At 38.4% G+C, this 72,089-nt stretch overlaps 2 protein-coding genes and 1 non-coding gene across 3 annotated transcripts; 1 reads left to right on the plus strand and 2 right to left on the minus strand.

Annotated features, from left to right (window-relative positions):
• The first annotated feature begins 36,611 nt into the window (after nucleotides 1-36,611).
• LOC104244081 (uncharacterized) lies at nucleotides 36,612-41,739 on the plus strand. The gene is made up of 5 exons (XM_009799386.1): nucleotides 36,612-37,090; nucleotides 37,676-38,068; nucleotides 39,496-40,086; nucleotides 40,273-40,400; nucleotides 41,295-41,739. Exons 1-5 carry the CDS (start codon nucleotides 36,668-36,670, stop codon nucleotides 41,296-41,298), a joined length of 1,539 nt encoding a protein of 512 aa, XP_009797688.1. The 5' UTR covers nucleotides 36,612-36,667; the 3' UTR covers nucleotides 41,299-41,739.
• Nucleotides 41,740-43,912: 2,173 nt separating this feature from the next.
• On the minus strand, nucleotides 43,913-43,985 carry TRNAE-CUC (transfer RNA glutamic acid (anticodon CUC)). The gene has a single exon. It is a non-coding gene; the product is annotated as a tRNA-Glu (tRNA).
• A 1,654-nt stretch (nucleotides 43,986-45,639) lies between these two features.
• On the minus strand, nucleotides 45,640-48,862 carry LOC104244082 (uncharacterized TPR repeat-containing protein At1g05150-like). The gene has a single exon (XM_009799388.2). The coding sequence runs from the start codon at nucleotides 48,378-48,380 to the stop codon at nucleotides 45,963-45,965; it is 2,418 nt and encodes an 805-aa protein (XP_009797690.1). The 5' UTR covers nucleotides 48,381-48,862; the 3' UTR covers nucleotides 45,640-45,962.
• Nucleotides 48,863-72,089: the final 23,227 nt, after the last annotated feature.

Raw genomic sequence — 72,089 nt, forward strand, 5'->3', positions numbered from 1 at the left:
AAAACTGATGCTCAATCTATTAAATGTATGTTTGACAAAGATTTTAAACATGATGCGTCTAAGTTAATATTTGCTAGATGGCAAGCTCAACTAGCGCCTTTTGATTTTGAAATTCAATACAAAAAGGAATTGATAATTCCCTTCCGGATTTCTTATCCCGAGAATACCTTGATTAATTATGAATTTTTATATGACCTTTCTAGAATAAGAAGTATTAATTACTATCCTTAAAGTGGTTAGATTAAATCAAGATCTACAAAGTTCATAATTGACTTAATAATTGAAGAGATCGCTGATAACCAGATTAATTATTATAATCATATTCTTAAATGGAATTAATTCCTGGACTAATATTATTAGGGATCAAATTCTGGATTATTGCTTCTCAGAATAAATTGATTTATTATTTGTGCAAAATGGACCCTTCATGGGCCACCAGAGGTAGAGGTAGGGGAAATAGACTCATTTTTGGTTTAGAAATTACTAAACCATTTTGTATTACAATTTTCTTAAAAATATCAAGATGCTTAATATGCATCTCCAATATTTTAGAAAGTACTAATATGTGGTCAATATAAACGATGATAAAATCTAGATAAGGGTTAAAAATATCATTCATAATTTTTTGAAATTCAGAAGGGGCATTTTTTAAACCAAATGGCATAACATTCCATTCATATTGCCCAAATGGAACATTAAAAGCAGTTCTATAAGTATGCTCTTTAAAAATTTGAATTTGCCAATACCTAGATTTTAAATCGAATTTTGAAAATATATTGGCGTCATATAATCTAGATAGCAAGACCCTTTTATTGGGGATAGGATATCTAATCCATTTTAGATGTTTATTTAATGGTTTATAATTTATAACTAATCGAGGAATACCTCGTTCCTTTTTTGCAGCATTATTAACATAAAAGGCAGAACATGACCAAGGAGATTTTGAGGGTTTTATCAAACCCTTTTGTAACAAGCTGTCAATCTTGTTTTTGCAGAATTCAACTAGTTCAGCATTCATCTGGCAAGGTCGAGATTTAGCAGGAATATCATCCTCGGAGAAGTTTTCTTCGTAAGGAAGAGTTACAATATGCCTTTTTCGGTTCCAAAAGGCACTAGGGTGATCGGCGCAAACATCAACAGCCATCTTTTCAGTAATCAATTTAATCTTTTGCTGAACCTTAACAGATTGTAAAGTATCGAATATACTTATGCTTAATATTTCTAATTGTAATGAATCAACATGCCTTTGTTTCATATTAATCAAGGCGTTAATATCTCTAGTTACGGGATCTGTAACAAAAGAATAACTTATCTTTTTATCTTGATAAGTAGCAGAAAAACCCTGTGCATCTATGTTATTAAAAGGGTAAATAGCATTAATAAAAGGGGTTCCAAGTATAATCGGAGGGTATAACTGGTTTTTTACCAAAAAGAAGAAATGAGGAATACAGACTTTATTTTGGCAAATATGAGTATTTGGTAGTTTGTACTCTATGTTTAAAGCATGACCAAAAGTGGATTTAACCAAATGAGTGGTCTTTTGAAAATATTTAGTTGGAATTAATCCTTCCTGAATGCAGCTTACATCAGCACCACTATCAATCATGGCTACATCAGTTATAGAAAAATTATTATCGATCAAAATAGTACATTTAATATACCATTTATGCGCAGTAATAATTTGCATCATACCTAAAAACATATCAGATTTTTCTTCAGTCAGATCAGAAATATCTTTTCCTTTATCATTAGAAATTCAGAAATTTCTTTCGTCGAAAATTCAGGTAGAGAATTATTTTTCTCAATTTGCGTAATTCGATGATCGCAAATCATTTGATTTTGCTTAAGAGACTTAATATCCCTTTTCAAATTTTCAATTTCTTCTTTTAAATCATCAAAAGAAGCATCTCTGTTAAGCGTACTGGACTTATGAAGTCGTTTATTAATTTCAGACAAAGAATAAGGCGTAAAATGTTCAAATTCATTCGGTCTGTCTATACATCTGGATGATATTTCAGAAGACGATCCATTATATGGTCATCTACAGGCATATTTGGCTTCCAAAAAGCAAAGTAATACGTTTGCTTCCATCGCTAGAGATGAAGACAACGATGATATTAAGTCTTACGAAAAATTACCAAAGAAAGAAATGATATTTCTCCTAGAAAACTGTGAGATTCAGAGAAAAGATGAACCATGGAAGATATTTCAGAGATATTTGATTAATGGATTATACTACCCGGGTGAATCATATAAAACCCGCACTTATTATGAGACTATTCTAATCAGTACAGGTAGTACAAAATTCCAACACTTTCGGGTTATAACACAAATGAAAACGTTTATAACTTTTCAAAAATCATTATTAAACAGATTATATCTGTTGAAGAATGGGGGATTTCAACAATGAAAGAAAGGCAGATAAGCCTTAATAAATCACCTATGAATTTTACTTATTGGGATTATATCCAAGCATTTGATAGGGTGCTTTATTATAATAATGAGAGACATAAACATACTTGGTTTATTAAAGTATGTGCAAAGGTACTTACAGGACCAATTCCTAACTGGTTTTTAAATTGGTGGTCATACCACGGTCCCACAACGAAAATCCTGCCTGAACCATTCCTTAAGTTATACAAAGAATGGGCAAAAGATTCAGCATTCCTAACCGAGTTATATCACGCAGATCATATCTGTTACCTAGAGAAAATTGATCAAATTTGCTTCTTTATTGAATTCTCTATCCCATGGATTCATAAATGGACTCCTGAATTAGGTTTTACGGAGGAACAAATCCCTTGCTTATACATGGGTATTTTACAACAATTTTTGGGACAAATTGATGAAGAATGATCCCAAAACAAAAACATTATATGGACAAGAATTATTGGATTCTATTAAAACACAAATCCAAGTATACTCGTCCACTCCACAGAAAGAAATATTTGATGACAGCTCCGTCAAACATATTGCTCGAAGAATTTCGGTTCAAGACGGAGATAAAACCGAATTAGTAAATAAATATCTGGAAGAAGTAAAAAGAAATTTACTTCAAACTTTGAATCAATGTGAAAGATCAGACACATCAATGCACAGTGAAACAAGTGGCGATGATATCGCAGAAGAAGATTCACAACCGATGCAGCCAGAAATAATATTATCTGACAAGGAGAAAGAAAAGGTGGAAAAATTCCTCCAACAAATGAACGATTTAGACAGAAGAGAACTTTGAGTAAAAGCAGCCGAAGACCCTACACAACAGTAGATACGTTGTTCCCAACAGTAGAAACACTGTATAATGGACCCAGATGTGGGACCCAATCTACTATTTAAAGATTCTTTATGTTTTTTTCTTTCTTTCTTTAAATAGAAGACCTCTTCATTTGAAGAGGCAAGTCGGAAGAACCCCCTCTCTCTCTACTCTCTCTCTCTAAACTCTCTCTTTGTAAAGTTTTAGCTTATTAGTTTTGTAAATCAGTTGAAGATTAATAGAAGTTTTGAAGTTCAGTTCATCTTCAGGGCCTTGCTTCCCGGCCTTAAAGGTATTTATTTTATTTTATTATATAGTATTTTATATACTTAGTTTCTCTTCCCAACCGTGACTATGTCCGGCTAAGCGGATTCATATCTATGTTGAAAAACCAATTTCTCTTGCATATTAACCATGAAGAATCCAGACTCTTTCAAAATATAAAAGAATTTTAATATAGTTTCTTGGCTTAGTTCCAAGATTGTGGTACAGTCGACTCTGGTACTACTCTTATTGGCTTTGCCTTAGTGGCTACGTCTAGCCAGCTGTGACATTAAAGCCCGCTGAAGTTTTCAAAAGGGCTATCCCTTTCACAGTTAGAACTGCTAGACACATGGGCTCAATAAGAGTATGTATCAGACCTAGACAGGCCCCTTGCTTGGGTAAAAGGATAGATCCTTCCATACAGTCATTAAAACTATCATAAAATTCCCGTATATTTCGAATCTTTACTGGTCGCGCGGACTACCGCCAACCTTCAAAGGTACTGAAACAGCTAGATTTGGATGGCCGTGCAGACTACCGCCCGCCTACCCTGATATATAGTATAGTATATATATACTAAGTGTATTATATATATATACTAAGTGTATAGTATAATATAGTATATCGAATATAGCTTTTATTTATATATATATATATATATATATATATATATATATATATATATATATATATATACATATACATATATTAATTGATATAAGCCGAGATGTTTTAATTTATCGTTAATATATATACATGCATATGAGTAGGTTATAAGTCGATGAATCAATTTACAAGTATATCAATACCTAAAAGAACTCGTTCCTGTGTTTCGAGCGCTTCATGTTCTTATATATACATATATACACACACACACACACGCTTCGTAGTACTACTTAACTGCATATATAGCATGTTAGAGTATATTTTAGTCTATTCATCCCTTGTATTATAAAAGTGTTAACGGCTTACATTTATATTATTTAGATAGTAAATACAAAAGTGATTTTTAATTTTGACCAATGTTGACCTGAAAAGCGACCAAAGTTATATTTATTTATATTTTATAATTTTTTTAAAATAATATTATAATTATTAAAATTTTATAATTGGGTCCCAAATTAGCGACCAAAGTTGGTCTCTTTCTGTTTACTCTTTATTTAGCGACCAACTTTGGTCATTAATTTTAAATTTTATTTATTTATATTTTATAATTTTTTTAAATAATATTATAATTATTAAAATTTTATAAGTGGGTCCCCTTTAGCGACCAACGTTGGTCGCTAATCCGAATATTTCTTTGACCAAGCAAGTCTAACTAGTCCGGTCAACAGTTTGACGAAATTTTTGACCAAGTAGCGACCAACCTTGGTCTCTAATGTATTTAAAATTATTATTTTATTATTTTCACCAGTTTAGCGATCAACTTTGGTCGCTTTTCTTGGCAAACCAACTTTGGTCGCTAAATTTTGGTCGGTTTTTACAGGAATTCTAGTAGTGTTAGGCGAAAAAGAGAAGAATTCACATATAGTATACTACACATTTTTGCGTTCTGTCCAGTGGCCACAACTGAAATAGTACTAATTCTTCAACAACAGTTGTTCATATACATTAATAATAATACAAAGTAGTAGCAATTTTACCTTAAAATTAACAAGTCCAAACATATAGTACTAACAATTCAAATTTAAGTTAACAAGACAACAACTACTCAATCCTTATACGCTTCCCACAAAATTTTCCAAGGCATTAGCTGTCTCCTCCGATATGATAACAACAATAGTTGATTTAGAATTTTTATTTCACACAATACCTGCACTTCCACAAGTGTTGAAGCCCTCAAACAGTCGAATATAATATGGATGTTATTTGTCAAATGCCTAACCTGAAAAAAGAAACCATAGAGCAACTAGTAAGGTGTATGAAGAATGAAGATGAAGCAACTGAAAAGTGCGGCTGAGAAAGAATAGGAGAGAATGAACTTAATATATATATATATATAGAAGCACTGGCATATATATACTTAAGGGTAAAGTCGTAATTTTATTAATTCTTATTGGGTTATCGGTTAACCTATTAACAAAATTGGCAAACCGAGGCCCGAACCGACAACCCAATAGTGAAAAAGTTCTAAACCGTTACCGAACTGTTAACCCAATAATCCGATACCAATAACCTAATAAATAATTAACGGTTCGGATTACCGGTTTTACCCGATATATGCCCAGCCCTAACGGGGCACTTGTAAAACACCGTGAGGTTCATGTATGGGAATCAGTTCTATGAAGCGTACGCCCAAAACATCCGAAACACATGCCTAACGGCCAACGTTTGGGCTCGTCTAACAATATTTTTAGAGCCTCACTACCCATGCATTCAATAGTATAGTTCCATGCGGTCTTTGTTCATTTTACCTAATAAAAAGATTATAATTTTAGTTGTGTGCGATTGAACTGATCCATTTTTTTTGTCTAAAAGATTATATAGATGTAAAGGGCCTAAAGTCCGACAAAAGCTATATTATACTCCCTCCGGTGCACAGTAGGTGACCAATTTGCTTTGTGCACGCCCATTAAGAAAATACTAAATTCTAGACGAAAATAGTTAGCGTGACTAAACTACCCTTCATTAAATGTTGCACCATAGTTATAGTAACATTTACTTCTCTTCTCAAATGTGAGGAGTAAATGACTTTTTAGTGATATGTACATAAGGGTAATTTTGGAAAAACAAATTGAATATTTTCTTGATTATATAAATGGACACTTATTTTGGACCAAAATAAAAAAGCAAATTAGTAAGTTATTGTGGACCGGAGGGAGTATCATACTAGTTGATTAGTTGTACAAAAATTTCTATGCCTTAGTTGGTGGGCAATTGTTTTTCTCCCCTTTTTTTTTATTTCGTTACAATCACAACCATATAAACAAAATACAATCTTTCTGGTTACGTCTTACCCAATTGCTAGAAAACCTTCAAAGGTTTTTTTGATAAACTAATGTCACGACCCAAAATCCCAACCCGGTTGTGATGGCGCCTCTCGTGAGAACAAGGCCAGCCAACCAACAAAACAGTACATCTCTTTATAATTACTTAGCAAGAATAAGTCTAAATCATGGGCAATATAATCTTAAATGCGAAATAAACGTGATAGAACAAGGAAAACCATCCCAACTCAGCCCGAAATCGGGGTGTCACAAGTAATGAGCTACTACAGAGTTTACTAATATTTTACAAAGTCTGGAATTATCATAAATAACAAAGATAAGGGAGAAAATGGGGCTGCGAATGCCATGCAGCTACCTCGATAACTCCGATGAAAACTGAACAGTAGAAAACTCGCTCTATGCCTCAGGAATACCTGTACCTGCACACATGGTGCAGGGAGTAATGTGAGTACTCCAACTCAGTGAGTAATAAAAATAACTACAGTCCGAAAATAAGAAAATCCAGTAAATACACAAGGTAAGCTAAAATCTAAATATACAGCAACATATGGAACTGAACTCTAAACAATAGTATAAAGGCAAATACATGAATGCAATGCAATGCATATGATGGTATATTCCAGTACCCACTGCGGCGTGCAGCCCGAGCCATCCATATTTATTTATCGTCGACGGCGCTCACTGGGGGTGTGTACAGACTCCGGAGAGGCTCCTACAGCCCAAGCGCAATATCTTGGTCAGTCATTGTTACTTGACCGGTCAGCCATTGTTACCTGACCAATTTATATCATACAGTGCCATTGTTACCACTGTTCAAGTATATCATCCAGTGTCATTGTTACCACTATTTCAAGTATATATATCCATATATGTGAGTCTAAGGTGTAGGATTTACCTTTTGGAAGAAATCTTGCAAAACCCTTCTTTGAGTTCTTGAAGGAATTTCTTAAAAATCTAAGGATTTTTAAGATCAATCCATGTTAATATAAATGTTTGGGAGTAGTAATCAACTCAAAATACTCCAAAAATCTTATCTTAGGAGTGCAATTGGGTGCATTGGTCGAATTGGGGGTGTTGGGGAAGCCCTAGGCTTGAGAATGACTCAATTCCTCTCATTTCCGGTCTTTAAAGTACTTAAAAACCTTCAGTCTCATAGTTCGTGCGTTGTTCGCGCGTTTGTTCGCACGTTTTGCTGAGCATTCTGCCTCAGACGCAAGAAATGCGCGACTTCGCGCGATACTTCGCGCGCTCTGACACCTGACCCGTGAAATGGTCATAACTTCCTGTATACACTTCCAAATGACGAACGGTTTGTTGCGTTGGAAACTAGACTCAAAGAGCTTTAATATAATAGTTTGTATCTCACACAACTCCTTATATAACGAGAGATATTATCGTTCAAAGTGAGGCCTTGTGCACACTTATTTACAACTTTCGTCTATTATGAAATTTCCAACTTCAAAAGTTCCCGTTAGCCATCCGAAATCATCCCGAGGTCTTCGGGATCTCAACCAAAAATACCAATACATATTATAATATTATTCAAACTTGTTCCAATTATCAAAACACCTCGACTAATACCAAAATTATCGAATTACACCGAATTCAAGTCTAAGTTCCTTTAAAACTTCCAAAATGCGCTTTCTATCAAAACTCGATCAAAACATGTCCGAATGACTTGAAATTTTGCACACATATCCAAAATGGCATAACGAAGCTACAGAAATTCTCGTAACTCCATTTCGACCGTCGGATCAAAATTTCACCTATCAACCGGAAATCGCCAAAATACTAACTTCGCCAAAATGAGCTAATTTCTTCACCGGACCTCCAAAATTAATTCCGATTGCGCTCCTAGGCCTTAAATCATCCCCCGAAACTAACTGAATCATCGGAATTCAATTCCGAGCCCTCTAACTCACAAGTCAACGTCCGATTGACTTTTCCAAACTAATTCTTCCTTAAAGAGACTAATTGTCCCATTTCATACCAAACTCGATCCGAATTGACTCAAATTCACCAAGTACACATATTGAAACATGAATAAGCATTTAACGGGGAATACGGGACGTAAATACAGGAAACGGCGGTTCGGGTCGTTACATTCTCCCCAACTAAAACAAACGCTCGTCCTTGAGCGAGTTAAGAAACATACCTGGAGTTTCAAATAGGTGCGGGTACCTGCTCCGCATCTCCTGCTCGGTCTCCCAAGTAGCCTCCTCTACGGGACGACCTCTCCACTGTACTTTTACTGATGCTATATCTTTTGATCTCAATTTTAGAACCTGTCGACTCAAAATAGCCACTGGCTCCACATTATAAGTCAAATTTTCATCTAACGGTACTGTACTGAAATCCAATATATGAGATGGGTCCCCAATATACTTTCGGAGCATAGAAACATGGAATACCGGGTGAACACTCGACAAACTAGGTGGCAAGGCAAGCATATAGGCCACCTCTCCAACCTTCCTAAGTATTTCAAAAGGTCCAATAAATCGCGGACTTAGCTTTCCTTTCTTTCCAAATCTCATAACACCCTTCATGGGTGAAACCTTCAGCAAAACTTTCTCACCCGCCATGAATGACACATCGCGGACCTTCCGGTCCGCATAACTCTTCTGACGTGACTGAGCTATGCGAAGTCTTTCCTGAATCACCTTCACCTTTTCTAAGGCATCCTGGACCAAATTCTGTCCCCAACAACCTAGCCTCACTGGGCTCAAACCAACCCACTGGAGTTCTACATAGCCTCCCATATAAGGCCTTATACGGTGCCATCTGAATACTGGACTGATAGCTGTTGTTGTAGGCAAACTCTGCAAGTAGTAAAAATTTAACCCAAGAACCTCCAAAATCACTCACGCAGGCACGCAACATATCCTCCAATATGTGAATAGTACGCTCGGACTGTCCGTCCGTCTGAGGATGAAATGCTGAACTCAACTCCACCTGAGTGCCCAACTCGTGCTGAAAAGTCCTCCAAAACTGAGAAGTGAACTGAGTACCTCTATCCAAAATAATAGCAACTGGAACACCATGCAACCGCACAATCTCCTGAATAAAGATCCTAGCCAGCCGCTCCGCAGAATATGTGGTACACACCGGAATGAAATGCGCTGACTTGGTCAGCCTATCCCCAACGACCCAAATCGAATCAAAATTCTTCAAAGTCCGAGGAAGGCCATTCACGAAATCCATAGTAACTCTCTCCCATTTCCACTCAGGAATAATTATCTGCTGAAGCAAACCGCCCGGTCTCTGATGCTCATATTTCACCTGTTGACAGTTGAGACACCGAGCCACATATCCTACAATGTCTTTCCTCATTCTCCTCCAACAGTAATGCTGTCTCAAGTCCTGATACATCTTCGCAACACCCGGATGGATGGAATACCGCGAACTGTGGGCCTCTTCAAGAATCAAATCTCTAAGCCCATCAACATCGGGCACACAAATACGGCCATGCATCCTCAATACGCCATCATCACCTATAGTCACATCTTTGGCATTATCATGCTGAACTCTGTCCTTAAGGACAAGCAAATGCGGATCATCATACTGGTGCTCTCTGATGCGATCATATAAGGAAGATCGAGAAACCACACTAGCCAATACCCGGCTAGGCTCAGAAATATCTAACCGCACCAACTGATTGGCCAAGGTCTGAACATCAACTGCAAGAGTCCTCTCCCCAACTGGGATGTAAGCCAAACACCCCATACTGACTGCCTTTCGGCTCAACGCATCGGCCACTACAGTGGCCTTTTTCTGAAACATATAACCTCTACAAATCACTATGATTAGAAATACAATTTCCTTAATCATCTGAAGATCATTCACCCTAATCATCTGAAGCTCATTCCTCTAATCACCTAAAGTTGCCCGTACTGCCTAAGAATGTTATGAATTTCCATTCAGAACTGAACTATAACCTTACACACGCAAATCTCAATCCTTCACAACATGTCGTATATACCATATCATCCTAAGGTAACATGAGGACTTCGCCTCCCTTCCGAACCATGAACGTTTACGTACTCAATTAGTCAAGAACTTCTATTGATCCCATCTAGAAGAAAAATTATTACACATCCCATGCTCTGCAGGACATACATAGTTCTTGTTCTTTTACAATACCGACACGATGGATGAGGTCTGTATAAATTCATAACACCGCTGAATCAAATATTCATTAGGTCTACACTTCTGGCAAGAACTATCACCTCATTCTGAACCAATTAATGGTCTTAGCCCCTTAATTCATATACTCAGATTGCACTGATCTCGAATTCAATGATCTCGTCTCACCCATTACGAACTGCTCAGCCAATAAACATAATCAAAAGTCGCATATGATGCCTCAATATACCAATAGGCTACCAATTCGAACGCGGTACAAAAGGAAAGCAAACTCGGGAAGGAATTACCAATCCCACGCACTACTACGGACTTTCCTTAGAAAACAGGAAGCAAGGCATACAAAATAGCATATAGAAAACTATACTCAAAATCACACTGTTGCGGCGTGCAACCCGATCCAGATAATATACCCATGGCGGCGTGCCACCCGATCCACACATAGATCTCACATAAGGAGATGCACATCGAGCCAAATTTGCTCATTACAACAAAATACCGAGTATCGCTCATAAGCATGCTAAGTGCATAATAATATCTCTGAGGGATATATAGCGTTATAAGCTACAAAACTCAAGCACAACTGAGGTGCGATGTACAATCTGAATTTCAAGAGCCAAGATGCTCATATAACGTCATTCCTACGCGGATTCTCAACACATAGAAATTTCTCAAGTCGTCTCACAACTCACACAACGCAATGCATCACTGTGCGAAATATCTGACAGGAAGCATCAACCTAACTACCCCTCCATGAGGACCGCATTACAAAAAAATGAACACATCTGGCCTGATATAGAGCCATTATTCACATAAAATTCACTCACCGACTTTAAGCTGATTCTGATCACACTAAACTAGTCTGATAACTTTTCAAAGGTCCATAATAACTTCCATTGTCTTCATAAAACACAAGAACAACCATCACAATCGGAGTAATCCTCCCCAGTTCACAACCCAATATGCCAAGTGCCCTCCAGGCATGAATCTTTAATTTAACGACACCATCAAAAACTTCATACTTGGTTTACATCTTTAATCAATCAAGTGATCATATGCCACACTTATATAATCTTCCCGTGGGACACACTCCCACAACCTACCACAACAATATCTGGAGTGTACCTCCAAATCATCGGTTGCACTAATGCTGAAGAGCGATCAAGAATCATTAACCAGGACGCAAAACCCTTTTTTTTTACAAAACACCGATCTTAGGTGACGCTGAAGACAATACCAACTTACCGTAAACATCGAAACTCGAACCAATATAGCATATAATCGTGTAATCGACCTATTTAATAGCAACTCCCCAACTTGGCTCAAAGCCATAGATCAAAACGCACTCAATAAATCACAACGCATGTATTCTATTGCTGCTGTAATACCATAGTGAGATTAAACTCACTCATTCATAAGCTCGTGGGAACACAAATCATCTGGAATTTTAACTCTTCTGCAATTTTTTGCATTTACTCACACAACCGTTAAGCCCACTCTCTAGGCGACCAAATTTTTACTAAGTCCCAAATTTTTCAAAAAATTCGGCAGAGTCTCCTTTGTAATTGGGCCTATCCACCTGCCAGAGAATCACCAAAACCATCCTAACAACACATCCACAACTTGACAAAGCATCACAATGCATATCAATTACATAAATCTCAGTACTACATGTATTATACTATCAAAATTGATACATGGACATGTGTTGCACCTATTTGAATCATAACACATAGAAAATACCTTTTAATCCCCCATTATTGGGCTATTCAACCGAGTAAGAACATATTCTTTCTTTAAATGTTTTCGACCTTCAAGGTGGTCTCCTTGACTCAACTATTTCATCATAATACATTTACAGAAGCGATCTCAGCTTCCAGACTTATCTAACTAGTATGACAAATAGATTTCCCTCATAAGCCAATTACCCATTAACTTTACCTTTAGTTACTCTTTTTGGTATACCTTCCACTACCATACACATTACTCATGATGGGGATATCCAACCATCATTCCGGCTAATAAGGACAATAATGAACATATAAGTTCAAAGCACTTGCTCACAAAATCAGCACCTCGGTGCTCAAGCCATTGGCAAAGATTCGGCCTCAAGTCCTCTAGACTGACCTAACTTCAAACTCACAAAGATTACACCTTGCCCTTCGATCGGGGAATCAAAAGCCATCGAGGCACATCTGATACTGAGCGCTCATGCGTGCATGCGAACACGTGGAAGGAATTTCAAGAGTTACTCTTCAAGCTGAATCAATAACGCACGATAAGAATTCAAGAATGTGAAGTTTTCCTAAAGGTTCTGCAGCCTCTCGAGGATAAATACAGACGTCTCCGTACCGATCCGCGAGACTCTACTAAACCGGCTCATGACTCGTGAGACCAAGTAACCTAGGCTCTGATACCAACTTGTCACGACCCAAAATCCCAACCCGGTCATGATGGCGCCTCTCGTGAGGACAAGGCCAGCCAATCAACAAAACAATACATCTCTTTATAATTACTTAGCAAGAATAAGTCTAAATCATGGGCAATATAATCTTAAATGCGAAATAAACGTGATAGAACAAGGAAAACCATCCCAACTCAGCCCAAAATCGGGGTGTCACAAGTAATGAGCTACTACAGAGTTTACTAATATTTTACAAAGTCTGGAATTATCATAAATAACAAAGATAAGGGAGAAAATGGGGCTGCGAATGCCATGCAGCTACCTCGATAACTCCGATGAAAACTGAACAGTAGAAAACTCGCTCTATGCCTCAGGAATACCTGTACCTGCACACATGGTGCAGGGAGTAATGTGAGTACTCCAACTCAGTGAGTAATAAAAATAACTACAGACCGAATATAAGAAAATACAATAAATACACAAGGTAAGCTAAAATCTAAATATACAACAACATATGGAACTGAGCAGCTAAACACCAGTATAAATACAAATACATGAATGCAATGCAATGCATATGATGGTACATTCCAGTACCCACTGCGGCGTGCAGCCCGAGCCATCCATATTTATTTATCGTCGACGGCGCTCACTGGGGGTGTGTACAGACTCCGGAGGGGCTCCTACAGCCCAAGCGCAATATCTTGGTCAGTCATTGTTACCTGACCGGTCAGCCATTGTTACCTGACCAATTTATATCATACAGTGCCATTGTTACCACTGTTCAAGTATATCATCCAGTGTCATTGTTACCACTATTTCAAGTATATCACACAGTGTCATTGTTACCACTGTTTCAAGTATATCACACAGTGTCATTATTACCACTGTTTCAAGTCACTTTATAATCAGTCCAGAAAATAATATAATAAGCCCCTTGGGCATTTACAAAACAGAAGTTCCCAGCCCGGAATACATTTAAAAATATCATTTAAGTTTTCAACACTTAGAATTATGGCTGAGTTTGCAAAACAGCATTTAAAACCTTGGACTGAAATTAAATGATATGCAAATCATGCTAAGCAGTAATATCAATCCTCGAAGGATTTTACAAATCGGCACAAGGCCCCAAACATGGCATCAAGCCCAGTAATATCAATGAAGTATGTGTATCAATCACCAGTATAGTATAAACATCACACGGGGTGGACCAAGTCACAATCCCCAGTAGTATCCGACCCCGCACTCGCCATGGAGCGCGTGTCACGCCTCAATATAGCGTTACGATGTGAAAGTCCAAGGTTTCAAACCCTCAGAACAGCATTTACATCTATTACTCACCTCTAGCTCGCTATGCCCTTGCCTCTCTAATTGGCCTCCTCGTGTGACGAATCTGCCAAAAATCACACAAACCTCGATGAAGTTCGATTTCTAAAAGACGGGGTTTTAACCATACATATCTGAAATTCGCCCCTTAATGATACTATAATGATCCCATACAGTTATGTAACTTCAATCTACAATATAACACTCAATATGGCCAATATTAGTACTAGATCCCATAAATTATGCCATTTAGGCATATTATCAAACATCTTGTAGGTATAAATATTTACACCTCTTAACTATAGCATTGGTTCCTCCAACTATCACCATTAACCAACAATTCATCACACTATTATTCTTTAACAATTTATACTCCTAACATCACATGTGTGATCAACCATTCACACCCAAACCAACAAAAATTCCATCAAATAAACACCTCTAAATCCCTACCATGTTCATGTATTTAAATAGGGAATTTATGGCTTCCAACCACCATACAATAAGTTGTAATACTTGACTCATACTCATATTTCCATAATATATCCATATATGTGAGTCTAAGGTGTAGGATTTACCTTTTGGAAGAAATCTTGCAAAACCCTTCTTTGAGTTCTTGAAGGAATTTCTTGAAAATCTAAGGATTTTTAAGATCAATCCATGTTAATATAAGTGTTTGGGAGTAGTAATCAACTCAAAATACTCCAAAAATCTTACCTTAGGAGTGCAATTGGGTGCCTTGGTCGAATTGGGGGTGTTGGGGAAGCCCTAGGCTTGAGAATGACTCAATTCCTCTCATTTCCGGTCTTTAGAGTACTTAAAAACCTTCAGTCGCGTAGTTCGCGCGTTTTGCTGAGCATTCTGCCTCAGACGCGCGAAATGCGCGACTTCGCGCGATACTTCGCGCGCTCTGACACCTGACCCGTGAAATGGTCATAACTTCCTGTATACACTTCTAAATGACGAACGGTTTGTTGTGTTGGAAACTAGACTCAAAGGGCTTTAATTTAATAGGTTGTAGATCACACAACTCCTTATATAACGAGAGATATTATCGTTCAAAGTGAGGCCTTGTGCACACTCATTTACAACTTTCGTCTATTATGAAATTTCCAACTTCAAAAGTTCCCGTTAGCCATCCGAAATCATCCCGAGGTCCTCGGGACCTCAACCAAAAATATCAATACATCTTATAATATTATTCAAACTTGTTCCAATTATCAAAACACCTCGATTAATACCAAAATTATCGAATTACACCGAATTCAAGTCTAAGTTCCTTTAAAACTTTCAAAACGCGCTTTCTATCAAAACTCGATCAAAACATGTCCGAATGACTTGAAATTTTGCACACATATCCAAAATGGCATAACGAAGCTACAGAAATTCTCGGAACTCCATTCCGATCGTCAGAACAAAATTTCACCTATCAACCGGAAATCGCCAAAATACTAACTTCGCCAAAATGAGCTAATTTCTTCACCGGACCTCCAAAATTAATTCCGATTGCGCTCCTAGGCCTTAAATCATCCCCCGAAACTAACCGAATCATCGGAATTCAATTCTGAGCCCTCTAACTCACAAGTCAACGTTCGGTTGACTTTTCCAAACTAATTCTTCCTTAAGGAGACTAATTGTCCCATTTCATACCAAACTCGATCCGAATTGACTCAAATTCACCAAGTACACATATTGAAACATGAATAAGCATTTAACGGGGAATACGGGACATAAATACAGGAAACGACGGTTCGGGTCGTTACATTCTCCCCAACTAAAACAAACGCTCGTCCTCGAGCGAGTTAAGAAACATACCTGGAGTTTCAAATAGGTGCGGGTACCTGCTCCGCATCTCCTGCTCGGTCTCCCAAGTAGCCTCCTCCACGGGCCGACCTCTCCACTGTACTTTCACTGATGCTATATCTTTTGATCTCAATTTTTGAACCTGTCGACTCAAAATAGCCACTGGCTCCACATTATAAGTCAAATTTTCATCTAACGGTACTGTACTGAAATCCAATATATGAGATGGGTCCCCAACATACTTTCGGAGCATAGAAACATGAAATACCGGGTGAACACCCGACAAACTAGGTGGCAAGGCAAGCATATAGGCCACCTCTCCAACCTTCCTAAGTATTTCAAAAGGTCCAATAAATCGCGGACTTAGCTTTCCTTTCTTTCCAAATCTCATAACACCCTTCATGGGTGAAACCTTCAGCAAAACCTTCTCACCTGCCATGAATGACACATCCCGGACCTTCCGGTCCGCATAACTCATCTAACGCGACTGAGCTGTGCGAAGTCTTTCTTAAATCACCTTCACCTTTTCTAAGGCATCCTGGACCAAATCTGTCCCCAACAACATAGCCTCACCGGGCTCAAACCAACCCACTGGAGTTCTACACAGCCTCCCATATAAGGCCTCATACGGTGCCATCTGAATACTGGACTGATAGCTGTTGTTGTAGGCAAACTCTGCAAGTGGTAAAAATTTAACCCAAGAACCTCCAAAATCAATCACGCAGGCACGCAACATATCCTCCAATATCTGAATAGTACGCTCGGACTATCCGTCCGTCTGAGGATGAAATGCTGAACTCAACTCCACCTGAGTGCCCAACTCGTGCTGAAAAGTCCTCCGAAACTGAGAAGTGAACTGAGTACCTCTATCCGAAATAATAGCAACTGGAACACCATGCAACCGCACAATATCCTGAATAAAGATCCTAGCCAGCCGCTCCGCAGAATATGTGGTACACACCGGAATGAAATGCGCTGACTTGGTCAGCCTATTCCCAACGACCCAAATCGAATCAAAATTCTTCAAAGTCCGAGGAAGGCCACCCACGAAATCCATAGTAACTCTCTCCCATTTCCACTCAGGAATAATCATCTGCTGAAGCAAACCGCCCGGTCTCTGATGTTCATATTTCACCTGCTGACAGTTGAGACACCGAGCCACATATCCCACAATGTCTTTCCTCATTCTCCTCCAATAGTAATGCTGTCTCAAGTCTTGATACATCTTCGTAACACCCGGATGGATGGAATACCGCGAACTGTGGGCCTCCTCAAGAATCAAATCTCTAAGCCCATCAACATCGGGCACACAAATACGACCATGCATCCTCAATACGCCATCATCACCTATAGTCACATCTTTGGCATTATCATGCTGAACTCTGTCCTTAAGGACAAGCAAATGCGGATCATCATACTGGTGCTCTCTGATGTGATCATATAAGGAAGATCGAGAAACCACACTAGCCAATACCCGGCTAGGCTCAAAAATATCTAACTGTACCAACTGATTGGCCAAGGTCTGAACATCAACTGCAAGAGGCCTCTCCCCAACTGGGATGTAAGCCAAACTCCCCATACTGACTGCCTTTCGGCTCAACGCATCGGCCACTACATTGGCCTTTTTCTGAAACATATAACCTCTACAAATCACTATGATTAGAAATACAATTTCCTTAATCATCTGAAGATCACTCACCCTAATCATCTGAAGCTCATTCCTCTAATCACCTAAAGCTGCCCGTACTGCCTAAGAATGTTATGAATTTCCATTCAGAACTAAACTATAATCTTACACACGCAAATCTCAATCCTTCACAACATGTCGTATATACCATATCATCCTAAGGTAACATGAGGACTTCGCCTCCCTTCCGAACCATGAACGTTTACGTACTCAATTAGTCAAGAACTTCTATTGATCCCATCTAGAAGAAAAATTATTACACATCCCATGCTCTGCAGGACATACATAGTTCTTGTTCTTTTACAATACCGACACGATGGATGAGGTCTGTATAAATTCATAACACCGACGAATCAAATATTCATTGGGTCTACACTTCTAGCAAGAACTATCACCTCATTCTGAACCAATTAATGGTCTTAGCCCCTTAATTTACTTCATATACTCAGATTGCACTGATCTCGAATTCAATGATCTCGTTTCACCCATTACGAACTGCTCAGCCAATAAACATAATCAAAAGTTGCATATGATGCCTCAATATACCAATAGGCTACCAATTCGAACGTGGTACAAAAGGAAAGCAAACACAGAAAGGAATTACCAATCCCACGCACTACTACGGACTTTCCTTAGAAAACAGGAAGCAAGGCATACAAAATAGCATATAGAAAACTATACTCAAAATCACACTGTTGCGGCGTGCAACCCGATCCAGATAACATACCCATGGCGGCGTGTCACCCGATCCACACATAGATCTCACATAAGGAGATGCACATCGAGCCAAATTTGCTCATTACAACAAAATACCGAGTATCGCTTAAAAGCATGCTAAGTGCATAATAATATCTCTGAGGGATATATAGCGTTATAAGCTACAAAACTCAAGCACAACTGAGGTGCGATGTACAATCTGAATTTCAAGAGCCAAGATGCTCATATAACGTCATTCCTACGCGGATTCTCAACACATAGAAATTTCTCAAGTCGTCTCACAACTCACACAACGCAATGCATCACTGTGCGAAATATCTGACAGGAAGCATCAACCTAACTACTCCTCCATGAGGACCGCATTACAAAAAAATGAACACATCTGGCCTGATATAGAGCCATTATTCACATAAAATTCACTCACCGACTTCAAGCTGATTCTGATCACACTGAACTAGTCTGATAACTTTTCAAAGGTCCATAATAACTTCCATTTTCTTCATAAAACACAAGAACAACCATCACAATCGGAGTAATCCTCCCCAGTTCACAACCCAATATGCCAAGTGCCCTCTAGGCATGAATCTTTAATTTAACGACACCATCACAAACTTCATACTTGATTTACATCTTTAATCAATCAAGTGATCATATGCCACACTTATATAATCTTCCCGTGGGACACACTCCCATAACCTACCACAACAATATATGGAGTGTACCTCCAAATCATCGGTCGCACTAATGCTGAAGAGCGATCAAGAATCATTAACCAGGACGCAAAACCCTTTTTTTTACAAAACACCGATCTTAGGTGACACTGAAGACAATACCAACTTACCGTAAACATCGAAACTCGAACCAATATAGCATATAATCGTGTAATCAACCTATTTAATAGCAACTCCCCAACTTGGCTCAAAGCCATAGATCAAAACGCACTCAATAAATCACAACGCATGTATTCTATTGTTGTTGTAATACCATAGTGAGATTAAACTCACTCCTTCATAAGCTCGTGGGAACACAAATCATCTGAAATTTTAACTCTTCTGCAATTTTTTGCATTTACTCACACAACCGTTAAGCCTACTCTCTAGGCGACCAAATTTTTACTAAGTCCCAAATATTTCAAAAATTTCGGCAGAGTCTCCTTTGTAATTGGGCCTATACACCTACCAGAGAATCACCAAAACCATCCTAACAACACATCCACAACTTGACAAAGCATCACAATGCATATCAATTACATAAATCTCAATACTACATGTATTATACTATCAAAATTGATACTTGGACATGCGTTGCACCTATTTGAATCATAACACATAGAAAATACCTTTCAATCCCCCATTATTGGGCTATTCAACCGAGTAAGAACATATTCTTTCTTTAAATGTTTTCGACCTTCAAGGTGGTCTCCTTGACTCAACTATTTCATCATAATACATTTACAGAAGCGATCCCAGCTTCCAGACTTATCTAACTAGTATGACAAATAGATTTCCCTCATAAGCCAATTACCCATTAGCTTTACCTTTAGTTACTCTTTTTGGTATACCTTCCACTACCATACACATTACTCATGACGTGGATATCCAACCGTCATTCCGGCTAATAAGGACAATAATGAACATATGAGTTCAAAGCACTTGCTCACAAAATCAGCACCTCGGTGCTCAAGCCATTGGCAAAGATTCGGCCTCAAGTCCTCCAGACTGACCTAACTTCAAACTCACAGAGATTACACCTTGCCCCTCGATCGGGGAATCAAAAGCCATCGAGGCACATCTGATACTGAGCGCTCATGCGTGCATGCGAACACGTGGAAGGAATTTCAAGAGTTACTCTTCAAGCTGAATCAATAACGCACGATAAGAATTCAAGAATGTGAAGTTTTCCTAAAGGTTCTGCAGCCTCTCGAGGATAAATACAGACGTCTCCGTACCGATCCGCGAGACTCTACTAAACCGGCTCATGACTCGTGAGACCAAGTAACCTAGGCTCTGATACCAACTTGTCACGACCCAAAATCCCAACCTGGTCATGATGGCGCCTCTCGTGAGGACAAGGCCAGCCAATCAACAAAACAATACATCTCTTTATAATTACTTAGCAAGAATAAGTCTAAATCATGGGCAATATAATCTTAAATGCGAAATAAACGTGATAGAACAAGGAAAACCATCCCAACTCAGCCCAAAATCGGGGTATCACAAGTAATGAGCTACTACAAAGTTTACTAATATTTTATAAAGTCTGGAATTATCATAAATAACAAAGATAAGGGAGAAAATGGGGCTGCGAATGCCATGCAGCTACCTCGATAACTCCGATGAAAACTGAACAGTAGAAAACTCGCTCTATGCCTCAGGAATACCTGTACCTGCACACATGGTGCAGGGAGTAATGTGAGTACTCCAACTCAGTGAGTAATAAAAATAACTACAGTCCGAAGATAAGAAAATCCAGTAAATACACAAGGTAAGCTAAAATCTAAATATACAACAACATATGGAACTGAACAGCTAAACAACAGTATAAAGGCAAATACATGAATGCAATGCAATGCATATGGTGGTACATTCCAGTACCCACTGCGGCGTGCAGCCCGAGCCATCCATATTTATTTATCGTCGACGACGCTCACTGGGGGTGTGTACAGACTCCGGAGGGGCTCCTACAGCCCAAGCGCAATATCTTGGTCAGTCATTGTTACCTGACCGGTCAGCCATTGTTACCTGACCAATTTATATCATACAGTGCCATTGTTACCACTGTTCAAGTATATCATCCAGTGTCATTGTTACCACTATTTCAAGTATATCACACAGTGTCATTGTTACCACTGTTTCAAGTATATCACACAGTGTCATTGTTACCACTGTTTCAAGTCACTTTATAATCAGTCCAGAAAATAATATAATAAGCCCCTTGGGCATTTACAAAACAGAAGTTCCCAGCCCGGAATACATTTAAAAATATCATTTAAGTTTTCAACACTTAGAATTATGGCTGAGTTTGCAAAACAGCATTTAAAACCTTGGACTGAAATTAAATGATATGCAAATCATGCTAAGCAGTAATATCAATCCTCGAAGGATTTTACAAATCGGCACAAGGCCCCAAACATGGCATCAAGCCCAGTAATATCAATGAAGTATGTGTATCAATCACCAGTATAGTATAAACATCACACGGGGTGGACCAAGTCACAATCCCCAGTAGTATCCGACCCCGCACTCGCCATGGAGCGCGTGTCACGCCTCAATATAGCGTTACGATGTGAAAGTTCGAGGTTTCAAACCCTCAGAACAACATTTACATCTATTACTCACCTCTAGCTCGCTATGCCCTTGCCTCTCTAATTGGCCTCCTCGTGTGACGAATCTGCCAAAAATCACACAAACCTCGATGAAGTTCGATTTCTAAAAGACGGGGTTTTAACCATACATATCTGAAATTCGCCCCTTAATGATACTATAATGATCCCATACAGTTATGTAACTTCAATCTACAATATAACACTCAATATGGCCAATATTAGTACTAGATCCCATAAATTATGCCATTTAGGCATATTATCAAACATCTTGTAGGTATAAATATTTACACCTCTTAACTATAGCATTGGTTCCTCCAACTATCACCATTAACCAACAATTCATCACACTATTATTCTTTAACAATTTATACTCCTAACATCACATGTGTGATCAACCATTCACACCCAAACCAACAAAAATTCCATCAAATAAACACCTCTAAATCCCTACCATGTTCATGTATTTAAATAGGGAATTTATGGCTTCCAACCACCATACAATAAGTTGTAATACTTGACTCATACTCATATTTCCATAATATATCCATATATGTGAGTCTAAGGTGTAGGATTTACCTTTTGGAAGAAATCTTGCAAAACCCTTCTTTGAGTTCTTGAAGGAATTTCTTGAAAATCTAAGGATTTTTAAGATCAATCCATGTTAATATAAGTGTTTTGGAGTAGTAATCAACTCAAAATACTCCAAAAATGTTACCTTAGGAGTACAATTGGGTGCCTTGGTCGAATTGGGGGTGTTGGGGAAGCCCTAGGCTTGAGAATGACTCAATTCCTCTCATTTCCGGTCTTCAGAGTACTTAAAAACCTTCAATCGCGTAGTTCGCGCGTTGTTCGCGCGTTTTGCTGAGCATTCTGCCTCAGACGCGCGAAATGCGCGACTTCGCGCGATACTTCGCGCGCTCTGACACCTGACCCGTGAAATGGTCATAACTTCCTGTATACACTTCCAAATGACGAACGGTTTGTTGCGTTGGAAACTAGACTCAAAGAGCTTTAATTTAATAGGTTGTAGCTCACAAAACTCCTTATATAACGAGAGATATTATCGTTCAAAGTGAGGCCTTGTGCACACTCATTTACAACTTTCGTCTATTATGAAATTTCCAACTTCAAAAGTTCCCGTTAGCCATCCGAAATCATCCCGAGGTCCTCGGGACCTCAACCAAAAATACCAATACATCTTATAATATTATTCAAACTTGTTCCAATTATCAAAACACCTCGACTAATACCAAAATTATCGAATTACACCGAATTCAAGTCTAAGTTCCTTTAAAACTTCCAAAACGCGCTTTCGATCAAAACTCGACCAAAATATGTCCGAATGACTTGAAATTTTGCACACATATCCAAAATGGCATAACGAAGCTACAGAAATTCTCGGAACTCCATTCCGACCGTCGGATCAAAATTTCACCTATCAACCGGAAATCGCCAAAATACTAACTTCGCCAAAATGAGCTAATTTCTTCACCGGACCTCCAAAATTAATTCCGATTGCGCTCCTAGGCCTTAAATCATCCCCCGAAACTAACCGAATCATCGGAATTCAATTCCGAGCCCTCTAACTCACAAGTCAACGTCCGGTTGACTTTTCCAAACTAATTCTTCCTTAAAGAGACTAATTGTCCCATTTCATACCAAACTCGATCCGAATTGACTCAAATTCACCAAGTACACATATTGAAACATGAATAAGTATTTAACGGGGAATACGGGACGTAAATACAGGAAACGACGGTTCGGGTCGTTACAACTAATGAAATAAGATTCTAATTATTTGATGTTAATAAGAAAGTAAACTAAAATAAAGATTTTGAAATCAACGTAAAACTTGTTGAGCTGAAAATTCCTTTTCTGATACAAAAAGAGAGTTGGAAGGAGGGGGCTCTTTTTAGTAGCGATTTGGGGGGTGGGGGTGGGGTGGGGTGGGGGTTTCTGATACTGCATCAATACTAGGAAGCAGGCCATGCAAAGCCAATATTTCTATCCTCTTTCTATTTTATTTCGCAGCTTATTCTTAAGAAACGATCATATCCACGAGTATTCCATTTTCTTCAAGCTAAGTGAATTTTATTAGTTTGTTTAAACCATGCATTAGGCTTTTTACTTTCTTTGACTAACCGCTTTGCCTTTTTGTGTATAACATGCCATGATTTTATCAATAAATCAAAACCTCAATTTCGTTCAATTGGCATTTTTATTATTCCCCCAGCGATGTAACTTATATACAACCCCGTTTGTAACAATTTATCTGTAGTATTATTCTTTTGCTTTTGATATATTCATTTATTTATTACTCCCTCTTTCGAATTAATGTAAACATTTTCGGCATATGATGGTCAAATAGATCAATTTTTTGTGCAAATTTGAACGTAGAATTTTTATTTTTTTGAAATAAATATTTATAAAATAGAATTATTATTTTTTGAAATAAAGTATTCATATTCATTTATTTATTACTCCCTTTTTGATTGACTTTCCAAATAGTAATAAGTTCACATAAAGTGAAACAAACAAATTAATTGTTTTTTGTTTTCACTTAAACGTCTCAATTAAACTCGTGGAAATAATATCGGCTAGAGTAAATGAAAAGCCAAAGTCAATTTCTTTCTTCGTTTGTGAATCCTTACAGATTTCTTAGCATGCTTCTTTGTGCATAAATGCACCTAAGGAAACATAAGGTGTTAACTAGAGTCATTGCGGCAAAACTTCATGAAGAACAAAGAAAGAAGCAAAATAATATTGTCGGGTTGGTTCTATTTTGTCGGTTTTTTAAGTTTCTTTTACTGTTTATCCTTAAAATTGGATAACAACTAAACTTATAATGTGGTTTTATGTGATGACCCGAAAGGTCATCTTATATTTTAGAACTTAATTATGCACTTTTAAGCCTTAAGAATCTCATTTTTACCCTCTCCGGTTTGTGTGCACAGTCCGGGCGTGTTTTCGAAAAACTTTTATGTCAAAAATTGATAAAACTAAAAAAAATTGCCTAAAAATTTATTTGAGCTGACTTCGGTCAATATTTTTGATAAACGGATCCGGATTCGTATTTTGACGGTTCTGGTGGGTCTGTATCGTGATACGGGACTTGGGCGTATGCCCGAAATCAAAATCGAAAGTCCCTAGCCCGAGATATCAGACTTTGTCGAAATTTGAAAGTTAAAGACTTAATGAAATGGAGATGTTTGACCAAGGTTTGATTTTTTGGATATTCGGTCCATATTTTGGTTACGAAACCCGGTATAGATCCAACACCACATTTATGACTTGTTTGGGAAATTTGATGAAAAACGAAAATGGTTTGACGTGATTCGGGCGTCCGGTTGTTTAAATAGAAATTTCAAAGTGTTCTTGAGAATCTCATTTGATTTGGTGCTAAATTTATAGTTTTATTTTGGCAATTTGATCGCGCGAGCAAGTTCGTATGATGTTTTAAGGCTTACGCAATTTGGTCGAAATCGGACTAATGTAGTCTTTATAATCGAGTGAGTACTTGTTCGATCTGGAAATAGGATGACCCTTAGGTTTTGGTTGAGTAAGGTTGACTTCTCGAATTCAAAAATAAAATGCCCCCTAGGCTCTTGAATTAGGCCGATATGGCCTTAAAAGAATGGCTTTTTTCCCTTTTCGGCTTAAAAAAGTTAAACATATAAAAATTTATTGTGCATTAGAACGAGATAAATTTGTACCCATTAGGGTTTTCGAGGGTTAGTGTTATCGAAACCATTTGCTTCGTTACGCCTTAGCGTGAAATAAGCTTGTTCGATAGTTCGAACAATTCGGTACCCCTTAGGATTTTTGAGGGTTGATGTGATCGAAACCCTTTATAAATTTGCCGATGGTAGCCTTTTGAACCGATTTTATGAAAATATTCGAAGGCCTATTTTATTACGGAATTCCGACGTCTCCGAGCCGTGTTGGTTTCGCCGTAGACTTTGACTTGAGATTTGCGTCTCGGGCTTGTTTCCCGGTTATACTTCGATCTTGTTCGAAGTGTTAGTCCCCCAGTGGTGTGGCAGTGGCCTATGAAAACGAGGGTTGCCTTTTTAAGGTCTTATGATCTCGAGATTTTATAAATTCGATTACATCAATTTTTCGGACGGTAGTCCCCGAGTACGGGATAAGTTGTTCGAACTTCAGTTGTGATCGTCTCTTAAGCCTATTTCCACACATACCAAAGTAAGAAATTGTATAGTAAAGTTTTCTCCAAGGCATGAAATATTTGGCAAGGAAAAATACTTCTCTCAATAGATTATACATGTGTACATGTTTGTCTTTAGGGCTCGAGTAATCTATATGGGCATGGTTCATTTGACCATATGGCCCTTACAAAGGTTTACATCCCCTATGTGGTTTGCAGGCTATTACACAATGGGGGGGAGGGAGGGGGGTTTACCTAGTGCGCACAAAGTGCTCACCCGAAGGGCAGAGGCTGTGACAGAGGTTGTAGCGGCTGCGAGTGTCACGACCCAAAACTCAACCCGTCGTGATTGCGCCTATCGTGGAACTAGGCCAACCTCAACTCAACGTAACCAAAACACAATTCTAAAATTTAAAACATTTGCGGAAGAACTTTTATCATTTAAATAAATTGATTAAAACATAAGGCAAAATTTATAATACAATACAACCAGCTCAAAACCAGGGTGTCACGGAGTACATGAGTGTCTAGAAAAATAGCATAGTTTACTACAATGTTTTCTGAATACAACTGAAACACAACTAGAATAGAGAAGGAGGGTCAAGGTCTGCGAACGCCATGCAGATACCTCAACAATCTCCAAAGCCTGCAACCTCGGTCAATGACTGCTACTGGGACCGAAAGTACCTGGATTTGCACACAAGGTGCAAGGGGTAACGTGAGTACACCAACTCAGTAAGTAACAAGTCCAACCTATTGACTGATAGGTAGTGACAAACGTAACCTCAACAGGAAATAAAAATAAACTGTACAGAAAAGTAGGCATGCTATCAGTTCAAGAATAAAACTCAAACAGTAAAATAATTACATATATGAACAATGTGAGATATGAAGCTAAGCTAACCCTACATGCCAATGCACCAAATGTGGAAAATGCACCATGTGATCTCACTCTCAAGTGCTCAACCACTCGGTATTGAATATGGCCATCCGGGGGAGGAAAATTCATCTCGTAATATATACAATACCGACTGCAAGTCAACCAGTACCGAGGAACAAGGGTAATCCAACCCTGAGGAGAAATCCATCTCCAGGTATATATATACTTCGGACAAATCCATGTCCAGGGAAATCCATCCCTCAAAACATCATTCGCGCTCACTCGGGGTGTATTACAGACTCTAGAGGGGATCTTACGACCCAAGCGCTATCATAATCATCAACATAACCACTACGGCGTGCAGTCCGATCTCATAACTATCACTCATAATCAAGCTTTCAACCTCACTCAGTCATCATTCTCCAGTCTCACACACACGGGTTCACAATGCCATGAAACTAGCCTGAAAAAATGATATGAAGTGCCAAATAATAACAACTAAGACTGAGACATGATATGATATGCATGAATGAGACTGAGTACAGAATACCAATGAATCTAATGAAATGATAGCAATAAACGACCACTCGGGTCTCAACAGTATAGGCATGAAACCCTAATATGATAGCTAGCATGATATACATCACATTTACTTAATCACATGATAGAAACAAGGATATCAGCAAGAAAGAGTCACTAAGCGGTGCCATGGAATGAACCAGGCCACAATTCTCACGGTGCACGCCCGTACGCCCGTCACTTGGCATGTGTGACACCTCAATACAGTCATATAGCACATAGTTCGGGGTCTCGAACCCTCAGAACCAAGTTTGTAAGCGTTACTTACCTCAACTAAGCCAAACTCTTATTCCCCTATGCCTTTGCCCCTCAATTCGACCTCCGGATACTCCGAATCTAGCCATAAATAATTCGATACAATCAACACGAGCTAAAGGATTCAATCCCACAAGAAGATACTAAGCTTTAGGCCACGGGCCAACGTCTCGAAATCCAACCAAAGTCACAAAATCCGACAACCCATTCGATTACGAGACTAACCATATTAGTTTTACTCAATTCCGACTTCGAATCGACTCTCAAATCCCAAAAGTTCATTTTATGAAACTCCACAAATTTTACCCAAATTTCATCCCAATTACTAATCAAATGATGAAATTAATGATATATTCATGATTACGAGGCAAACCGAGTTAGAATTACCTACCCAGATGATTTCCTTGAAAAACTCCCGAAAATTCGCCTCAAACCAAACTCCCAAAGTCCAAAATGTGAAATAAAACCCTAAACCTCACTTATATAGTGCCCTCTGAACTTCCATTTCGTGGTCCGCATATTTCTTACCGCGGCCGCACAATCCCCATTACGGTCCGCATAATTTCCATCGCGACCCGGTCCTTGAGACTTCAACTACCGTGGTCCGCACAATCCTATCGCTGCCGCATAGTACCATTGCGGTCCACGAAATTCCCTCCGCGACCGCACTCCCAAGATCCGAGACCTGAAACTTTCCAAACACCAGATATCAGACATTTCTAACTTCCAAAGCCAAATAGTGATCAGATAACCACCCGAAAAGGTCCCGAGGCCTCGGGACCTTGACCAAACATAGCAATACACACCATAACATCATCCGAACTAAGTCGAACCTTCGAATCACTCAAAACAACATCGAAACACCGAATCACCCTCAGATTCAAGCCTAAGAACTTCTAAACTTCCAAATTCAACAAATGACACGAAACCTACCAATTCACCTCCGAATGACCTGAAATATTGCACACATGTCACAAACGACACTACGAACCTACCCCAACTTCCAGAATTCCATTCTGACCCTGATATCAAATTTTTCACTGTCGGCCCAAAATCGCCGAATTTCCAACTTCGCCAATTCAAGCCCAATTCTACCACGAGCCTCTAAATTACATTTCAGACGCGCTCCTAAATCCAAAATCACCTAACGGAGCTAATGGAACCATCAGAAATCCCATCCGAAATCGTTTACATATAAGTCAATATCCGGTTGACTTTTCCAACTTAAGCTTCTAATTAAGAGGCTAAGTGCCTCATTCCACTCCAAAACCACTCCGGACCGAATCAACCAACATGATACAATAAAACACAGCTGAAGAATATAGAAGAAAGCAGAAATGGAGGAAACAGGGCTATAACTCATGAAACGACCGGCCGGACCGTTACATCGAGTTTCCTCTCTTACAAAAAAAAAGGTTGAAACTTATCTCGAACAAAAACAAAAAAGTTCAGTCCAATGCATAACTAAACAATGTTTTGAAGATAAATTTCTAATATTTTTTAATGGACAAGTTATAAACCTTGCTTCATCATTGGCTTAAGGTTACTTGTGACATCTAAATGGAACCGTCGGTTAATGCCACGATGACTGTGTTGCTAAGTTAATAACGTTACCTTTTCTCTCTTGTTTCCTCGTTTCATTTATGATTATGAACGTTTATAAGTTGGAAAACATTGTTAAATTTCAAATAAGTTACAAGGTTAAAGGATTAAATAACATATTTAACCCTTACACTATATTAAGGGTAAATTCTACTAGCTGTCAAATTTCCCGGGCATCCAAGGCCAACACTGAACAAGTATTTCTGACCCTGACCATGTTATATACGTTTGTGGTTAAGCAACAAAGAAATTTAAAATGGATCTTTTAATCAAGCATTCATTTTATTTAAATATCAAAAAGTTTAAAGTATGAATAGATATATCTAGGAGTACTTAATTACTTTACTAGTTACTAGTAATATATAGCAAAGAGACTGACAATTTTTGCAACTCTTAATTTATCTGTTCCTAGTGAAGCTCGGAAATTCCTTCTGGGAACAGCCAGAAGATAGAAAGACCAGTGCCTGGCCTGCTACTGCTTCGGATGGATAATACGACGTTACTACTCTCCTTCCTGCTTGCCATTTCCTTTTTAAAGCTGCTCATTCTTCAACCCCAGGATGTGATGACCTATTCTATCTTAACTTTAGCTACTCAGAAACCTAAACGATGGATGTTTTTCCCCCGTCTTCCCAAACCAATTTACCTATTTGAGATGTCTCCATGTGTGGCGTGATAAGATAAGGACCACTAGGGGCCCGGTTTGTCCTTCTTCCCGCAAGAACCCTAACCCTTCATTCTATTCCATACAGCCTTGGTAGGACATCTATTTCTCAATTCTATAAACCGGTAAGCTCCATTTTTTTTATGGGACCTGAAGGCTAGGCTAAACCTCCCTCAAAGGGACGAAGTGACTCGACTGAAAGGAGAGGGATGAAGTGAGCGGAACTCTTTTTCAAAGAACTGGCGATATTCCCTTAACTGCAGATTCAATAGCACCGATTATGAACCCGGAAAGAGAAGAGCACCGTCTACTCATACTGTCACACCGGCAAGGACTTTCACTTTCTAAATAGAAAGGAAGAGGTCAGGCCCACCTTTCACAAGAGTAGAAGCTGGTACTCAACACTTGTATTCTATTCCCCATTATTTATCTTTCTCGCTATTAGAAATATCATAAGAGAAGAAAGAAGTTCATGTAGGTCGGATCCTAGCGTAGATAAATGCTATCCGACTTGAATGATCGAATCGATTCTTTCACTTTGTCGAACTCGAAATGGAGGCTCTCTTTACCAAGAGGAGAAGATAAGGTCTTTTGGCAATAGAAGGCATATTACTAATTGATTCTTTGGCCATTTTGTGTTAGAATTCGAAACCGGCGAGGCGCTGCTGGATGCTTCTGATCAATAGAACACGAAGAAGAGGATAAAAAAAGCTTATGATGAGCTTGAGAAAAAAAAGCTTATGATGAGCCCCATCACAGAGATGCACAGAGGAAGAGAACGAACGTCAGCTTTGTTTTTCTCTCTTTTGAAACGAATTTTTCTCAGTCTCATTGTCCTTTTACTTACTCCTATCCTTTTAAAATGTAATTGAGACTTTTCTTTTGAAGCCGCTTTCTTTACTTCATTTCTTAACGACTTCCTGGATTTTTGGCTTTCTTTAATGGATAGAATTCCCGCACCTCTACATCTTTTCCTATCTATAGTCAGGAGACTGCTACTCATAACTACTAGCTATCCATCTAGCCCACGATAGCGAAGGCTCAAAAAAAAGATTGAATGAGGTCATTAACATTGAATTATCATAAGGAAGTCAAGTAGTCCGTGACTGACTAGCCGACGCAATTTCCCTCGTCGCTTACCCACATTTCTCTTGGTATACCCACCAGTGTGCCTCCTAATTCCGTGAAGTCCTTGGAGCATGTGTGATTTATTCAGGATCCTTGTCAAGAAAGAAGTCAATCCCTTATTCTTTATTTTATGTTAAAAGGTCTGGACTCGAAGAGGGAGTCGATTCACGTACTTCACCAGGATCTTGCTTTTTTTTTATTATAAAAGAAATCCCAGGAGTTACGTCTTATTCCTGAGGAGATGTTTGATCTCCCTAGTCTAGGGACTTCTTGTAAGGGCCCTTTATTTATGGAATGGGTAATGTGTTAAAGGATAACTTAGGTATTGCAGTTGGTTTGGAATTAGACTACCTTAATATCAGACATCAAAGACAACACAGAATCCAGTAATAGTTCGAGCGGGAAGCAGTCTGAAAGCGAACGAGCTAACTAATATATAAGTATATAGAGCTGAGCGAGTAAGCAAGAAGAATATATTGACCGTACACACATTTCTCCTTCTTTCATCACCATTGAAAGCGCTTTGTTCCGCCTATCAGAAAGGCCCCCACCCATCTCTCTGACTTCGGATAGCCTATAAAAAGGAGAAATTAGCACTACTTGGTGAAATAGGTTCTTTTAAAATCAATTTTAAACCATATGCTAGAGGTTGTAACAATCCAAACGATCCCACTACATCAGGACCCTTTCGACGTTGCACAAAAGTCATTACTTTACGTTCGGCTAGCACTAAAAAGGCTACTCCTAGTAGAAGTGGTAGAATTATTCTGGCAAAAGAAAGTAAGCTAGTGAAAGTCCATCTACTAAGTAGTAATATAACAAGCTGATACTGTATTACACTGCACAAAAGCGGCTCATGTCCAATCCTAAGAGTGTGGTTGTCAGTACACTCAGTCTGCTGTTTTTTATGGCTGTTGTATCTTTGTAATTTTTTTTGTCAACTTTATAAAAGTACCTCAGCTACCGTTAAATTAAGATATTACAGTACTTAATGTACAGGTCTACCGTTTGCTTTTTCCTCAAGCAAATTTTGTTACCAATAGTAAATACTTACGTAGTAGAACACAAATCTCACTAATTGAAGATACTAATTAATGGTCAAATGACACAAACATAGGAAGTGGTGGAGGAGATCAGACTCTGCTTCAGGGTTATGGTTAGAATACTTCTCTGAATATTGAAAGTTTTTTTTCTTTTCCAAAAACTACTTTATATGAGAATTATATAGAAGACAACTACTTTTACAAGAATATTTCTTTCCATTACATGAACTTTGATGAATATACACGAGATATGATCGCATTCATATGATCCCAACCATTCATATAACATATAATTCAGAGATTATATCCTCAGAACCAAGTCTAAAAGTGTTACTTACCTCAAATTGTGTAATTCTTTATTCTGCTATGCTTTTACTTCATGAATCGGCCTCCGAACGCCTCAAATCTAGTCAAAATTAATTTGATTCAATCAATACAAATTATAGCACTTAATTCCACATGAAAATACTAATTTTTCAACAAAATCCGAAATTTAACTCAAAAATCGCCCATGGGGCCCACGTCTCGAAACCCGACAAAATTTACAAAATATGAACGCTCATTCAACCACGAGTCTAATCATACCAATTTTACCAAATTCCAACATCAACTCGACCCTCAAATCTTCAATCTAAACTTAAGGGTTTTCACAATTTTCCCAACTTAAAATATCAATTAAATACTTAAAAATAGCAATAAATTTGGGTAATTTGACAAAAATTGAGTTAAGAAAACTCACCCTGTTATTTTCCTTGAAAATCGCCTCTCCCCGAGCTCCAAATTGTTAAAAATGGAAAATGAGACGAAGTCCCATTCTTAGAACTTAAACTCTCTACCCAGACAGTTGCTCTACGCGATCACGAAGCACAAACCTCCCACTGACCAAATTAACCTTATGCGATCGCGGATAAGTGCACGCGATCGCGAAGCTCAACTCTACAAACTTACGGGATCACGAACTTGTCTACGCGATTGCGAAGTGTAACTTTGCGTGATCCTCTACTGCCTCACTTCCTCTGACGCGAATGCGACACGCCTCACGCGTTCGCGATGCATGAACTGCTCCAGCTATGCGATCGCAACCCAATATATGTGATCGCATAGAACAAATTTTCACTGCCCAAAATAATAGCCTACGTAATCACGGACAAGTTCATGTGATCACGTATAAGGAAACCAGGTGCAGACATCAGAAAAATTCCAGCAAAGTTCCAAGTCCAAAAATTGATTTGTTAACCATCCGAAACTCACTCAACGCTCCCGGGACTTCAACCAAATACACCAACAAGTCTTAAATCATCATATGAACTTAGTCGAAACCTCAAATCACATCAAACAACGCTAAAAATACGAATCATACCCCAATTCAAGCCTAGTGAAATTATGAAATTCCAACTTCTATATTCGATGCCGAAGCCTATCAAATCAAGTCTGATTGACCACAAAATTTTGCACACAAGTCATAAATGACATAACAGACCTATTCCAATTTCCAGAATCGGATTTCGACCCCGATATCAAAAAGTCAACTCCCTGGTCAAACTTCCAATTTAATTTTCTTATTTTCACTATTTCAAGCCTAATTTAACTACAGTCTTCCAAATAACTTTTCGGACATGCTCCTAAGTCCAAAATCGCCATACGGAGCTATTGAAATCATCAAAACTCTATTCCGGGGTCGTTTACACATAAGTCAACATTCTATCAACTATTTCAACTTAAGCTTTAAATCTTGGAACTAAGTGTTCCAATTCAATTCTAAAACCTCACCGACATGTCACATTATAACTATAAAGCATAAAATGAGCAGTAAATAGGAGAACGGGGTTATAATACTCAAAACAACCGACCGAATCATTACAGAAAAATTCTTAAGGTTTAAAATTATCCAAGCGATCACTATCAGTCGGGTTAACAATGTAAGGCTGTCTCCGTAAAAGAGTTCCCCTTCTCTCTTTAAGAAAATAGTGCCATTCAATATTGTCGGATGACATTTTCAAATATTTAGGCATCATAACTCACCCTAAAAGATCATCACTACATTATGAGGCTTGCATAGCTAACTATCAGGGGTGGACCTACATAGGTTCAAGCAAATTTAGCTGAACCCGCTTCGTAAAAAAATAATACTATTATTATGTATAAATTATATTTTTAAGAAATATAATACATAAAATAATAAACATTGAATCCACTTGACATAAAGTCAGGCGTGGTACAATGGTTAAAGCGGGTTCGTTCAAAACCTGAGGTCTGGGATCGAGTACTAACTTCTGCCTATACATTCAGCTTTTCTTAGTTATTCCAAAAATCAGTAGATTTTTAGGCCCAATGCCAACATATTAATTATTTGTTTAATTTTAAATCTCTGTTAGAGTATTCTTCTATCTTAGTTTCACACTTTTTTATTTGAATTTTTTAAAATATTTTAAGTATTATACTTGCCTCTTTCTTGTGGTTGACAAAACATTGAGTTTTTTATATAATACCCGTTTGATATAGTACGATTACCCCATTCGATTTAACACGATTAACATATATAGTTTGATCCGAATAAGATTTTCTAAGAGTATAATATATCTTGGAAAAACTTGATCAATTCTAGTCTTCTAGATAAGCACAATTTAAAGGGCAATTAATTAGAACTAATTTAATAAACTTGCACGAATTGAAGTCCTGATAGGACTGGGAGTCCTTTATCTATTTTTATCTCTCGAGTTTATGCCTAATGAGTCAGCACAATACGCAAAAAATGATACCTTAACAATGTATAATCAACACAAGAAACTGAGAAATCACAGAATACTGCTTGTATATAATGATTACTTTTGAAGAAAATTTCCAACTATAATATATATATATATATATATATATATATATATATATATATATATAGCAGTTATAAAAGGGAAGAACCCCTATATATATAGTCCTAGAGTTTAATTAAATAACTGACAAATGGAAAATGTAGAAGGACTTTTAACCCTAGTTGAACTCCAACATGTTCTAATAATACTTTAGTAATCAAGAACCAAACAAAAATGTAAGATAATTTTTTTGAAAAAAAAATATTAATTAACTAAGGATTTTGAAAGAAATTAGTAAAGCACGACTCCTCCAGACAGAATGAACAAAGGAAACAAAGAACTGAAGCAAAAACAACCTATCCAACCAAATAGACACGGACAATAATAGTTATCCTTGATTTAAATATAGTTGGTGTCACATTAGTTTTAACGTATAATTTGTACAGACCGTAAAATTTAAGGTGGATACTGTAATTTGTGTCATTCGCCTATCTTGGGTTAGTCCGAATTGATTCAATAGGTTTTAATTTGTAGGCAGAAAAATCACATCTCTTTTATCTAGAAAAAAAAAAAAGCAAACCCAACATTTTAAATTAATGAAGTTTAGATGGTACAATCTTGGTATTTAGCAATTCCATCCACCATAAATCATGTAACGAGACATAACAAATGTAAAAGAAGCATATACATCTTTAGATTAACTTAGTGTTGATTTAAAGTTCGATTGGATTGCCTAAAAAAAAATTGATTTTCGGCAGAAATAATTTTTAAGCAACAAAATAAGGGAAAGTTTAACAAATACCCATCACATGGAAAATAGTTACCCAACCCCCACCCATGCCTTTTTCCTCCTACCCATTTTTTTTAACCTTTGGACATAATTTCCTTCCCCCCCCCCCCTTTTCTCTAACAAATTTTCACTTTTTTTCCGAAATCAGCGTTTGTTCATAATATTTTCAGTTTTCACTTGAAAATACATTTTGGAAATTTTCACTCAAATCACTCACAAAACTTCAAAAACAACTCAAACTTATATTCATGTCCAAACACAACTATAAATTTCAAATACCATTTTCACTTGAAAAAAAATTTCTCCCAATTAAATTTTTTTACAATTCTTATGTCCAAACGCCCACTAAGCTACTAAATTGCCAAGACAAGCCAAATAAGTCAAGCCAATCCAAATGGGTAAAAAAAAGTTGGGATTGGTGGGTAGGTAGATTAAGTAATTAACTTTAACTTGGTAGGTAGATATTGTAAATAGTTTTCAAATGGGTAGAGAAGGATAATTATTTTAAGCTCAATGAGTATTTTGCATAAATTACTCAAAAAAGAATAAGTTGGAGTTGCTCAACTTATTGCTTTTATTTTAATTTATTTTAAGCACTTTTAACTTTGTCAAACACTAAAAAAAAAAAAAAATTAAAAGCTGATTTGTCCAGCTTAAAGTTAATCCAAACACCCACTTAAGCTTTGTTTTAAATTTTTATGTTTCTGTTAAAAAAAAAAAAAAAAAGCTTTTACTGATTAAAAAAAAAAAATTACAAAAATGTCACGTGATACTCACGTGTCATGTGGCTCTCTGGTTTTAGGGTTTTAGCGTACAAAAGCTTCTCTACAGCTAGAATAAGAGTTCCAAAATACTCTCTTGTGCCGGAGATTACTACTTGTGTGTAATCAATGGGGAAGAAAAAGTTCATCGACAAGAAGAAAGCAGCTACATTCCAGTTATTCGCCCGCGATTCCTCGGATCCGGTATACGAATCCGGACCCTCCGCCGCCACCGACAGAGTATTCGTCAGAGTTGACAACAATAACTACTCAATCGAAAGCTTTGACGCCGATGAACACAACGGCGATGACCCGAACTCAATCTTCGCGGATGCTCCGGAAGATGAAGAGGAGAGCAATGGTTGGGCCGGGTATTCGGGTACCCGAACTCAATTACCGGATGATATTAGAAAGGAGATAATTGAACTTGGGTTTCCTGACGATGGGTATAATTATTTAACTCACTTGAGGGAGATTAAGAATACTGGTGGCGGCTCTGCTTATTATGAGAATCCTAAAGCTAAGCTTAATGAGCTTCCACATGATGTTAAGGTTCGTTAATTCTATTGAATTATTGTATAGACGCATTTGACCTATAAAATTAGGACGTTATATTTTTTGTTATTAAAGCTTCACTTTTACTTTTTCTGCCTCAATATGTTAGCTTTGGTTGAATATTTAGTCTAATTCATTAGTATATATAATTTTGCAGAATTAATATTATTCGTATTATAGATGAGTTTAAATGGAGTAACATGGTCCGCGAGGATTCATATATCCGACCCCAACTTGTTTGAGACGGAGGCATAATTGTTGTAGTAGTATTGTTCTGTCTTATGTCATTGTACAGAGTTAGTAATAAGATGTCAGCTTTGATTGAATTAGTTTGATTTTGCCATCTGATTGGCGCCTGGATAGATAAAATCCTTTATACCATTCTGCTCTATTTGAGGTTCTATGAATATTATACTCATCAAAATTGTACCTTTCTCGGCCTTTTGGCTCGGATCTGGGTAGTATATGTTCTTACCAGTATACTTATCTGAAGGGAGAAAAGCAAAGAATGATTAATGAATTTTAAAGGCATTAGCTTTGTGGCTTGTTATTTTAAGTTAACGAATTTTTGGTTTTGGCTAGGCATATGATGCTTCAAAAGTCGAGGTTGCAAAAGTGAATGATGATTACAACGAGAAATCTGTGTACAATGTGGCAGCCAAGACAATAGGTGTAAGAGTTCAGAAGGCATTGGATCCTGAAGTTGCTGCCTTGCTCGATGACAGTGATTTGTCACATTTTGGGTCTGATGTGGAGGATTTAGAATTAGAGGAAGATTTTATGATTAAGGCAAACCTACACGATGGGGCAGTTAATGTGGAACTTGATGACAATTTAAGCTTGCCAGAGAAATCGAACCTTGACAAAGTAGGACGCAATGATACATCTGGGCATGTACAGAGAAATGAGGCCAAATTTGCAACTTTTGAAGAGAAGCCAAGAGCACGCCGCCTTCTGGATGAACAGTTTGATCTGGTAAGCAGTTTGTTCTCCTTTTTTACCCGTACAAATACTCGAGGTTATTATTTTCCTAGCCTGATCACAACTTACAAGAGAGCAATTACTGCAAATAAAGCTAGCTAAAGAGACCATAATTATGTTATAAGAGAACCTCAGCCCGTGTAAATGTTCTAATTGGTATAATTTGCCTTTTCTCTGATAATGTGGTCCTGGGCCTTCTGGAGCGGTGCTCATTTTGATATTCATTGGGTTACTTTCTAGATACTACCTCGCACTAGCACAAGTATTGAGTAGCTTTTCCCACGATGTCTTAGTTGGATGGGAAGAATTTACCTAGTTATGGTGGGAGGCTGCAGGGCATTGTAGAATAGTGGAGGTGCGCTGGCTTGGCAATGCGAAAAGGAAAAGAAAAAAGAATTTACCCAGTGTTGCCTCTAAGGCGTTCAAATCTTGATTCTGAAGGTTGTTACTCCAACCCTTTGACCGTTAGGCCCGCCCCATTAGGTGTAAAATTTCAGTATCTGCCTTAAGAGCATTTTCCCAAGACATTGTTTCTTTGAAAAGTTTTATTTCTCCTTTGTTCGTTTTGCTTGCTAATAGAGGCAATCTAAGCAACCTTTTGTCTCTTATCATGGTAATTACTTGTAGAAAGATTTATTATTATCCTTTTTCAGCATCAACTAATACAACTTCAGATACATACAAATGACATGTTTTCAGCTGAGATTGAGTTTATATTTACGTCTGTGTTTATACGTATTAGGTATTTCCACTAAAGCTCTTATCTTCTTTTCTCAGACTGTACTTCTAAGTTCTAATTAGTACATCCTATTAAGATTTAGACTGTTACTATTTGAAACGTGAAATAGTATTTGGAAGTAGTGCAGTTTATGTTTACTTAACGCTATTGTTTTTCAGCAAGCTGTTAGACTCATTCCTTGGCCATTTTTGTTTGTTCATTGGGCTAGAAAAAATTGTAAACCGTTTAGTGATGTGCTGAAAGAGGAAAATAAGAGAAAATAGTTTGTTTTACATCATTGAAGCCATAAGCATGTACTGATTTGTAGGTTTAGCTTTACATTTTATTTTCATTTCTAAGTTGCTTCTAGGTTTTAGCTTATTTGGTTAAGCTTATGGTGTGCATAGTAGTTTGGTCATTTTTTTTTTTGTAGTAATTTAGCAGAGTTTGCTTTATTATATGACGTTCCTTGTTTAAATTTGGAGTCTACTTGCTTTTAGGTAGGAGAATAAGAATAATAATATAGTCTGCTTGACGTAGGCCTCCTTGTAAATTTAACAAAAGTCTTGAGGGTCCTTAAGTCTCTTGTAAGTTTTTAATTCACTAGTGAGTTGATATTATGTCTGCCTATTTAAGATAATGTCTGCTTGTTCTCTGATATTGTTTAATTGTCTTATCACTGTCTTGCATCTCACCTTTTCAGCTTGAACTTCAAGAGTATGGCTCCAATACCGAAGATGAATATGATGATGATATGATTGAGGAAAATGAGTGTCAAGAGTCCCTTGCAGAAAAGCTTAATCATGCATTTAAGGAGTGTGCCATTGATGGCATGGAACGGAATAATAATGGACCAGATGATGGGGAGTTGCTTGAACCTGCAGCTGATGTCATAAGCCGGTGCAAAGAATATGCTGAAAAGTATGAAAATGAAGGTCCAGAGGAAGAGGCGGCTGTTTTAGATGAAAGCAGCAGTGAGTCAGAAGTATGGGATTGTGAAACTATAGTGTCAACGTATTCAAATCTTGATAACCACCCTGGAAAAATTGTAGCTCCTGGAGCGAGGAGAAAAAAGTTGCTCCCTGTTATTTCTGAAGCCTCGCCTATAATATCCCTAAAAGGAAAAGAGAAGCTTCCGGTTGACTATTTGCCAAGCAAGGGTAAGCATGCCGTGCAAAAGGAGGATAAGAAAAAGCAAGGTTTAGAAAAGGAGGAAAAGGATAACTCAAAGTCAGAACAACTCAAAAGAAAGCAACATGGTGAAGAGTCAAAGGAGGAGAAGAAAGAAAGAAAGGTCTATGGTTGTATATCAATATTGTTTATTGTGGAATCGCATTGCTCGATATATATTGCACTAAGGCGGATATCTCTTTGCTGAGCTTGTTCTTCACTTTGCCTGCGCCTTCTGCCTTTCCTTTTTCTTCGCTTTTGTGCATAATGCAACTGATATACTGTTAACATTAAGGTTCTACCTTTGCAGGCTGCTGTGAAGGAAGAACGGCGTGAGGCTCGTCGTATGAAAAAAGAAATGAAGGGGCTGTATAAGTGTGAAGCACAGCGTGCTCAGAAGGTTGCTGCTTTTACTGGTCCATCTGCCATACATCTCATGTGAGTATCCCTTCAGAATTTGTGTGTCAAGTTCTGGCGACGTACACATGCCTGTATACTTTTGTATGTCAGAGTTCAAGGGGAAGTAATGTGCATCGGTGGCTTTATAAGTCTGATGGAAAACATAAAGGGCGGTGCCTGAAGTCTTGGTTGGATCCTTGGTGCTTTGTTCAGCCTTAATTTAGAGTGCATTACTAGTCCAATCTCCTATTCTTAGAGAACTCTCCCTTCTTTCTCCTATTAAAATCTTAATTCTTTCTAATAAATTCTTCTACATCATCATTGCTGAAATTACTGTCAAAATTGCTCTCCCTGAGTTGGTGTTCACAATCCCTTCTTAATTATTTATCTGAAATTTTGTTTGGTTTAAAGCTCATTGTTTTCCCGCAATTGCAAAAAGGATTACCTCAGGCTAACTAAACAACTCCAATTAATCCAGCTTCCCTCTTTACTGGTTCTAAGCGAATGAAAATTTAACTCTTCTACGGCATTGCCGTTTCTCTGTAGACAAACAAAAAGAGCCTGAAATTTGAAATGTTCAATGTTAAGAGCCATAAATAACCAAACTTTAATATTATGCAGTTTTGACAAGTCACTTTACAGCTAGCTAGATGTTCACAGTTAATATTTCGTCTAGCATCCGATTCCTGGCGGGAATCATCAACTTTATTATGTTTTGATAATGGCGTTCTTCCTATATTCCCTAAAAGAAATAAGTAAACGTGGACTCAAGGAGGCACTAAATATAATTATAGTTGGCTTCATTATTTTGATTTCATGAAGGCAATTTACTTGTGAAATATTTAATGTTTTTTTTTTCAAATTTAACAGTGGAGTAGCTTGTGGTTTGAAAAAAAAAAACTGAGAATCTTTGGTCTGTTTATTCTCTCACAGGTGACATTGTTTTGCTTGTGTTCTTCAAAGTCAAGCCTTAGCAGCGGTAGTTGATCCTCTTTTGTACCCAAAATAGGAGCTTTTGGTTGACCCATCCTCTTCAATTAGACGATATTCGAAAGCTTTTATCCTCTTAGATGGTATATAATACACGATAGATCTTCAAGACAGTTCTCAGCTACGTAAATGGATGTGCCTGGTCAAGCAGAGTTGCAGATTGATGCAAGTGTTTGTTTATTTATTAATGGAATATGCAGGAGTGTTGACATTCTAGATAGCCTGCTTACAGTTTATGATGTTATTGGAATTTTAACGTTCTCATTAGTTTGGAAAATTTGTGCCTTCCGTTTGTTTAAAATGAGAATCATTTCTGTAAAGTTTATGATTGTGTAATGGAATTGGATCCTTGGAATTCCATATAAAAGTACTGGATAATTTTATATTATGGGATCATCTCATTTATTGCTTTTGTTGATTCTTTTCTGCTGCGAGGGATAAATTGATCATAAGCTAATGGAACCTGTATATCGTGTTTTAGATTGTGGATAACCAAGACAAACCTATATGCATTTATTTAGTATCATTAAACAGATTACAACTCTTACTTACATCATAGCCTCATATCATGTATGCTTTATAACCTTAGTAAGCTGACATAAATGTAACTGTACCTAAACGATGATTGCAGTTACTGAGTACTCGTATGAATTATAGTCTAATAACTGTTTTCAGATCAGTTTGCTTTTGGCTCCTTTGGTTTATTGTCCTTCCCATGAGGAACAGGAGCTGGGTCACCTCCGCCAAAGTATGGTGCAGGATCCCAGAAACCATAATCTTGATACTCTTGTTCTGTCTGAGATTGAGATTTTTCGACGTCTTTGAGCTTGTTTAGTTGTTCTTCCTGGATTGAGACATAGTTGTTGTTGTGTTGTAAATCCTGGAGTTGGAATATCACCGATACTGGTGAAGCTGATGGCGACAACGGCCATTTCTCTGCATATGTAGGAGGTAACATCTTGTTTAGTACTATAATAACCAACATGCATAGAATGTGCATGAGTGACCTTACAGTAAAGATTGACATGCGTAACTGATGTATTATATTGTGCCTAAACTGCGCCTTGTTTTGATTATATGTGCTTATGTTAGCAGAATTGTAGGATGAGTTTTGTCAATTTATAGAAATAAGAGGTTATTAAGGAAAACAATTGGGACTCTGTTTGATGTTTAAGTTGAAGTTTTGAGAGTATTTGTGTGTTATCATGCATGGCGGATGACATAATCACGGTTCTTGCATGCACGATTTTGGAAACAGCTCATGTCGTCACAGATCCAAATTCTTTATAATGCTAATTTTCTTGTTTGTGTAGTACTAAATACATACATGAACATCTAATTACTCGAAATATTTTATTTAAAAATAAAAAGACTTCCTTAAACAGGGGCAGCTGCACATGGGAGGGGTGGGTTCGCGTATAGCACTAGTGAATTTCAGCTCAAATACTTAAATTAACATAGGTAAACCCAAACTCAAGTGAGCACTTTCAGGAGTTCGATCCCCGTACTCTTTCTTCTTTTGAGTTATATGTTAATTAATAAATAGGGTTAAAGCCCCTGCCTCTTTTTCTAATTAAACACACTTTTTTGTTTTTTTTTCCCTTTTTTTTTATTTGTTACATGTTTTCTTTCTATTTTTTTCCTTCTTCTTTTTCTTTAGTCTTTATTTTGACTTTTAAAATACATCTCTCAGACACCTTCTTGGAAACTCGAGTCTATGGCGCTCATGATGCACCTACGTTCTTGAAATTCTGGATATACCTCTGCCCTTAAATGTGTAGCCCTTAAATGTGTAAAAGACTCCAGAGGAGTGAATAATAATTCATCGATACAGCAAGTGTCATGTAATTTAAAGCTATAGATTTCGATATTCCCCAAATATTACCTGTACTTTGAACACCCCCCCCCCCCCCCCACACACACACACCTAATTGAAGATAAAATAGAAACTAAAAAAAAATTGAATAGTGCTTGATTTGATTTTTGCTAAAAGCTGCCAAAACCTCTAATTTTACGTTTCTGAACTATAATTGGCTCTGATAAGGTTACCGTTACTATAATTACCAGTTGATGATGTTAAATAAATCCACCATAGAAAATTTCTGGTAAAAGAACAAGTTCTTCTAAGCGACTCTCAAAAATACTACTCCCTAAACAAGTTGTAATCAAATAAGAGTATAGGAGGAGAAAGTTGTAAAAAAAACTTTGAAAAGACAAACGTCCATTTGTTTATTTATTTGTTTAGCAACTAGAAAAGAATTAACTCAAATAGCCGCTCACCCGACCACTTAAACTAAAAATAACCGATTAAAGTATAATATATGCATAATATTTTGTATTATATATGTATAATTATATATAATCAATGTATATAACTAGAAAAAATAAACAATAAATATCGCCAGCTATTTGTGTCCTAAATTAGTTCTTTCTAAGGGAAAATTCAAAATGCTAGTAGTTTGTGATTAGTTTGAAAGTTGTAGCAGGCGAAAGTTGTATAGACGAAATATTCATTTATTAATGCATTTTGGAAAAAGTAGTGGGGAAATTTTAAAAATTAATTCCGTTGCCGGGACTTGAACCCGGGTCTCTCGGGTGAGAGCCGAGTATCCTAACCACCTAGACTACAACGGATTTGTAAGATACTTAAGAGCATCTTTATTATATCATCAAAAGTGTATTACAAACAAAATAATCAAATTTGCTCCTATACTATTAGAAATTGAATAACTTGCCCCTTTGTTAAAATTTTGATCTAATATTGCCTCCACCATTAAGATAAGTTCACTTTTGCCCTTGACCCCTAATAGAGCACCAATCCTTGAGTAATTTTAATACTTTGTAGAAGAATTTGAACACATGGAAACCTCCCATTTCGTGTTAGAACAAAACCGAGACGATTAACTAACAACAAGGATATTAATATACCAAAAGTGTAACGGAGCATAATTAAGCAATTTTAACTTGTAGGAACAAATTTACACCTTTTCCCTAAGAATGCCTTATAGACATTCGCAAAGGCGGATGTACTTTTATAGGTTCGGGTAAAAATTTACTAGAATTTACTAAAATTATAATAAATAATAGAATTGAACCCATAACTTCAAGATTATAATGGGTTCAAGATGAAAACCAAAAAATTGAACTCATCGAGTTTAAATCTTGAATCACCACATTTGTATAAGCCTTAAAGTAAAAGACTACAAAGAAGATCATGAATTATCATGATTCATAATGAGAATGAGGTCCCAGCCGAGTTTAATACTCATGTGTGTATTATTTGCAATTATTCCACTATAATACTAGAACTACTTTAAATGGCAACAAATCATCATTTTAACATATGAGCATAAGATATTCCAGCCAATTAACAATCAAATACACTTTCCAATCTTTAAATACCGTTTGCCTTTTCATGTCATTTTCTCTTCGTTTATTTTTAAATTGCGTAGAGAAATAGTCTCTGTATTAAAGGGATTTCCAGCTAATCATATTCCGTAATAATAAAAGGGATGATAACTAATTAATGTAATGTGCCTAGTGATTGGATCAGAGAATTTGCCATATGTGCATCTACTTCATCATTGTCTGATTGCTTAATTATTATAGCTTCAGACTTACCATTTCTTTAATGCCAATATTCTCTTTTCTCACATGATTTGTGCAATCCAGACCGTTTCACCAACATTCCCTTTTAATTGATTACACTATTGCTTGCTATATACACCTGTCAGGCAGTCACAGAGTCACATGGACCCAAGAGTGGTCAATTAAATCATTTTTGTCCAAAAATGACACTATATGCAAGTGAAAATTTTCTTATGGACATATATTGCCTCTCTATGTTCTTCAAAAAATTTCTTCTAGTCCAAAAAGACTGTTCTTCCAAATCATAACTTAATGTTTTCTATTCATTTTCAACTAGATTATTGGCTTTTTTTGGCCCTAAATGGAGTAGTAATAATCAGGTAATTCCGAATCACAAGAAGAAAGAAGGTGAAACAAGGGAATACCCAATATACAACAAATCCAGTGTACCTATGAGTGGGGTCTGAAGAGGATAGCGTGTACGCAGATCTTACCCCTGCCTTGAGAATGTAGAAATGTTATTTCCGACAAACCCTCGGCACAAGGAAAGATACAAAAAGAAGCAGTAGCAACAGATCACACAAATTTATTTTCAGCACGAGGGTAACAATAGTTTGCACAAGTTAAGTTCATGAATGAAAGGAATCATAGGTCCTATGCCTTAAGCTTTACTTAAACGTAGATTCAGAGGCCAAAAGTCTACTATTAAAAAACACTATTGTGCTAATAACTGGAATCAATTGTTGGATCCATAGCCACAAATACTACAAAATGAACAAATCAAGGGGACATAGAACTTTACACTAATGAACTTACATGAGATACAATCCCTAAAAGGAGTCAGAAAACAAAGATGAAGGCACCCAAAGAACCAACCAAGTCCCTACAATACTGCCTTTAAACAAAGAATTGATGGTCACAACTTGAAAGGATTATTGTACAAAGGCATGAAGCCCACAGAACATGTTTCATAAGCTAATATAATTCACACCCTGAACATCTGATATCTTAACACTCGAATAGCTAGGAAGCAGCAGCAGGAGATGAGGAGCCTTTAGAATGGATTCCAAACCACATGCATTTATCTTTCACTGCCTCGGATTCAGTAGCATATTCTTTAAATCTATACTCTTCTTGCTTGCTGGTTGGTGGTACTTTTCCTTCACTGTAACATTGACTGCACAAACTGAAATGCGATTTTATCTCCTTAAAGCGAGACCCTATAATTGGGTAGCGGCAAGTTGCACAAACATGGCTACCGTGACGATTCCTATCCCCATATTCAAGCTTCAGTAAAGTGGACATAATACCAAAACCCCAATCAGGATCATCAAACATCGCCGTGAATTCTGCTAAAGACACCAATGATGTGTCCATCTGCCCGTGGATTTCCAACATTTCGCTTGCTCCATGGGAAGGAATATAGATAGCTCTTAGCAGTTTGATGTACCTCTGAGCATCAGTTTTCCTTATCTGGTTGCTACCTTCATTCACAGGACGCCACAAAAGCGCCTCATATGCAATGCGTTTTCTTTTGTCCGGTGATCCTCCACAGACAGGAGCAAGAACGGCAAAAAACATGCCTAGATCCACCCTACCTGATTCTGACTCATCTAAAACAGAGAGAATTTTCTGGTTAATGGCTTTAACAGCTCCTATAAATGTCTCTGGCTTCAAGAATTTAAGCAATCTGTGCAGAATCTCCTCCAGTGAAGCCTTGCGTATTGACTTTTCAGGTACACCACCAGAATAAGACAATGGTACATCAGTCTCACCTATTTCCTTCTTTATCTGATCAACATCACAACGATTAAGACGAGTAATCCTCTGAAAACTTCTAATATCAAGAGCAGTGGATAAATCTGGTCTCAATGTGGTCTTCTCACCCACTGTCTTAAACTTTGAGGGTTCAACAATGATAAAGGCCTCCTCCCCATTACCACTTCCATTCCCCTTCAACCTCTTCTTCTGAAGCTGTTTCAAGTGTGCGATTGCGTCATGCAATTCCACTCTGTTAGTCATCTTTAGAGCTTCTTTCAAAGCTTTCTTAGCTTCCTCGGTTTCCCCAGCCCCCAATAAAGCCACAGCCTTATTGAGCTGTGCTCTCCAATGATTCGGCCAAACACCTAGTACCCTTGTGTACATCTCCGAAGCACGCTGGTATCTGCCCATATCCATGTAAAGTCCACCCAAATTATACAAGGCATCAACATGACCAGGTTTCAAATCAATAGCTCTCTGAAACTCCTTAATTGCATTATCATCATCGCCCATCGCGTGCAATGCAGAGGCAAGATCACAATGCGCATCAGTGTAATCACTCTTCATATAAATAGCCTCTTCTAATGCCTTAACAGCAGCCTTATACTCACCCACACCAAAAAGTGCACTACCCAAAAGTTTCAAAGCTCTAAAATGAGTCGGACACAAAATAGCAGCCTCTCTATAATGTTCACAGGCACTAATAACCATACCTTCACCTTCAAGAGCAATACCCAAATTCACATGAATCTGAGGAAGCAAATAAGCCCACTGACTACCACCAGCTTCAGCAGCCTCCAATGCAAGTAAGAACTCCTCTTTTGCCTCACGATGCCTCGCGAGCACGTACAAACAATTTCCAGCCCGAAAATGTGGCCTAACATCAGCAGGCTGCAATTCACAAGCTCTCTTAAAGCTAACTAGTGCTTCCTTAAACAAATGCTGATCATACAAAACTCTACCAATTGCCATGTGACCATCAAAAGCTTCTTCCCTCGACCTTGCCCCATCTGCCCTCGACCTCAACACACCCAACTCCTTCACAAACACACTATAGTCATGTCCAGTCTCCTCCCAAACCACCCGTTTATCCGAAAGCTCAGTCGAGGGTCCTAATTCTCTCGACCAACCTTCCGAATACACATCAGAATTATCATTCTTTAACTTCCCGTCTTTCGCCTGTTTTGATTTAAGCCTCTTGATCAATATCTCAATGTCATCCACGAGCTTCCATGTGTCATCAAACACAATGCCGTGATTTGGAGAGGCTGCCCACGCCGCAGTCCGCAGTTTTTTGTGAGGCTCCATCACTCTATCATCATCCACAATTGACGATGATGATGCTTCTTCCGCTGCAGCCATGGAACTTCCAATATTGTCCTCCGGCTTAAACTCGAGCCCAAGCGCGTCGAAGTCACGATCCACGTCACCAGCGCCGTCGTCGTAGGTACGCAAAAGGCCGTCGTAGGTGAGGCCCTTGTCGCCGTCGATAAACTCGCTGTACGTACGGAAAACCTCATCGAGAATAGCGCTGATTTGCTCGTCGCTGAATTTAACCCTAGGATTTACGGCGACCACTAACGCTGCCATTTCCTCACGGTTAAGACCACCGTCACCGTTAACGTCGAATTGCGTGAAGATTCTCTTCACCTTCTCCGATCTGCTTCCCCTTGTAGCCATTTTCCTAAAATTTAGGGTTGCAAACTGACAATTCCAGCTCAAATTCCTAAGTTTCTCGAAATTGGCTGTGAAAACCCTCAACCAAAAAGAGAACTTTCAAACCGACAATTTAAGTAAAACTTCCAACTTTTCGAAATTGGGTGTAAACCCCCTCAATCAAGAAGAGAACTTGGTGAAATGAGGCTAGAGAATCTGCAAATTAGGGTTTTATAGTGAGAGCAAAAAAGGGGGGATTTTTAGTGTTAGGGTTTCAGATTATGAAATGAGGGGAATTGGAATTAGGGAAATGAGAGGGAGATAGATAGATATATGGATTTAAAGTTGAGATTTTGTTGCATTGGATCTGAGGAAAGAAAATGGGGAAAGATTGAATGGGTAGAGCAAAAGAGACAACTGTTTTTTTCTGTTTACATTTTCCCCCTTTATTTCTTCTTCTTCTTTTCCTTTTCTTCTGGTTGTGATTATGGAGTGGTGGGGCTGAGTGACGGGGGACTTTCAAACATCATAGACTTTGTTTTATTTTATTTTTCTATTTGTTTGGCTAAAATAAGAAATCAGTACCAGAATGTTCCAACTGTCAAAAAAGAAAAAAAAAAAGAGGGGGTGGGGGTGGGGGGGAGGGGTGCAATTAATTAAAAAGAATTTAAAGTTGAAAGAATGCATTTTGAGATTTTACATTTCAATGGGGGCGCTTACATGTGACTTAATCATGATTAGTAATAAACACTACACATGTTATGCATTTTTTGTTTTGATGCATATATTAAATGGTAAAGTATATTTTTTTAGCCAAATATTTTATGAATCATATTGTAATTTTAAGGTATTTTGTTGTGCTTTAATCAATTTTCTGATACGGAAATGATTTGATGAACTAGTACGTCTTCCTGGGAGTATAATAGAGCAAATGATGGTATTATTATAATAAATATAATGATAACTCCGAATTAATTTGATTAGTTCAACTGAATTATCTTGGCAAGATGGTAATAGATTTAGCAAATTCTCTTCTTTGATTTTAAAACACTGGGTCTACCTATGAAGTTTTATTTTATTTTCACAATAGAAAGATGTCTATGAAACTATGCCACCCTTTGCTTGGAAAGTTGGATTTTCAGTTTCTTTCTTTTCATAAGTTTTGCCCTTTGCACTTATATTTGAAAATGACAAGAAAGATTTGAATCTGATAAACAAAAGGAAATAACATTTCCAACCCTTGTTTCGAATTGGTTTTATTGTTTAGAAAGAGAAAAAAGAAATGAAAGTCAAAGTTAAGAGTGACATATAAAGATAAAATATGTACCTTTCCCTTGAATTTTACATTGAATGTCATAACTCGTAATCTTGTCCTTCTTGTTTACTTATCCTACTTCATGGCTAGCACTTGGTGGAATATCACGGCCTAGTCAATTTTTGGATTAGTAATTGAAAAATAACCAGTATTTGTAAAATCATTAAAAAATAGTCACTATTTGTTGCAATACAAAAAGTTCCAACATAATATACTGAAGATTGTTGCATGTATATATGATCTTCCAACATATTATGTTGGAACTCCAACACGCGGGAAGTTCCAGCATAATATACTGGAGATTTGAGTACTTGTGTATGAACTTCCAGCATATTATGCCGGACCGGTATATTATACTATTACTCCAGTATAATATACTGGAGTTCTAATATAATATACTGAAACTCCAGTATCATATACTGGAATATTTTCCGTATTTTAAAGAGTATTTTCGTTCAAATTTATCTTTACATGAAAAATGGCTAAATTTCGATTACTTTTAAAATTGTGGCTATTTTTCAATAACCACTTATAAATCTGGCTATTTTTGAATTTCTCCCCTAGCTCTTGTCCTATTGCTACTTTTTAATCACTTTTCATGAAGCACATTTTTAGATTTTAAAACTCCTATATAATGTAAAAATAGACATGTAAACTGAAAATAAAACTCCAAGACTGGATGCACATAAAACCAAAGGTATTATATGAGATCTTCAACAAAAAAAAGAGGCTTAATATGCACTAAAATGATTTGTTTGGTGGAAACAAAGGTGAAATAAAACATTTACGCAAACGCTTTTAGTTCCTTTCTTCCCCCACCTTAACCCGATTAGCCGTCCACTCAATCACTTAAATTAAAAATAATTGGCAAATGTATAATATATGTATAATTTATGTTTAATATGTGTATAATCATATATAATCAATATATAATCTATGTATATACAGTGGCGGGGCCACATGCACCCAAGGGGTGTCAACCGAGCCCCATTCGTCGGAAAATTACATTGTTTAGCTCGGTAATTACGTTTTAAAATATGTATATATACTATATAAGGATACCCCTTGACTTCTTGGTGAGTTTATTTTTTTATATTTTGACTCCCCTTAATGAAAACCCTGACGCCACTGTGTATATATATGTGGCTAAAAAAGATAAACTATAAATATGACCTACTACTTGTGTAAAGATCCCGTGAACATACAACTTTGGGCTTTAGCTTGCCATTAGCCCAAATTGCAACAGGCCAACTTTCAGCCCTAACACAAACGCCAAGCTTTGCTTGGCCCACCAATGATTTTCTATTTGTTGACATCTTATCCAAATTCTCAATTAATTAATGAAATTACTCCACCTTGGGAGATTAGTACTGTATGAGAATGTGTAACTTTTAAGAGAATCCTTTAATATTGTATTTTCTTCTATTAACATAATGAACACAGACTTCTTTTCCATACCACTAGTATTAGTATTATTCGCGTACTTTCTTATTCGTATATTTTTATTACTACTTAGCTTGTTATTGATTTTGCTCCGGTTATCTTATTATCTTGTTGTTGTTGTTACTGATGATGTCCATCTCATTGAAGAAGTATTAGACATGTGCCTAATAAAAGTTTCTTTGGTTTGGTAGCCAACCTTGTTGACTTAGTTTGGTTTGGTAGCCAACCTTGTTGAATTAGTTTGGTTTGGTAGTCAACCTTGTTGACTTGGTTTGGTTTGATAGCCAACTTTGTTGAATTGTGAAAAGTGTGTGTAAATTGTCAAATATGGTAGGCTTTAGAGAGTGAAACTTTTGCTATAAAAGGAGAGCTTCAACTCTCATTTCCACACACCAACAAAGAGAGAAAGAAAGAGTGAGGTTTCACAGACAGGGTATAAGAAAATAGTCTGTGAGAAAAATAGAGAGTGAGCGATATTGTAGTGAGGTGGGAATATCAAAAGAGGGTTATTTCTTTTGAGTGTTGTAGTGGTCTTTGGAGTATTTTACTCGGACCTACAAAGTGTAAAATTCCTTACTATAGTGATATCAGTTGCTCCTCTCGGGGCCGTGGTTTTTTCCCTTGTTAAAAGGGTTTTTCACATAAAAATCTTGGTGTCGTTGTTACTCTTTTATTCTTGTTAATTACCATATCTCGGTGCTATATTATTATTCAGCTTTTATTACCGTGAATATTATTTCTATGGGGGTTTATTCCCAACAACTGGTATCAGAGCACAGGTTCTGCTCGTTCACTGAAATACTATTCACTGTCGGTAGTACTATACTCGGTGAAAAATAAAAATGTTTGGAGTAAAGTACGAGGTAGCAAAATTCAACGGAGATAACGGTTTCTCAACATGGCAAAGAAGAATGAGGGATCTGCTCATTCAACAAGGATTACACAAGGTACTAGATGTTGATGCCAAAAAGCTTGATACCATGAAAGATGAGGATTGGGCTAACTTGGATGAAAGAGCTGCTAGTGCAATCAGGTTGCACTTATCAGATGATGTGGTAAATAACATCATTGATGAAGACACTGCACGTGAAATTTGGACAAGGTTGGAAAGCCTATACATGTCCAAAACGCTGACAAATAAATTGTACCTGAAGAAGCAGTTATACGCCCTACACATGAGTGAAGGTACGAATTTTTTGTCACATTTAAATATGTTTAACGGACTAATCACACAACTTGCCAACCTCGGAGTGAAAATCGAGGAAGAAGATAAAGCCATCTTGCTATTAAATTCGTTGCCATCTTCACCCATCCTTGGCAACAACCATCCTTCACGGTAAGACTACTATTGAGTTGAAAGATGTCACATCGGCTCTTCTACTCAATGAGAAGATGAGAAAGAAGCCTGAAAATCAAGGACAGGCTCTCATCACAGAAGGTAGAGGCAGGAGTTATCAAAGGAGTTCGAACAACTATGGTAGATCCGGAGCTCGTGGGAAGTCAAAGAACCGATCCAAATCAAGAGCCAGAAATTGCTACAACTGTGATCAACCAGGTCACTTCAAAAGAGATTGCCCAAATCCAAGGAAGGGCAAAGGTGAAACCAGTGGCCAGAAGAATGACGACAACACAGCCGCCATGGTACAAAATAATGATAATGTTGTCCTCTTTATAAATGAGGAAGAGGAATGCATGCACCTGTCAGGTCCAGAGTCGGAATGGGTGGTTGACACAGCGGCATCTCACCATGCCACACCGGTAAGAGATCTTTTTTGCAGATATGTAGCAGGTGATTTCGGCACAGTGAAAATGGGTAACACAAGTTACTCAAAGATTGCGGGGATTGGTGACATTTGTATCAAGACAAATGTCGGATGCACATTGGTTCTAAAGGATGTGCGGCATGTACCTGATTTACGGATGAACTTGATCTCGGGAATTGCTTTAGACCGAGATGGATACGAGAGCTATTTTGCAAATCAAAAGTGGAGACTCACTAAGGGATCATTGGTGATTGCAAAGGGAGTTGCTCGTGGCACGTTGTACAGGACAAATGCAGAAATATGCCAAGGTGAATTGAACGCGGCACAAGATGAGATTTCTGTAGATTTGTGGCACAAAAGAATGGGTCATATGAGCGAGAAGGGATTGCAGATTCTTGCCAAGAAATCACTCATTTCTTATGCCAAAGGTACAACGGTAAAACCTTGTGACTACTGTTTATTTGGTAAGCAGCATAGAGTCTCATTTCAGACATCGTCTGAAAGAAAATTGAATATACTTGATTTAGTATATTCTGATGTTTGCGGCCCAATGGAAATTGAATCAATGGGCGGTAACAAATATTTTGTTACTTTTATTGATGATGCTTCACGAAAATTATGGGTTTATATTTTGAAAACCAAAGATCAGGTGTTTCAAGTTTTCCAGAAGTTTCATGCTCTAGTAGAAAGGGAGACGGGTCGAAAGCTAAAGCGTCTCCGAAGTGACAATGGAGGTGAGTACACTTCAAGGGAATTTGAAGAGTATTGTTCAAGTCATGGGATCAGACATGAAAAGACAGTTCCTGGAACCCCACAGCACAATGGCGTAGCCGAGAGGATGAACCGCACCATTGTGGAGAAGGTGAGAAGCATGCTCAGAATGGCTAAACTGCCTAAGTCATTCTGGGGTGAAGCAGTTCAGACAGCCTGTTACCTGATCAATAGGAGTCCATCAGTTCCGTTGGCGTTTGAAATCCCAGAGAGAGTTTGGACCAACAAGGAGGTGTCCTACTCGCATCTGAAGGTGTTCGGTTGCAGAGCTTTTGCACATGTACCAAAAGAGCAGAGAACAAAGCTGGATGATAAATTTGTTCCCTGCATATTTATCGGATATGGAGATAAAGAGTTTGGGTACAGATTGTGGGATCCTGTAAAGAAGAAGGTCATCAGAAACAGAGATGTAGTCTTCCGAGAAAGTGAAGTTGGAACTGCTGCTGATATGTCAGAAAAGGCGAAGAATGGTATAATTCCTAACCTTGTTACTATTCCTTCTACTTCTAACAATCCCACAAGTGCAGAAAGTACGACCGACGAGGTTGCCGAGCAGGGGGAGCAACTTGATGAAGGTATCGAGGAAGTGGAGAACCCCACTCAGGAAGAAGAACAATCTCAACCTCTGAGGAGATCAGAGAGGCCAAGGGTAGAGTCATGCAGGTACCCTTCCACAAAGTATGTCCTCATCAGTAATGAGGGGGAGCCAGAAAGTCTTAAGGAGGTGTTGTCCCATCCAGAAAAGAACCAGTGGATGGAAGCCATACAAGAAGAGATGGAATCTCTACAAAAATATGGCATGTACAAGCTGGTTGAACTTCCAAAGGGTAAAAGACCACTCAAATGCAAATGGGTCTTTAAACTCAAGAAAGATGGAAATGGCAAGCTGGTCAAATACAAAGCTCGATTGGTGGTTAAAAGCTTCGAACAGAAAAAATGTATTGATTTTGATGAAATTTTCTCACCTGTTGTCAAAATGACTTCTGTAAGTACGTGATTTTTGCCCTATGAGAGAATTACTCCCAAAAAAAATTCAAAATAAAATAATTTTCCTTTGTGTACAATTTTGAGAATTTTTGTGGCATTTTTCAATAATTATTTGTATTTGTCCATGCATGTTTATTTGTTAAATTAATAAAAAATACAGAAATATATCGCATTTGCATTTAGGATTTAGGTGTGCAATTATGAGTAATTAAGTTTGTTTTACAAGAATGAAAATTACAAAAATTAGGCATTTTTTGCATTTTTAGCATTTAATGTCTGATTTTATTTTTATTTGATGTTTAATTTTGGGTGATAATTATTATTAGGAGTTAATTAGTATTTTAAGATAATTTTGGTTTTTATAATTTAATTTTAGCATTTTAGTTTTATTAATAAGTAAAAGAAAAGAGAACAAAAAATAGAAGAAAATCGGAATTGGGCCTCCTCTTCAATTCTAAATATAGGCCCGAAACACCTCCACCCAACCCAAAACCTCACCGGGTCGACCCGACCCAGTCCGCCCCATAACCCAAACTAATCCCAACCCCCATTTTTCATTTTTTGATTACCCTAAAAAACCCTAAAAAATCATCCGCCGCCCCCCCCCCCTCATCTTTTTCTTCTCCAAGCAACCACAAGCCCCCAACCATGGCTGCCCCGTCCTCATCTTCTTCTTCTTCACTTCTGCTCCAAACAACGACCCTCTCATGGCTGCCCCTTGCCCCCCCCCCCGCTGCGTCACCTCCTTCCTCACGCCGAACTCCATCTCCAGCCACCTTCACAGAACCAAAAAACCACCGTAAAACACCATTGTTGCCCGTCTCCACCAACTGCTATAACAGCAGCGACGAACACACACACACACACAGTCGCCATGGCTGCTGCTTCTGCTACTTCGTCCTCTTCTGCATCTTCTTCGTCATGTCCAGCAGCTGCCTCATCGTCCATCTTCCATGCAACCACGTCGAGCAACCAGCTCGTCCCCGTCTCCCTCCATCACCGGCGTCCAGCTCCTAACAACCACCCCCTACTGCCCTCGACCACTCTGCCAAACGACCCCTCTACGTCTAGCGATAAAAACGAACCCCCTTACTGCTGTGTCGTCTTCTTCTTCGACGTCTTCACGTCGTTCGTCACCACCAAACGACCAGTAGTCCGTCGTTCTTCTTCGTCTCCCATTTCTTTGTTTCCATCGGCCTTTTTCATTTCCGGGCAGATTTGGTTTCCGTCAAGTTCGTCACTGTCCAAATTTTCGGAGTTAGACATCTTCAGATTCAAAAAAAAAAATTACTTGGCTTTAAGGTTCATTTCTATCCCATCGTTCTTTCATTTTATCATGGAATATATGGGTTCATTTTTTTGATAAAATCTTCACATGAAGTATCCTACTGCATATTCGTTGAAATTATATGTGTGTACGTTTTGACGATTTTTTTTGTTGTTTTTAGTTCAGTTTGTTTTCATTCATTTGTTCTTGTTTAGTTTTAATATAGAAGGGTGTTAGTTTAAACACATGAATCATTCATCTTTGTTGTTTAATTTAGATTTAATTCGTGTTCATTTTAGTTTGAAGTTCGTTTTTAATCCAGTGATTTAATGCGAGCTTATGTTTTGTTTTTTTTTTAATTTTTTTGAGGTAGTTTGAATCATCCATCTTTGTTGTAATGTTGTTGGATTTAAATTGAAGATCAATTGATTATTGAGTTTGGTGATTTGAATCCGTTTATTTGTTTTGTTTAAGTTTAATTTGAATTTGAGCTCAATGATTTGAATATACTTGTTTGTTATTTTTGTTGAATCTGAAAGTAGGTTTGTTGTTAAAAAATATTGTTCAGTCAAAATAATTCCAGTAGTTTCTTTGTTGTTCATCATTTAGTTTGAATTTGTTGATTGAATTTGATTAGGAATTGGTTATAGCTGCTGTATTTTGGTTAGAATTGATTAGGTGAATTGGTTATAGCTGATGGGGGTAGAATGGTAAATCGCAGTATTTTCAAGGGTAGAATGGTAATTTCAGTAATTTTAGAGGGGTATTTTTGGAATTGAAAATTTGAACAATTATTTAATCTGAGTGTTCCGTCCACTAGGTACTAATAATATTAAATTAATATATTTTTTTAATACGTAGTGGGGGACAAGACATAATGGTAGGGAATAATGCATTTGTTTAATCAATAATGGGGGACAAGACATAATGGTGGGGAATAATGCATTTGTTTAATCAATCATGGGGAACAAGACATAATAGGATTACGGGGCTCAAGAAAAGTTTATTAAATAAATAATAATTGCATTTTTTATGTAGTAGTGGGTTTGGTAAGGGAAAGTGGATGGTTTTATTATTTGATTAATTGATTAAGGGGTCTGTTATGAGACATAAATAGAGCATACTTGGACAGAATGAAAGGAGGGGGAATTAGCTGAAAATAGAGAGAGAGAAAATTCGAAAATATTAAAAGATTTTTGGGGATTCGAATTTGAAGAGAGTTTAAAAGAAAGAATTTTCTGAACATTAAGAGAGAATTAAGGGTTAAACATTAACTGGTCTTTCAATCTAAAAAAGAAAAAGGTCACTTTGTTTTTGCCCGTTGATTATTGTTGGTGTTTCTGGATTTTCATGTGGTTTGTTCCTTGAGTTTGATTGGTTATTGCTGGATTTTATTTGGTTTTCAAATCTGTCACTGGGTGTTCCGTTTGTTGGTTATCGCTGGTTATTGTTGTTGTTGCTGTGTTACATACTACTTTGCTGACTTTCTTCTTCTTGTATTGGCAATACGAGGTACACAGCTGTAATTTTGGCATTTTGTAAGCTGAAATGTGAAAGTATGAATACATATGAAGAATGAAACTTTAAAATTTTAATTTAGCTTTTTCTTTGTTTCTTTTACTAATTGTATTTAGGCTATTTCATGTATTATTATTCTGTAAATTTCTGTCGCTTTGCATAACTAGGCATCTTGTAGTGATGTATTAAATAATACTTTGCTTTAACTTGATTATTAGGTAGTATATATTTAAGCATGCTCATTACTGTCAAACTGTTTAATAATTGGAATAAGAGGAAAATAACATAAGTCGGTCTTTACTAAATCGGCTTGGCAAAACTGATTAAGTTCACTAGTTATGAAGGTTTTAATATTGTCAACATTAAGTTAATCTAAAACATGTAGCTAAATTTAGTTAAAACATGAATTTAAATTAATTTCGTGAATTAGGCATTATGGCATGATTTGAGTTCAAACAAGGCGACTTAATGTTAAATTTAATAAATTTTAGAAATATGCATTAGTAATTAAGATTGATTCTAATTTTCAGTAGTTGTAAATAATTAATTTCAACAGTTCAAGTCATCTAACAATGCGAGTTTAATCTGGTTATGGGATAATTAGTTTCTTTTAAATATATTATTTAACGATTCCATATTGTATTTATAATTTTAATTTTTAGTAATATTCCTTTCCGTTAACATTTGTCTTAACCTAGCATTTAATATGTTACGCTTTTTTTAAGCATGTAATTAATTAGGATTTTTTTCTCTTTTATTTTAGAGACGAATTTAATAGAAATGTAGTCATTTTAAGATATCCATAAAATAAAGGAGGCGTGCTTCGCCAAAAATAAAATACAAAAATTGCGGGGCCCTCAATAATTATTTATTTAAAAGTACTTAGATTCCGGGACGGGCCGTTTAGCAAATTTCACGGCCCTACCAAAAAATAATAACAACACGTTAGTCTTTAGGCGCGTATTTAATAATGTTATTTTCCTATACTCGGGTGCACATTTATGTGACCCAAATCCAAATCTCAACGGAGTCGAAGTGTGTCGACGACCATGGGTACATTGAAGGTGACGTGGTTCAAGATATATTTTCACAAAGTTTCAACTCTCGATAAAAAAATAAAAAAAATAAAATAATAATAATAATAATGATAAAAGCGGTTAAAAGTTAAAATTCGCACATATATTCAACATGTATTATATCAGATAGTCAAGCCGAATATGACAGTTGAGCGACCGTGCTAGAACCACGGAACTCGGGAATGCCTAACACCTTCTCCCAGGTTAACAGAATTCCTTATCCGGATTTCTGGTACGCAGTCTGTTAAACAGAGTCATTCTTTTCCTCGATTCGGGATTCAACCGGTGACTTGGGACACCATAAATCTCCCAAGTGGCGACTCTGAAATAAAGAAATAAATCTCGTTTCGATTGTCCTTTAATTGGAATAAACTCCCTTCGCGTCTCTGTTGTGGGTGGCGCGGGTGAAAAAGGAGGTGTGACAACTCTAGCGACTCTGCTGGGGAGGTAACCCAGAATCTCTGGTTCATGGTTCAGAATTCGAGCTTAGATGAATTGTTATCATTTGGCTTTATTTATTATCTGATTTTATTTCGTGTTTTAGCCTAAATGTGCAAAATATTGCTCTTGCCGCTTTGACATTATGTGAACTGTATACATAAACTGCACGAAATCCCTCTCTCTCTTGAGGAGTGCACGCTGGTCATGACTTCTTTCTGTTAATGTCATATCCCAAAATAGAACGAGGATTCGGAGGAGTTGCAAAACCGGATGATCTTTTGGTTACCGGTACGCAATTCCTATCCTCGGCTCGAGTTGTCCGCTCGGGTAAGCTAGGTCTAAAACAAACACCCAGGATAAACCTAGTATAACAAAACCTCATGCCGGATCCCTAGTAGGAACGCTTATTTGCATCATGTGCACTTGACTTAGGGGACTCAACACAGGGGTTGGGTCCGTCTAGGACAAGCGACCTGAAATGAAAAAGACCATCCTGCTGCATCCTGTTTGTTTTACGCATTTATTTGCTGCAGACTTGCATGCTGACCGGCTTATGAAAATACTAGAATATTGAAAAAAAATAGTAGTGTAGAGAGATAATTCCGAGTTACCGGCGAACTTTGCCAAAATTTCGTGAAAAAAAATGTTTTTTTTAGTGTAATTTATTTAAACAAGTCTTGTTGTCAGAATTAGTTTATTGTCCTTGCCCGAACTACACCGGTTTGATTCTCACAGGATGTGAGATACGTAGGCAACCCTCATCGGGTCCAACCTCCCCTTTTGCAAAAATAACCAAAAAAAAATGTCAAAAATTTTAGTTTTTCGTCGTAAATAAGTCGGGTGATTCCTTTCTTGTAAAAATAGCCGAATGTCCCTAAAAAGACGCCGGAAGGCTGTTTTTGCGAGAACAACCACTGTTGGTCATTTTTAAGGTTTTGTCCGGTTGGTAAAATACAGCCTTTAAATCTTTTTCGAAGTGTTGAAGGGCCGTATTGACACGACCGGAGTTTTAAATGTGTGTCAATTCTTCCTTTGAGTCCAATGAATCTTAATCACCCCAAACAAACATGCAGAATGAGCACGGGTCCAAGTTTGTCGGTAACAGTTAGGAGCAAGATCCCTTTGGAGTTGGGCTTGTGGTGGGAGGATTTGGAAAAGTCAGAGCGAGATAAGATCAAATCACATCTGGGAGGCCTCACCAGTTTGTTGAACGTCAGACCCAGATGTGACATCATAAAAGCTTTGGTTACATTTTGGGACCCGGCCCACAACGTATTCCACTTCTCGGATTTTGAACTCACCCCAACCTTAGAAGAGGTAGCAGGATATATGGACATTACTGAGGGGCTAAGGCATAAATATCTGATTGCACCAAGAACCGTCAATTCGCACAAGTTCATGGATCTGCTGAAGATAAGCAAGGGAGTCCCGTACTCTGAATTGGATAGAGGGTTTTCTACTTTGCAGTTCATATACCAGAGGTATGGGCATATAGGAGGGTTCGACGATCCGGAAAGAGGGGTTTGCAGCAGAGGGAATCGGACAAAATGGGATGAACATAGGCGGTTCGCCTTCATGGTAGCATTCTTGGACATTGTGGTATTTCCTCGGAAAGACAGAAATATCGATTTAAAGGTGGTTGGAGTCGTCAAGGTCCTAATCACCAACAATAAAAGCACGTTGGCCCCTATGATAGTGTCCGAAATATACCGAGCTCTCACAACCTGTAAAGCCGGGGCAGATTTTTTCGAAGGGTGCAACTCGTTATTGCAAATATGGATGATCGAGCACTTGTTTCATCATCCTCAGTATATGAGCTGTAGATCTACAAACGAAGGTTGCATTGAAGGATATAACACGAGGGTTTCAAGGCTCAAATTGCCAGAAGGGTTTGAAGACTGGGTATCTTGCCTTCGCGCCATCACTGCAGCACAAATAGGGTGGACATTGGGGTGGCTTCCTGTTGAAGAAATTGTGTACATGCTCGCCAAAGGTCCTTACTTCCTATTAATGGGAATCTGAGGCATTCAGCCTTATGCGCCTTACCGGGTGATGAGACAGTTAGGGAGGTGTCTGGTGGTACACCCAGATGAAGATCTCAGCGTTTATGCAATCAAGGTTAGCACCAACGGCCAATTTCATAAAGAAGTCGTTTGTTCTATATGGAATGAATGCCAATATTTAATGGTAAACACTCGAGTGCACGACCTATCCCGAGGTGAAGTCTCACCGGCTTATATCACCTGGTACAGAAAGAGAGATGTTGTAAGAGATGAGCCAAAACGACTAGCCAAAAAAGTCCACATTCAAAAGTTCATTGAGGCGTCGCAAGAACCGTGGGATTGGTTGGCCAAAGAGCGGGAATACCGGGCCGAAATAGGCAAGCTAAAACAACAGATTAAGGATCTGAAATTTGAGAACAAAGTGTAGGTTGTTGCCGATGAAGGAGAAAAGAACAAATTAGCCCGGGAAAGCGAGATCCTCAAAGCTCAAATCCGGAAAATGAAAATGGATGCTGACAACAAATGGAGAAGTTGGTCCGATAAAAGGCTGATAGCAAGGTTAAGGAATCAGGTCATTGAAAGCCGAAAAGACTTGGAAAGATCCGAGGCTAGCGTAGCAAGAATGCGGGCCAGATGGGCAAAAGGTACAGCAGCACGGAAAAAGCACCTATGGCAAGTGAGAAGGGATTATGAAGGGAGCATTGCAATATTGAGAGAAACAAATTCCACTCTCAGAGATCGGGCCTTTAAATAAGCCCGAGAGGCTAGAACGGACAGGGAACGCTGCTATGATTTAATAGCCCGAATGGAAAAACAAATGGAGAGGTTCCAAGATCAGCTCGTTGACAATACTCAAGTATTGGGATTAAAGAATCAACGAATAGAACAGCTATGTATGGAAAGGGATAGAATCAGGGGTAGGATCGATGAGATTGGGCACTACATCACCACGAAGTGCCTAACATGTGAGGAAATGCCCCGTGATACCCTTTTTGCCTCAGTCATGGGTTATGTCCACCGGATCATGGAGGAATTAAGAAGCTTGCAAAGAGGCCTGGCACCAAAGCCCGCGAAAAGGCCGAACAATGCCTCGCGGGCCCCAAAATTCAAAGCCCTAATGTGTCCTTAATTCAAGTCTATTTTTGTTGTTTTCAAAAGTCTGTTGTCTACCCTTCTGTTCTCTTTTCATATCAAACAATGTTAATAGTGTGGAGTCTTTATTTTGTTTGTCCTTTTTCAAATAAGTAGCTTGTAATAGCATATTTTGGTAATAAAATGCAAAATTGTGTCTTTATTTTTACTTATGGCAGAACTATGTCCGATCTGATTCATGCGGGGACATGATACGTAGGCAATCTACATAAGATTCGACCACCACTAAAAGATAAAAAAGAAAAGCCAAAGTGAATAAAGAAAGGACATAAGCCGGAATGACGCATGCAGTCAAAGCAAAACATGTTAGAAATGGTTAACTGCCTAGGAACATTGCATTCCCCAATGTGAAATTGCAATATGTGTTAAACTCTAACGCTAACAAGTTTGTTGTTCTATTACCAGAGAAAGAGATTTCAAAACAGTTAGCTCGTTAGAATGTTCTGGCAGATTACCATTACCACACAAGATCAAAAGGGTCCATTCCAGAAAGTATGTCTAGTTCGGACAAAAGTGTTGAGGAGGAAAAGTCGAAGATGCAAATGATGAAGGAGGAAGTGGACAGGTTGAGATAAGAGATTGCTGGGATGCACCTAGCCTGGGCTAAGGGACAAATACCACCAATACTTCCCCCTACTCCTACCCTTTCACCAGCTCGAACTCCGGAACACCCTTCCACTGGTCCATCAACGAGCTTCCCATTGCCCAATACTATCAAGGGGAAACTTCCTATAATCCCCAAGCTTCACCACCCAAACAAAACCCTCCTCCACCAGCTGTTCCTATTTTCGTGGCACCTCCACCCGCCACATTGCAAAAATCACCTGAGGAACCAGTGTTTCAGGTTCACGACAACCAGTACTATCCTCTTGAACTCACCTTCAAATCACCCGAGCCATATATTTACACCCCTCACCTTCAATTCCCAATAGAAACTGAGAGGCCAGCTAAGAACCCGGAGCAGGATGAAGTGCTCCGTAAAGTGAAAATCCAGGAGCAATCCTTCAGGAATATGCATGGATTAGGTAGCCAAGTTAGTGTGTCCTACAAAGATCTGTGTCCCTTCCCCGATGTTCAATTGCCGGCAGGTTTTAAGATGCCAAAGTTTGACTTATATGAGGGACATGGTGATCCCATGGCACATCTACGAGGTTTCTGTAGTAAGATGAGAGGGGCAGGTGGAAAGGATGAGTTGCTTATTGCTTATTTCGGTCAAAGTTTAAGCGGGTCCGCATTAGAATGGTACATGAGGCAGGATAGGGAATTTGGATTCCGTTGGAGAGAACAAGCAGCAAGAGTCGATCCGCCAATAAGGGAAGGTGAAATGGTGGACTACTTCTTACAAATGTTGGAGCCAACCTACTTTGGTCACCTGGTGACGTCGGTTGGTAAATCTTTCAATGAAGTAGTAAAAATGGGCGGCATGGTTGAAGATGGACTCAGGTCCAACAAAATAATGAGTTATTCGGCGATCAAGGCCACAACTCAGGCTATCCAAAGCGGCACGGGAGGTGCGCTCGGGAAAAAGAAGAGAGAGGAGGTCGCAACAGTCGAAGCAGGTACTTGGTCCAGATCAAGAGGTCCAGCACCTCGCTATCAAACCAGACCCCATTACCCAAATTATCCGCACAATCCATACAACCCTCCACAACCCTATTATTCACCACAAGAGCCCCATTTCTCCGTCCATCATGCCCAAACTTACACCCAGCCTCCGGCTCGTCCGCAATGGCGTGCGCCGACTCCCCAACACACATATCCACCTCCACAAAACACATATCCACCACCGAGAGCATACAGGAATCCTTCAGGGCCAAGCTTCCGTGAAAATCAGGCTTTCAGGAATGAAAGGATGCAGAAGCTGAGAACATTCACTCCGTTGGGAGAAACCTATACTACTCTGTTCCACAAGTTGAGACAGATAGGCTTATTAAATCATGTTGAACCCAAATTGCCAAATCCCCTTCCCAGAAATCTGGACCATTCAGTAAGCTGTGAATATTGTTCAGGAGCTCCCGGGCATGATACTGAGAAGTGTTGGAAGTTGAAGACTACCATACAAGATCTTATTGATACAAATAGGATCGAGGTTCAGGCACCAGAGGCACCCAACATCAATGAAAACCCGTTACCAGTACACCATGAGGCCCACATGATCGAGATAGTGCACGAAGGAGGGAAACTTAAAACACCCTCACAAACGGTAATGATGATTCGTGCCAGTCCGAATGAAAATTCGACCAGTGAAAAGGCAGTAGTACAGTTGGGAAAGGCAGATGACAAGCCATTTGTGGTAATGGGGAAAGGTTCGTCTGTTGCTGCGAAGAAGCCAGAGACAGCCAAGGCAGTGCTGCAGGGAGTATCAAGCACACCAGTGTTGGTAGTAAAGGGGGTCTACGTGGAACCAGTTATTATCAGGCCAGTCATGCAGTTGCCGATAACAAGTGAGAAAGCTGTCCCGTGGAGCTACAGTCAAGTGACAGTGATGCATAAGGGAAAGGGGGTTGTGGAAGAAGTATGCGAGGCTCAGGGGTTAACTCGTTCGGGAAGGTGTTTTGTTCCCGCAGAATTGAGAAGGGCCAATCCTGTAACAATCAAGAAGCTAGTGACGGAGGAAGAAGCAGAGGAGTTCTTAAAAAAGATGAAGGCACAAGACTACTCAATTATAGAGCAGTTGAGAAAGACCCCAACCCAGATTTCGTTGCTATCCTTGTTGATCCATTCAAAGGATCATTATCGGGCCTTAATGAAGATTCTGAACGAAGCCCATGTCCCGGACAAGCTCTCAGTGAACCATTTGGAGAAAATAGTGCACAAGATCTTCGAAGTAAACCGAGTGACATTCTCTGACGATGAGTTATCGGTAGAGGGTACAGAACATAACAGGGCACTCTACTTGACGGTAAAATGCGAAGACTCGATGGTCACTCGAGTGCTAATTGATAATGTATCAAGTGCAAATATCTGTCCTTTGGCCACTCTGAACAAACTAAAGGTTGTTGATGATAGGATCCACAAGAACAGCGTCTGCGTCCGAGGTTTTGATGGGGGCGGTACTGCCACAGTGGGTGATATCGTACTGGAATTAACCATTGGTCCAGTCGAGTTCACCATGGAATTTCATGTGATAAATGTGACAGTGTCGTACAATCTTTTGTTGGGACGACCCTGGATCCACGCAGCTAAAGCAGTTCCTTCTACACTGCATCAAATGGTCAAATTTGAATGGGATAGACAAGAGATTGTGGTACACGGGTATGACGGCACACATGCCGTCAGTGATGCTATTGTACCCTTCATAGAAACCGACGATGACAAAGGCCCATGGGTTTATCAGGTTTTTGACACAATCTCAGTAGACAAAATTTCTAAGGGTGGGGGCCTTCCACTTCCCAGAATCACAGCTGCAACCTTCATGATAGCCTCAGAGATGTTGAACAACGGGTTTGTACCAGGGAAAGGTCTGGGGATTGATCTGCATGGAATGATCCAGCCAGTTTCCTTGCCTAAGAACTTGGATACTTTTGGGTTGGGATTCAAGCCTACCGCAGCGGATGTAAAGCGGGCTCGCAAGTTGAAGAAAAGGGTCTGGGTCCTTCCTAAGCCAATCCCACGCCTGTCCAGATCATTTGTCAAAGCAGGGTGCAGAAAGTTGCCAGTCCCGGAAGTTCTTGGACCCTTGATCGGGCCAGATGAGTTGAATGAGGGCTTTGAAAGAATGTTCGCTGATGTCAACACAATAGAAGCTGGAGAGGGTTCCAGTAAGGAAGACATACAATTTGTGGGGCCTAGGGCCAATGTCAACAATTGGACAGCTACTCCTCTTCCTACTTGGAGGGAGTCCTGGTAGTTGGCTCTGATTTTCCTTTTTGTTTTCTGGATTATTCCAGGGTTGTAATCCAGATTCCTTTTTATTTCTATTATTGCTCAACAAAGTGTGAAACCTTGTTATCCCATAATTCAATAAAACGAAAAAGTTTCTTCTTTATTCCTTATTTTATATGTTATTTTTAATTTTGTTTCCTTCGTTTCTTTTTCTGAACAGTTCTTTTCATACTGTATCTAACGACATGGCATGCACAACAGATCTTCAACCTAGTCTAAAAGATCAATCTGATTCCGAACTAACTATACAAGAGGTCGATTATGATAATGAATCGGAATACGATGAGGATGAAGCCTTCGAGGAGATAAACAGGGAGTTAAGCCAGTTTGAAGAAAAATCCAAGCCCAACTTAAATGACACAGAAGCCATCAATTTAGGGGATGCCGGCGATATCAGAGAAACTAAAATAAGCATCCACATTGCACCAAATATCAGGGAGGAATTGATCAAAACACTTATTGAGTTCAAAGATGTTTTTGCATGGTCATATGATGATATGTTGGGGTTAAGCACAGATTTAGTGGTTCATAAATTGCCTACTGACCCGCCATGCCCTCCCGTCAAGCAAAAATTGAGGAAGTTCAAAACGGATATGAGTGTGAAGATTAAAGAGGAAGTAACCAAGCAGCTGCAAGCAAAGGTTATTCGTGTCACTCGATATCCTGATTGGTTGGCTAATGTGGTGCTGGTGCCAAAGAAAGATGGGAAGATCAGGGTGTGTGTCGATTACCGTAATCTGAACAGGGCAAGCCCAAAGGACAACTTTCCTTTACCCAACATCCATATCTTGATCGACAATTGCGCCGGATGTGAGATTGGATCTTTTGTAGATTGCTATGTTGGGTATCATCAGATTCTGATGGATGAAGAAGATGAGGAAAAGACGACATTTATCATGCCATGAGGGACTTATTGCTACCAGGTAATGCCATTTGGTTTGAAGAATGTTGGGGCAACGTACATGAGAGCAATGACTGTAAGCACGTGATTTTTGCTTTACCGGCAATTGCTCCAAAAAGAAAATAAAAAATAGCGACAAATGACTGCGCTATACAATGTTTCAAGTTTTCCGTTACATGTGTTGTTAATCATTTGCGGGTCTGTCCATTTTGCATTTAGTCTTACCGATCAAAATACAAAGCGTGTATGTCAGGGTAATTAAATTCGGTCGTTAAAAGAAAATCCACAAAAAATATGAAATGCATCTAGGTGGTGATTTAAACCTACTTGAATATTTCAATATGCGAGTGATAACTGTGTTAAAGGTTTAAATTAATAATTGTTTTAATTTCTATTTATTTAATTTTAAAATTAGGAAAAAGGAACAAAAAGAAAATAGTGCAAGATTAACCGGACTTGGGCCTATTTGTTTTGAATATTCTAAGCCCAAAAGCAGCCCAAATCAGCAGCCCAAGCGACCCATTCCCCAGGCCATCAAAACGACGTAGTTCAACACCAAAACTACGTCGTTTCAGGGATGATTAATCTGAGCCGTTCATTTCCAGTGATCCGATGGCCCTTATTAGCCCTCATGACCCGACCCATTCCCGTTTTTGACCGACCCCTCGATTAACCAAACGGCACCGTATGGTCTAGCCTCCCCAATCCTGGCCATCAATTTTAATCAATCCAACGGCCAGGATTGAATCAGCCTCCCCGTATATAAGCCTCCTATCATACCCCACGCCCCCTATTCTAACCCCCCCACTCATCGTCTTCATCCAAACACTGAAGCCCCCCCCCAAACCCTAGCAGCCGCCCTAGCTTCCCTTTCACCAGAACCCGGCGGCACGAACGCCGGTGACCGCCTCCTGAACACCCTAAGACCCCCTCCCTCTCCTGAACATGGATCTACTATCCATTTGCCTCGAATCACTTTCGTTCGTCTCGAATCTTCATTTGAAGATTTGAGTCGAACCCGTACCTATGCCAAGTTACCCCATCTTCATACCAGACACCCCCCTGACCTTCCTCGTGACCAAACCAAGCTTGGTTTGGTCCGAATCTACCCACAACTCCTAAAAATCCAGATCTGAAAATCCAGAACTTGAAACACATGCACCTGGGGAACCCGGCCAGTCTTGACAAGGGTTTGAGGTCTAATAGACCTTAATCAAGGTGTTCTCATGTGAGAACACCCTGGTTAAAGTTTGTTCGGCCTCAAAAGTTCGAAGTTGAATCAGATTTGGGTCTGTTTGATTTAAACATTTTCGGTAAGTTTTCCTTTCTTTTGTGATAGTTTTGATTAAGTGGTCAGCATGTGTCATTATGTTTGTTATTTTTTGTTATTTTTTCATTCGGATTTCTTTCATCTCTGTAAAGACCTTTTTATTTGGTCGATTGTGTTCTGTGTATGATTCTGAATGTACTCTGTGATAAACATGATCGTCGATTAGTTTAATCGTCAGATAAGTTAACTCATATAGGCCCCAGTAATTGAACAAAAATTGTCTGATGCCCTTTAGGTCCCTAAATGTATTGTTTATGTGAGCGATTGATTATTACCTGCTATAATTAGTATAGTCGACTCGATAAATGTCGTCGATTAGTTTTCTATAACTAATGAAACGAACGAACTAATAATGTCGCATGACTAATGAGCCTGTATTGTGGTTTGAATTGGGCATTGCCTATGAATATTAGTTTGTAACTACCTTGTAAGCAATTAAAAAAGCCAGGCTGGGGCAATTTCTGAAATCGAATGGTTAAAGCCCAAAGTGCCCTGATACTGCAATGGGCAGGGCAGTGATAATCAAGGGCTAGCAAGGGTAGTCTGGGGTTTGAAAAGAACAAAAATGATTAGTTTAAATGAGCTGACAAGTAGGGTACTAATTTGGGATTAAATTAATGCCAATGGGGAACAAGACATAAGAGCATGGGAATTTAAAATGACTACTAAAATGAACCCATAACTCTTGATTAAAGAAAGCCAGGCGTGGGGAACAAAAAGGGCTGGCATCAAAAAATGCTTAGGATGGGCTTAATAGGGAGGGGCAGACTGCAAAGTTGAGGAGGCAGGCAGCTTAGCTGCACTAGGTCGATTAGCTTATAAAGAAGCTGTTTTAGAACATAGAGGAGGGCTGGAGTTTTGAGTCTTAGGCTGGACTTTTAGTCTTCAGAAAAAGAGAGAAAAGGCTGGACTTTTGAGTCTTCAGAAAGAAAAAAAACTTTAGTCTGAAGAGAGGTCTAGTGAGTCCCAAATCACAATAGCGTAGACACAAGGTAGTTTCCAATAGACATTGTAACCAAACACTGCCTGAAAGTTGTACAAGAGTGCATAATGGTCAAAGCTGTTTTGGCCAAGTTCTGTTGCTTGCATTGGCTGAGTTGGTTGTTGGTTGTTGAACTGTTAGTTTTACTGCATTTGAACCCTCAGTTACTGCTGTTATTTCCTTACTCTTTCCTGGGATTGCTGGCTTGGTTTCGACTATCTGCTAGTCCTTGTATTCTGGGAGATATTGTTGGTTATCTGTGGCTGTGGAAAACACTTGGTTTAGTTGGTTGTTGCTGTGTTGTTGCTGTATATCTGTTGTTGCTGTGTTTACTGCATGCTGCCTAGCTGACCATTCCTTCCTTCTTTGTCCTCCATACCAGGTACACAATTAATACCACAAATGTAACTGAAAGTTTGAGCATGAATGCAAAAGAGAGGACCTGCAGATTGTTTTTTTATATATGTACATGAACTGTTACTCTAAATGTCATGAAATAGTTACATTTTTGTTTGGACAATAGAAGCAGCCTACATACTAAGTATATCAATGTAGGTTAACGAATGCTAGCCTTGTATGTATACTGCTAGGTGAAAATATGCCCAGTGTAATAAGTTGTATTTCAGACTTAGTCTGATGGTGGTAGTATATTCTCTAATGTAGGCCAAATAGGAAAGCTATCCGTTTTAGTTAAAGTTCTTTCTCCTTTTGCCATATTGTCACATAAATTGATAAACTCATTTCACAAAACAAAGAATCAGTTCAGGGCCTCAACCTCATGAAGGTCGAGCCCAAATCGAAGCAAACCAAGTAGGCCCGCGTAGAACAGGCAGAGGCCCAGGTCTGGCCTATCACGCATGGGCTGGATTTGGGCCTATAATTGTTTGTTCGGCTGACTGTACATACAACCTCATTTCTGAAATTTTTTTAGCTTTTCTGAATGTCATTACAAACAACTTGCAACCATTTAATTAATTAGGACTATCTACTGTTTTCAATTGATAAAGACAAACACGACGAGAAACGTAGTTGTTATAGGATATCCTTTTAAAAAAAAATAAAAAAAAGAACGAGATGAGCCTCGATGAAAATAAACAAAACGCACAGACGCGGGGCCCTTGTTTAAATGTGTATTATCAAAGCATCTAGGTTCCAGGACGGGTTGTTTAGCAAATCTCACAACTCTCCTAAAAATAACAATACGTTAGACTCTTTAGGACGCGCCTTAATAAATCTTACCTTCTTAAACTCGGGTGCGCATTTATGTGACCCAAATCCAATTCTCAACGGAGTCGAAATGTGTTTCTAATCACGGGTACATTGATTGTGACGTGGTTCGAGATGCGTGTCCATGACGTTGCAATTTCATTTTTAAAAAAAATTGAGATGAGCCTCGCCAAATAAAAAATGTACACAGCTACGGGGCCCTCCAACTGTATATATACTAAAACACTTAGAATTCGGGACAGGTCGTTTAGCGAATTTTTCGGCCTTACCCAAAACAACAAATACGCTAGTTGCTTTAGGCACGTCTTAATAATTTACTCTCCTTAATTCGGGTGCACATTTATGTGACCCAAATCCAAATCTCAACCGAGTCAAAATATGTCAACAATCACGGGTGCATTGATGCAACGTGATTCGAGATATGTTTTCACAACGTTGCAATTCTTGATAAAAACAGTAAATGATAAAAGCGGTTAAAAGTTAAATTTTGCACGCAAGTTCACACTTGTATAAAATCAGATAATCAAGCCGAATATAACAGTTGAGCGACCGTGCTAGAACCACGGAACTCGGGAATGCCTAACACCTTCTCCCGGGTTAACAGAATTCCTTATCCGGATTTCTGGTATGCAGACTGTAATATAGAGTCATTATTTTCCTCGATTCGGGATTAAAATTGGTGACTTGGGACACCCTAAACCTCCCAAGTGGCGACTCTGAAATAAACAAATAAATCCCCTTTCGATTGTCCTTTAATTGGAAAAAACTCCCTTGTCCCCTCGCGGGTACGGAAAAAGGAGGTGTGACAGCTCTGGCGACTCTGCTGGGGATTCTAACCCAGAACCACTGGTTCAGGGTTAAGAATTCGAGCTTAGAATAATTGTTATTATTTGGCTTTATTTATTATCTGATTATTACATGTTCTGAGCCTAATGTGCTAAATGCTGCTTTTACCGCTTTGATATTATTTGAACTGTATATAAACTGTGCCGAAACCTTTCTCTTCTTACCTCCGGGGATGTGCTCACTGGTTGAGACTCCCTATTCTGTTAGTGTCATACCCTAAATAAAAGAGGCTCGGAAAGTTTCTAAGCCGGCTGGCCTTTTGGTTCCCGGAAAGGAGCTCCTTCCTCAACTCGAGTTGTCCGCTCGGGTACACTGTCTAGAACACCGACCCAGGTTTTGAACATAGAATAACGTGACTTCATGCCGGATCCCTAGTAGGAACGCTTATTTGCATCATGTTGCATATGACTTAGGGGACTCAACACAGGGGTTGGGTCCGTCTAGGACTAGCAACCTGATATGAAAAGGCCATTCTGACGCATCCTATTGTTTTCCGTGCATTTATTTGTCTCATGCCCGCATGCTGACCGGTGTTTGAATATTTGGAATATTGTGAAAAAAAGGGAAATAACGGTTAGGAATTGATTGTTTACTGTCAAAACTCTGCCAAAATTTTGAAAAAAGAAGTCGTTGTTCGGTTTTTCAAAAAAAAAAAAATATCAATAGAAATATAGAGTTTGTCTTGTCATAAAAATCAAAAAAAAAAGATCTTATTTTTAAAATGGTTTTTTATTTTTTATGAAAATAATAATAAAAAAAAGTCTTGTGTTGTCTTTACTTTTATTATTTGTTGCAAATATATGTATATGTATATATATATATATAT

The sequence above is a fragment of the Nicotiana sylvestris genome, chromosome 4 (genome assembly GCF_000393655.2).
Source record: "Nicotiana sylvestris chromosome 4, ASM39365v2, whole genome shotgun sequence".
In the NCBI taxonomy this organism is placed as follows: domain Eukaryota; kingdom Viridiplantae; phylum Streptophyta; class Magnoliopsida; order Solanales; family Solanaceae; genus Nicotiana; species Nicotiana sylvestris.

What these genes read in the sequence shown, in the direction of transcription:
- LOC104244081 (XM_009799386.1), top strand. Translation starts at nt 36,668, where the DNA reads ATGGGGAAGAAAAAGTTCATCGACAAGAAGAAAGCAGCTACATTCCAG. An exon ending in TGGATGAACAGTTTGATCTG is followed by an intron (nt 38,069 to 39,495) that starts GTAAGCAGTTTG and finishes TCACCTTTTCAG; the next exon opens with CTTGAACTTCAAGAGTATGG. An exon ending in AGGAGAAGAAAGAAAGAAAG is followed by an intron (nt 40,087 to 40,272) that starts GTCTATGGTTGT and finishes CTACCTTTGCAG; the next exon opens with GCTGCTGTGAAGGAAGAACG.
- LOC104244082 (XM_009799388.2), bottom strand. Translation starts at nt 48,380, where the DNA reads ATGGCTACAAGGGGAAGCAGATCGGAGAAGGTGAAGAGAATCTTCACG.